The following is a 72089-nucleotide window of genomic DNA, read 5'->3' on the forward strand; positions in this document are numbered from 1 at the left end:
TCTCCTATTCTCTAGGCTGAAAAAACCAAGTGACTTTAGCCACTCCTTATACAGTTTCTCCTCTAAACCCTTCACCAGCTTCATGGCCCTCCTCTGGACACTCTCTAGTAGCTTTATATCCTTAATGTACTGCGGCACCCAAAACTGCACACAGTACTCAAGGTGAGGCCGCACCAGCACGGATGAGAGCAGGACAATCACCTCCCTCGACTGGCTGCATTGCAGTGCTCGATGCACCCCAGGGCACAGTTGGCCCTCTTGGCTGCCAGGGGACACTGTTGGCTCATGTTCAACTTGCCATTGACGAGAACTTCCAAGTCCCTCTCTGCAGAGCTGCTCTCCAGCCTCTTGTTCCCCAGTCTGTATCCAGGGGTGCCATGCCCCAGGTCTAAAATCCAGTACTTGCTCTTGTTAAACTTCATATGGTTGGTGATTGCCCAGCTCTCCATCCTGTCCAGATCTCTCTGCATTGCCTCTCTGCCTCTGCTGTTTCCCATAGCTTTTTCCAGTCAAAGGGTGTGATAACTCCACAGCAGTCCTTTCTCTTTTTTCCAAGAGCTTTTAGAAGTGGCACAGTGAAACTCCCTGATCCTTAAATTATCTTCTGAAGGGATTTTTCATTGCTCTTCCCAATATATATTACCAAATCATTGACTATTATTAGAAAATTATTCTTTTTTAGTCAAAGAGAGAATTACTTTAGTAATACCAAAACGAATTTCACATTATTTTACACTGTCTGCTGATACTTATTCACAATGAAGTTTGGATAATCCTATTAGTTTCACCTACCAAACAAAAACCTTTCCTGAAACAAAAGGATTCTTGCCCTTCATCTCAGATGCCTCTATGCAATTTCCAGAATTCAGAAACTTTTTTGATTATATATTAGTCATTTGAAATCAACAGTAGTCTTTGTCCTCAGTTAGAAAAAGTTTTTATTTTCTGCTTTGCTTTTTTAACAAAGTATAAGGAAGACCAGCATGGGTTATTATATTTGCAATTATGCCTATCAGTATCATTAAAATTCTTCCCACTTACTAACTAGTAGAATATTAATATCCTACATGTACAGAATACTTGGACAACACCTTTTGAAATTTATTCTTAAGCTGTTTGCTCAGTTTCAACTAGCCCTCATTTGATGACTTTTCTTCTTCCCATCCTCAAAACACGTATTGCAATGGTCAGAAAAATGACCATTTTGTTCTTTGGCTATGGTTCTCACTAGTGACAATGAACAAAAATATGTTTCAGGGAGCATTCAACCCTTTATGTTCTGCACAAAGAAAAAATATTACCAGAAAAACAACCTGCTATCTGTAAGCAAATCACAACTGGAAGATGAAACTCAGCGGTGGAGATCAAATTAGTACACAGACTGGATCTGGCTACTTCAATTAGGGCAGGCCAGAACTACAGTCCAGATCATCCAAGATACATTCCAAAATGGTGATCTGGGTAAAGAGTATGTTAAACCCAAAGAATGTTAAAAGAAGATTATAGGAATAACATCTTCTGAGGTCTGGTCTAAGCTGGGGAGCAAAAGTGAGTGCCTCAATACTTTTAGACCAAGTCAGGAACAAAGATTATGTGGGCCCAGGAAAAAAAAGAAAAAAAATCAGGAAAGTTATGCTGTACTGAGATCTGAAGAGGGTGTAGGGTGTACATGGGGAAAAAAAAACAGGAACTCATCCTATTAGTCCTATCAAGCCAGATAGCCAAAAACAACTGGTGAGATTCTCTTGTGTTCCTCTAGAGTGGAAAAACAAGCCAGTCCTAAATTAGCGGGGCTTATCCTACCCTTATTTCTCAGACTGGTGCTGGCCAAGCTGCAGAGACTGATTACCTCAAAAAAGTCCTGGAAGCAGGACATGAGAATGGGAGGAGATTAAGAATTTAGTTGTTAGACATTTTATTTAATCAACTGGATTAATGGTCATGATTATATATAGAAAAAGAAGAGCAGTACTAGTTTATTTCTCTCAGAGACTAATAATGATTTTGCAAGAAACTTTGTTTCAAACCTAACATTAGAAATGAGATTATCTATGTCCAAAGATATCAAACAATCTAAGAAAGAATAAAGATCATTATAAGTAACTGCATACATAAAATTATCAAAAATCTCATTGAACTCATAATAAAGGCACACTCATTCAAAATTACTTATGCTTCCCTTAATCTTTTTTAGAAATCTTTTTATCAGTGGCAGAAAAATCAGTTTTCAAATCATAAATCCTTTTTACAATTCAGAGTGAAAAAAAGACCTATTCACTTGCACATTTTCTCTCACTGAGCATAACTTACCTGGAATTATGCTGAGAGGAAAGAGATCACATCACAGCCTGTTATTCACTTTCTTGAGTTTCATCTCCTTCATTTAAAGTAGGAAGAAAATAAATCCTTTTCAAAGACATAAGTAGTTGCATGACTGCACATATTTTTAGTTTTGAGGGATTTGTAAAAAATTAAATTTACAACTCAAAAATACACCCATGCATTCATGAAAGTACAACATGTTATTCCTACTACTGCAGAGAAAGAAGAAAAGTTTAGATGTTATTTTCTAAGCAAGAAGAATATAGGAGTGCCAAACTCTTAAAATCTTTATCTGTTGTAAATCAGCATAGCTCTACTGAAGTCAAGCACAGTAGAAATCACCAGCTTATATATGTACATAATTTGGATGATGTGAGCTTTGTGAAAGAAAAAAAATCCTCAAAAGCTTCTTTTCTAAATTGCTTTCTATCTCGTAACTGAATAGGCAGTGTCAGAAGTAATCTTCAGAAAAAAACAGTGGGGGCTTTAGGTATGGAGACAGCCTGAGTTTGTATGGAAAACTTGCAGAAAATGGTTTCTCCATTACCGAGATAAATTAACTTCATACGTATGAGGACAGCATATGATAAAAGTCCACTTCCTAAATATTTTACACTGAAGTATACTTGTAAGTCTAAGTCTACCACTTAGCAATTTGGTAATATTGCTAAAGAATATTTTTCAGCTAACAGTCTTTTTCCATACTGTTTTATGTAATTTTTCTCCTCTCTTGGGAGTAAAATTTGAAATATCAGTGATGTAAAATTCATTTAGGAATTAGAAGGAAACAGAAACAAACAAGAACAAGAATATTTAAGAAATTCCAAATGAACACAAAATAGTCAGCTCACTTTTCAAGTCAAAAAGGGATTTAAGCTCCATTTCACATAGCCAGCTGGAGGTTACATTTCCTGTCAGACTATGAAACAGAAATGAAACAGGTATAGATTTGATGCTAAATAGCCTTTTTCTTGTTGATAGTTTTAGCATGCAAGTAATTAATTTAAAAGCAATGAGGACTACTTTTATGTGCAAAATTTTGCAGAACTAGATGTTCATTGACATCACAGCTGGTAGAAAATGAAACAAAACTAAAACTCACTAAAGAGTTTGCAGTAATGATGTCCTTTCCCTCCTCCTTCAACTTCCTCTAACAGAAACGAGTATTTTCTTTTCTTATTTGATGAACTGTCTTTACTCTGTTTGAAGACCATTCTGATGATTAGATGGCAGATGCAACACAGTCTGACTACAAAGTAGCATTACCAGCACTTCCTCTCAAAAATGTGTGCTTAGATATACAACATATAAAGTTGAGATAAAAGATGTAACAGCTCTGAAAACCTGCCAGATTTTTTTCACTGAATGAGGTTAGACAGCATAGCTTCTCACTGCAGCAAAGGAAAATAAATACAGACCCAGTTTCCTAAATGCTCAGTGTCTTCAACAACTTTTAAAATGCCATAAATCTTCTGGAGCCTTTATAGTATGATTCACAGCTTTGGATTATGTTTTCTACTAGTATTATTAGCAATTATTGGTTTATTTACTCACTTCTAAGCTTATGCAGGGTTAGCTTCTGATATCCATATGCAAGTCAGTCTGAATATTCTGTGATACAGGAAATATCTTTAGAATAACTATTACTAACAATAACTTTTTATATATAGATTAAACATAAGACTTCTAAAGATATATTTAAAATGCATGCTTATATAAATACACATAAGGCTCGCTAAGACAGAAAAACATAATCTTTATGCTAAGGCTTCCTTGTACTTTGGCTTGACAAATTATAAATGCCATGTGGATTTCAGTGCATTCAGTAGATTTTGCTTGCTCTTTTTACATCACTGTATTCAGTGAAAAAACAGAAAAAATATTGTTCTGTGATTACTGGCTGTGGCTTACCCACCTTGACCGCTGTTCAACAGGTCTATCTTGCTCTACCTCATCTTGTTGCCGATCTGCCTAGGCCACATTAAAGACAAGGGTTTTTTCTTTTTCTTTGGGTTTTACTCTAAAGTAGATTCTTCATAAAGAAAAGGAGTAAGCTCCTAATTTTTGTGACCATTATTGACTTCCTCAAAATCTAATAAATGAACAGTAAAACAGAAGGTATCATAAGCCATCACACTTTATCAGACTGATAGAATGCAAACCAAAGTACTATTGATATTTGCTTTGAACTCTGTTGAACTATGTTAATTTCTCTTCAAAATTGTCAATTTATTCTTTCAACCATGAGCTAGAGTAATTTAAAAATATATACAATGGATCTTCGTAATTCAATTATTTTTTGCATATATATATATATACACACACACACACGTTGGCTACCATTTTAGGCCCTGATACTAAACTTTTTGTATAGGAATGGTAGACACAAAATGTAGGAAGATGAGATACACCAGCAACTCAAGGGCAAAATGGGTTTTTATGTAAACAGGTGACTTCTGCTTCAGCTTTCACAGCGACTTTTCCATATTTAATGAGTTGCTTAATTGTGTGTGCACTGTAAACGATCATGTCCTCCAAAAATGACTCACATGACTCCAAAAAATGATGAACTTCAAAAAATTCTATCACAAGGTCCAAATGCTGCGTACCGCTTGTATGAAGCATTTCAGGTAGGAAGGTTGCATATTAATAATATGATCTAAACTCAGGTGATATTTTTGTAATAACATTTTGAGAAGAAAAACATATTAATATATTAGTAGGTGTTTAAACATTATTTGATAAATCTGTAAAAAATGTGATTTCTCCTTTTTTCTGGCAATTATTGTTAAAAAACAAACATCTATTATGTCAATATTTTATAACTTTGCATACTGTTATGACAGGTGTATATCTCTGTGAAGTTCTAGGACAAAAGTCTCAAATCATCATCTTCATAGAAAAATAAAACCAGAGACTAACTCTCTGCTTCTTTTAAATTTTATAGTATATTGGGTTTGCGTGGCAAAGTTTTGGTAATGGAGGGGGCTACAGGGGTGGCTTCTGTGAGAACCTGCTAGAAGCTTCCCCCATGTCCAATAGAGCCAGTGCCAGCCAGCTCCAAGACAGGCCTGCCACTGGCCATGGCCAAACCCATCAGCAATGGTGGTAGCACCTCTGGGATAACATACTTAAGAAGGGGGAAAAAGCTGCTATGCAACAGCAGCTGGGAGAGAAGACTGAGAACACGTGAGGGAAACAGCCTTGCAGGTACCAAGGTCAATGAATAAGGAGGGGGAGGAGGTGCCCCAGGCACCGGAGCAGATATTCACCTGCAGCCTGCGGGGGACCCACTGCTGGAGCAGGTGGAGACCCACAGGAGGTTGTGACCCTGTGGGAAGCCCATTCTGGAGCAGGCTCCTGGTAGGACCTGTGACCCTGTAGATAGGAGCCCACGCTGGAGCAGTTTTGCTGGCAGGACTTGTGACCCTGTGGGGGATCCACGCTGGAGCAGGCTGTTCCTGAAGGACTGCACCCCATGGAAAGGACCCACACTGGAACAGTTCATGAAGAACTGCAGCCTGTGGGAAGGACCCACATTGGAGAAGTTCATGGAGGACTGTTTCCCATGGGAGGGACCCTGTGCTGGAGCAGGAGAAGAGTGTGAGGAGGAAGGAGCAGCAGAGACAACATATGATGAACTGACTGCAACACCCATTGCCTGTCCTCCTGTGCCACTGGGAAGATAGGAGGTAGAGAATCAGGAGTGAAGTTGGGCCTGAGAAGAAGGGAGGGGTAGAGCAAAGGTTCTAAGGTTTGGTTTTATTTCTCATTACCCTATTCTGATTAGATTGGCAATAAATTAAGTTAATTTCCCTGATTTGAGTCTGGTTTGCCTGTGAAGGTAATTAGCGAGTGATCTCTCCCCGTCCTTATCCCTGTCCCTGAGCCTTTCATTATATTTTCTCTCCCCTGTGCAGCTGAGGAGGGGAGTGGTAGGGGGGCTTTGGTGAGCACCTAGCATCCAGCCAGGGTCAATCCACCACATATAGGCAGCCAAAGGCTATCAGAAGATTGAATTTCTTTTTTATAGTTCAGTGGTACAAAGCAAGGTTACAGCAAAAAAAGGTTAAAAAATTTAAAATACTTTACTATTTTGTTTCTTGATGTGTCATTGTATGGTGCCCACTAAGATGTTCTCTCCTTCCCTCCCTTCAGCAGGACAGGGAAAGAAAATAAGGTGCAAAGTTTGTGGGTTAGGATGAAGGCAGATTAATGAAAAAAATAATTAGAAAAAAAGCAAAGGCCACACACAGAAACAAAGCAAAAAAAACCTTAAAACCCACCAAACCAGATTAATCCTTTGCTTCCTGTCAGCCAGTCATGTTCAGCCACTTCCACTTTTCATTGGCTTCATAAAGGCAGCCCTTGCAGTAGGAGAAAATAGCTACTCAAGATTTCCATACCACTTCAAAGCACAAATAGAATAACTAACATGATGACACCTGATATATCAACAGTTAAAGGATATATCAGATAAACTGCTACAAGTTAATTAGCACAAATAAGCAAAACTACAGTTAAGTGAGAACTGATCAGCTCTGGAGACACCACAGGTGAGGCTGGGTGCTTGTGCTCTTTCTTGGTAATGTTAGGCCATAACTTTTTTTTTGCATTATTTTCCTCTTTGCTGCCCTTAACTCATTAGTCTTAATAAGCACTATGTAGAACTAATTTGTTCTATCCAAACAGGGAATTTTTTACCTCTGCCAAAGAGTCAACCTTTGCATTGTATTCCCTTTTACCTGTGACAGCAGCAATCAAGTTTATGTTATCACTAATTTAGGTTCAAGGCCAGTCACATATTCTTCATTTCAAGGCCAGCTTTCCACCAGTTCCTGGTTTGCCTGACTATTTGGCCAAGCGGCTTTTGGGAATTCAGTACTATCTGAATAGCACTACTTTCTATTGATTCTGTAAAAAAAAATTTTAACTTAAAGTAAGTTGCCAAAATTTTAATAACATCTCTATCTAGTAGTACTACTGAGTCTGTTTTCTGTCGTCTTCAGTTGGAGTAAAAGGCATCTTTTAAACCATGTAGTAAGCACCTATTGGCTTTCTTATTCAAGACAGTAGCCTAATACTTCTAGGCTCAATCAAGGAAAAATAATGTTATTTTACTCCCTACTCATGTTTCCTCTGCTTTTTTCTCTCCATTCATCTTCGTTCTCTCTCCACCTTTCTATTAATCAAACACCGTGCCTATCCTTCTGTCTCACACTTCTGTTCCTGTGTAACTTACCTATCTTAGGTTCCTCAAGTGACAGTTATTTTTTCTCAATTCAGTCCATCCTTTCACAGAATAATATTAAATACAATCAATTATTATTGTTATTATTAAATTATTATTACTATTGAAATTATTAAGAAAACGTAGCAATATCCTACTATTTTCATCTAAGTATTTTTGTGGGATTTCATCTCTGTTTGAAATTACTTTCAGGTGAAAAACCTGAGGCATGGCTTTAACCTTGTCCATAGTCATACATACTACACATGACTGTGCTAGCACAATTCATAAGCTAGTACTAGTGGCTGCTGCAAAAAGGCTGAAAAGTAGCACAATTTCTCCAGCAAGTAATCTTCAAGGACAAGAACAATTTTAGCATAAACATGAGATCTAAGCGCTCCTTATTGATGATGATATATTATGATCATTATGACAAACTTAAATACTGTATTGAGTTACAAACCTAGAGGACAGTTTGGAAAAAAAAACCCAACACACAATAAATTGGTACTCTGTTATAAAGCCAGGCTAAGTTTTATAAATATAAAACTAAATAGTGAAAATTTTAAAAAGGGAATAAAATATGTTTTCCAGTATTTAATTTTAGCAACTTGGGAAGAACACTGTATTTTGTATGAAATAATGAGTTATGCCTAAAGAAGGAAGCCCATAGATACTAAGAATTTGTTTGAGATTGGCAATTTTTAGTATATTTGTTATTTCAACATATTTATATTTTGCTTATACTCTATTTAAGATCATAAGAAGTGCCAGAAATCAGTTTCTAATAGAACAGTAACAGCTATCTTCAGAGCAAATCTCACAGCCCATAAAACTAAGGCCACTCTTAAGTCCTTAAATCTGAATTCTGTTTGAGTCATGTTTAAAACATACCCTAAAGATAAAGCATACTATATACTTTATATTGTCTGATATATACTGCAGTCACCATTCACAGTGACCATCCATAGTGTCTTATTCTCACTTCAGATAGGTCTTCAAAGAAGGAGCAGTGCTGAAATTGTATAACCAGAACATTTAATCAGTATTTTCCTGATTGTTGAGGGTTTCAATTATTATAAGTCACGAACTTAATAGTATGCTATAAATCTGTTTCAAATACTTCATACAAAGTAATCATGTTAGACTAAAAGCCCACATTTTTCTGAAGTGAAAAGATATCTAAATTTTGGCAAAAGATACGATATGATCTTGTCTACGTAGCTGCTTACTCATACTTCAAGACGGATACAAACTAGAAAATAATGATTTACATTCTGAAAGTCCATAATACTGTTCTGGGGTTGGTTGGTTTGTTTGCTTGTTTTTATAAAATCAGCATATTATTGGAATGGCATACAGCACCTGGTTTTACTATCAGTCTTCTCCTTTAAAATTTTATAGTAACTCGTCTTGGCAGTTTGAAAAATCTCATGCCCTAAACACTTCAAATTAATATAAACTCTTTATAACATTAAATAAAATGTTCCAATTGCTTTCTGCCTTCGCTATTAAAGTGAAAAACCTAAAGTCCACTTATAAAAAAATAAGGATTCGTGCCTAAATCAATGTCAGAGAACTGTTTTAATTAAGCAATAAAACTACAAAGATAAAGGGTCCAGCTTTGTCAATGAAAACTGAGTGCAGAAAAGTTCTGACAGATGTAATAGGATTAAGAGTTCCTGTTAAACATCCTGGTTTGAAACAACTCTTTGTTGCTTTCATCATCAATGGTCATTCCTGAGGCTATTTCCACAATGTTTCACTGTGCATAAGATTAGAATCAAGTCTGGCTGAAATGAAATAATTCTTAATCTAGAAATGTCATTGTAAAGTGAGGAAATGTTTGTATTGGCCAAGAATGAAGCTTGATGAGGACTTTAACTTGAGGACATCTAATTATTTTGACACATTACCAACACTTTAAAAATCCTCAACTGAAACTGAAAGTTTTGAATTGTTTCTTTCTTTCACAAAAAAGTTTTGACATTAAGGAAAATGATTTTTTTTCTTCTATTTACCAAAACCTAGGAAAAAATTATTAATACATATGACAAAAATAACCATTCAAAACAGGCCCAGCAGTGCTTGGAAAATCTGGTCAGCACCTGAGTGTAATGGCCAGGCTTGAGTCCCTTACTTGAAGAGTTTTCCTTCTCATCTGGGTGCCAGAAAACCATGCCTATGTTCTCATCTGGGTGCCTACGTAAATGACATTTGGAGAAAAAGTATTTAACAAAAAACAGGACAAAACCTATTCACTTTCATTTTCACTATGGTTTTTTTTCATGTGAAAGAATCAATAACACTGAGAGAGGATACAGCCATTGCTGGATCTTAACAATCCTCACTTTAAATCCTGGTTGGCATCTGGGGGATTTTCAGTATATTTCTGTAATGTCAGTAATTTCCTTAAAAAAAACTTTTCTAGATAGAAGAAATGTACTTTATTATATCAGCTGCTGGAGGTGAAAAAGATTTATGTTGCTGGTTTAACCACAGTAGGCAACTCAGCCCCACACAACCACTTGCTCATTCCCCCTGTGGTGGGATGGGGAAGAGAATCAGAAGAGCAAAAGTGAGAAAACTTGTAGGTTGAGATAAAGACAGTTTAATAGGTAAAGCAGAAGTTATTCACACAAGCAAAAAGCAAAATAAGGAATTCCTTCACTACTTCCTATTGGCAGGAAGATGCTCAGGCATTTCCAGGAAAGCAGGGCTCCATCATGTGTAAAAGGGGACTTCGGAAGACAAAATGCCATTGCTCCAAACTTTTCTTCCTTCTTCTTTCCCCAGCTTTTATTGCTGAACATGATGCCGTATGGTATAGAATACCCCTTTGGTCAGTTGGGGTCAGCCGTCCCAGCTGTGTCCCCTCTCAACTTCTTGTGAACCCCCAGCCCACTCGCTGGTGGGGTGGGAAAGAGAGATTAATTCAGAAAATTTATCTTTTTGTCAAAGACCTTTGGTCAAAGACTTTTCTAAAGACTGAAGAACATTTAGTAGCTTGTTTTATTAGTGCCTACCTAACCAAACTGTAATCAATGTTTTTCAAGCTGCTGCTTTCCTTCAGAGAGTTTTTCTTTCGTATCTGAAGAGGGACTTGTGAGTCTGAAAGGTTGTCTGATTTTTACATCATGACAGCTGAGTTAATAAAAGATATTATCTCAATCTACAAATCTATCATGCTTATGTTGTTAGAACATTGTGAATGCACTAACCATGCGCTTCTGTATTTTCTTTATTTTCACCTGAAACTAATGTCATTTTTTTACCTTGAAACCAAAGAGTGATTTCTAGCTTCTAAGATTTAAAGAAAGAGATATTTGTAACTAGAAAACAGAAAGCCCTATATCTTGTTTCTTTGATTAAAAAGTAGCACATCTAGCTAAAAGACTAGAGAACAGTACTTACAGAAGACAATAGTTTTTTACAGCTACAAACCAGAATCCTACCTGCAAAAATAATTTTCTCATTTTTGGTTTTTAAACAAGTAGAAATTGAGTTTGAATTTTTATAAATCACAAACAGATCACTACCGGAATCAATCTTAAATTGCGTTTACTCATACTATCATTTACCATAACTTGGAAAAAATGAAATCGCTAAGATCTTCCGAGTACCTTCTTCCTGCTGTTCAAATTATGTTAATTATGACTGCATGGAAATGAAAAGATAATTTGCCTAGTTGTTGGTGCTGCAGTTCCAGTACATAAATGTCCCAAGTGAAGATAAAAAATGCTGAAGTTGTTTGATACCTAAACATATAAAACTTTAAAAATTTTAGTTGTCTACGCCTGAGGAGATGCAAGTAGCCTGCTAACACAGGCCACGCAGGCCAATAGCCAAGAGACTTCACATCTCCTTAGTCCATCAGACTGTTTCTGACTACAGTTTACAACTCACGACTAGATGTATAGTGGAATTTTTTACTGATTTCTCACTGACTCAAGAGCAAAGCATGACTGCTGATTTTTTTCCCTCCCCTCCTCCCCCCGCTGTTTGTATTTACTATCTTTTATACTCTATTTTCTCCTTTTTTATCCCTTTGCTAAAATCTTTTAAAATCATCATATGTGTCTGGCTCAAATTCTTCTACAGTTTTTCCACAAGGTATGTCTTTAAAACACATCTTTGTTCTGGTGTTGAAGCATGTAATAACAGCACTGAAACCAATTAAGTTATTCTAAATGTAGGCTGATATAGCTGTTATCAGTCTTGTTTTCCTTAAGCCACCACCATCACAGTAAGAACCATCTTTAGCAAAATATGTAGGATGGACAAAAGAGAAATGGAGTGAACTCTTTCCCCAAAAGAGGTACCTTTGAGATCAAATACACACTAGTAAGGCAGTGTAAAGAAACCGTGCATTGCTGCTACCTCTGCCAATCTGTCATTTACATAAAAATAACTTCACTTGCTTCAGCTGACAATTCAGAACTTCTAATGAAGAGGGTTTTTTTCTTTTAGATTAAGTGTAATTTGAAAAGGAAAGACTAAAGAATCCTCTCATTTCGTAATGATTTGGCTATTTAAATGAATACAGCCAAATGTGTCAACCTAATTCTGTAATCCTTAGACTACTGTAGACAACAGATGGTAGATGGAACATGAATGGGAGAACATATTTGATTACATTATAAATCCATTCAAGTTTGTCAATTTTTAAATTTAGTCAGAAAGACAAATATTTTGGTCACAACTTCCTGTATTTATCAGCTTCAAGCCCTGGTATTATGACCCCCCCAGGTTTCAGAGAGCTACAGCATAAAACCTGGTCAGTGACCAACTCTTTTTAAACAATCAGTAAGAGACCTATTCCTGTTAAGTTCCCAGCAAAATATTTCTCATTAATATTGGGTCATTTATCTTTCTTTCTGTTTCTTCCTTTCTTTTAAGACCCGTTTTCACTCCACATCTTGCTTAAGGGCATAAGGGCACATTAATGACACTGAAAATTAGCATAACGTACTTCAGTATTCCTGAAGTCAAAAGGGAGGAGATGTTTTTCAAAACACATGGAAAAGAGAATGGAACATCTTCTGATAAGAAGGATTTTATTGCTTGATCTATTTTGTTTAATATTTTTTCTTTTTAGGTAGTATATCCCCCTGAGAAACAGGAACAAAACTACTGAAAAACAAAATATAAACCAAAAAGATAATATATTTTGATCTATTTTTAGATGGTAATGCTCAGTCATATCTAGCTTGTAATTGCAACGGAGCTCTTTTTCTAACAAGTGGGCGGAAATTATAAATTCATGTTTTTTGGAGACTACAGTTAGCATTATTTACACAGCAAACTTGTATTAAAGAAATGTCTGCATTTGCATTGTATAACTTGCATATAGTTGATGGCATAAATTTTAAAACCAGTGTATTGAACAATATAGCCTGTATGCACCGCTTACTTTTTATATCATTTTAGCTGACTTTCAGATATACATACAGCTATCTTGAACCTTTCCTTCTGTTGTTGAAAATTTATTCTAGCACTACGACTGAAAAGAACTACCACAGTTGTGTGATGTTATTTAACGTTGGCAAAGGCAAAACTGACAGCTTGGGCAAAATGCAAATCACTGAGAAGTTTGTGATAGAAATGAGTGTAAACAGATGGTTTGGAGTGAGTTGAAGTATTGTTGAATTTCTATTTTAGGATAATGGAAGAGCTCCTATTTAAGATTTTTTTTTTAAATGGAAAGAAGCAAAATACTAACTTTAAAAAGTCTTGAGTATGTTAGATCATGGGAGCTGAATGAACCTTTTCATAAGCCTTGAAATGTGTGGCTAAGATCCTGCAGCTGGCCGTGAAAGGCTGAGTGCATCTGCATGCAGCACTGCTAGGTTTTTTAGAGGCATGGAGAAAAGGTACCATGCTTCTGGAAGAGAAGAATAAAAGTCACCTCATCTTCTCTGCTGCTGCCCTCAAACATGTTATCTTTAAGTGTTGTCACTAAACACTCACCTGAACTTCCTTGGGGTTTTTTTTTTTGCATTCCTAGCAAATTCTACAAAATGTAGTTAGCATAAACAGTTGTACTGTTTCTAAAAATTCATTTCAGTAAGACTGGATTTTACAGAACATGATACATATCAAACAAGTTTCTATTTAAGGTTATAATATTTAGTTACAATTGCATACAATAGAATATTGCTATGGTGATGTTCCAATTTTGTGTAATTTTGTGGAAAATTGCTTAACATGCATGTACAGTCAATTCCACACAAATTATAATCAATTCAGCAACCCGTTTCTTTTGGGAGCTTGACTGTACAGACCAATCTGAAACATAATAGCCTTTCATTTACTATATTGTAATGTACTGATGTTACATAGAATTAGCAGAATTTCTTTGTGGTTTTCCCCTCTGAATAATAGACTTGTAAATAAAATCTAGGGAAGTAGGACACTAACTGGTGATGTGTATCTAAAGTGTAAGCAGATCAAAATAAGGCAACTGATCCTTAACTCTAAAGAAATAGAGAGGGGGAAAAAAAATCAACATGTGATTATACTTAGTCTAACAATAAGTTTAATCAAGATGTAGCTGCACAGCTGAATACAGCTAAAATTACATTAAATTACTTTTAGTTTACTTAAGGGGTTATTACAACTCTTCTGTTCTAAAGAAAATCAGTTCACAAAAATCCTAAGTTCTGTCTAGATCTATTTTAAATGTAAGAGCTTAGCATGAGAGTTAAGTTCACCTCATAGCCATTCTGATATAAAATTAATGTACGATATGAAATTACTATTATATTTTTTGCTCTTTTTAGGTGAGATATTATTTTTGAAAAATACTTTCACAGGACTTTTAAAGACTCTTTGAAAATTTTGAATAGCTATTGCTCATATCTGACCCGATTGAGTGGAGAGAACAGGAGGAGAAACCCAAGTAATTATGTCTTAGAGATTTTGGCCCTTGCACCCTACTGCTTTTTAGAAGGATTTAACCTCCTACCTCACTAATGTCACCATAGAAATTGTATTTTCATGGAGGGACACTGATATATTACATATTGTAAATATTTTTCTAAATATCCCCTGCTTATGTAAGTTAAAGCAGTACAGAAAGGAAAATAACATTTTAAAAAGGCAAACAACAGTACTGATAGAGCTCTCATAAACTATCAATTCCCTTTCAAAGCTAACACAAAAACAGGAATAGGAAAAGTAGCATATACAGCATAGGAGTCTGAGAATCTATTGGTTTCACAGATTCTTGACATCTAGAGTTTTAGTTTTGGTAACGTGATCATTCTCTTCTGTGAAATACATCAGGACCCAGTCCCGCAAACACTGAATCTAAGAAATGGGAAGTTATCTTGTTTACAATTACTGATCCATTCAGGAAAATAGCATGTTTCTAATCAACTTAACAATTATTAAGACTAATATTAAAGAACAATCCAAACACAGTCTTCATTCCCACTTGTGATATTATTGGATAAGAAATACTAAAAGCAAAGTCATTAAACAGGTGCAATTATATAAATCTGTTTTAAAAAAATAATAATTTTTTAGTCCATAAAATAGTAAGTCTGGGGAGCTCATCATATGAACGTAGCTAGTAGTGTGTAGTGGATTTTAGATTATATATTTCTAGACACACAGCTCTAAATCAAGGTAATGTAATACAATAATTTTAATGTTTTAAATAGAATTTAATGCAGAAATTAATTCATAGAATTATTTCCATGTCAAAAATATTCCTCTGAAGATTCTCGTATTTATAAATTTCAGTCCTCGGTGTATGCATTGAAATGTCATAAGGAGTCACTTACAGTATTTTCTAATCAGTCTTCTCAATGAAGAGTTGAAGTTTGAGAGATGACAATAGAAAAATAAAACTTCATGGTACCAGACATCAGCAGGTCATTATAAGAAAAGGTTATACATTTCTGCTCTTTCTAGAATCTTCAGAAAATTCTATCACATTGCCAGACTTTTATATGTTTCTCAAGTGGAGATGCCAAAGCAGCAGACTCCGTGGAATTAGCCATTTTGGTTAGAAACAAGTGTTGAAGCTTAGATTTTCCATATATAGACCATCATTCCATACTCACAACAGACAGTTACATTTTTGTAATTAAAGTTGCTCTGTAAAGGCTAAAAAGGAATTTATGAGTCAAAGAAAGCCTTGGAAAGCACAAAATTCAGAAAAACGCCCTTCATATTTTTCATATCTCATTCCTATTTATGTTGGTATACTAAGCATATTTGTGTGAAAGTATGATTTCTGTTTCTCAAGCTGATCTTCTTGCACAGCTTATTTCCCTCTTAAATTATAAACCTTATTAGTGATATCACAAATTATTACTATGGAAATGTTTTTATAGTCACAGAAGATTGAGTAAAGAATGATGAGGCAAGACCATCTCTTAGATTCTATATTACTTCATTTGCTTGATAGTTATTTATCTATTTTGCATGTATTAATGTATTCTTTCTGCTTTTCCTACTATCTTCTTGTGTGTTTTGTGGTGTTAATTACCCATTTTGATTCTACCTTAGACACTGAACTTGCAAGTTAATTTTAGACAACAGTTTAGCTAAACATTCTAAAATAAATGACCAGGATATGTACATGGTCAGAGGATAAAGGTAGTTGCCCTTCTCTTACTGTGGTAAATTAGAAATCAGTTCTAAGAAACAGTAAATCCAGAAAAGATTTATACTCAGTGATAAAAATATGCAAAAATAATGCATCTTTCTGATGAAAGTCAGTATCAGAAAATTCACCCCACTGCACAAGGCACAAAATCTACTGGCACATAAAGAGATGAAGGCTTTGGAAAGATCTGATGAAGGCAGTAAGGAGAAGGGGACGAACACTAAAAAGGACGTGATGTTTTGAGAGTTGAAAGCTATAGGTGAATGCTATAGTCTAGCATTCACAACTGTAGTTGTGAAATGTATGGCATGCTTTCCTCTTCCATTAAAACTATTATTTTGCTTGGGTGCAGAAAATCTAGGGAAGGGAATCTGAGTCTCCATTTCACTTAAACCTCCCTTTCCTGGAACTGAATCCCGAGCTGGAGGATGAAAACGACGATTCTGAGTACTTTATACTAATTAGCCATTTTGTTGTCTCATTATTTAGACATTATATATGTTAGACATTAACTCTTAAAGCTTCCTTCCATGTTTGGGATTGTGGGGTTTTTTATTATTCCAATAACAGTCATCATAGAAATCTACTTCCCGACTGATGACTGTTGTCACCTACATTTTCAGAAAGTAACAGTTTTAATTAATTAGTTGCATGTTTATCAAATTTCTATCCACATAATGAGATGAATTAATGATCACTTTTTATGTACTATTTGTTTATGAACTGAGAACTAGCTAAGCTCTGGTAGGTAATTCATCACACTGCAGTCATCTGCTCATTATGAGTTGCTACAGAAATTGACTAAGTAGTTAGTATTCTGATCAGCTATGGAAATATAATTGGTAGAAAAGGCTGACCCTACAGATTTCTTAGAGAAGAAAAAAAAAAGAAACAACCAAAAGACAGAAGAAGGAGCAGAATGTATCAGAACAAGAAATGAGAAAAAAAAAATACAAATTACAGGTCAATGTAGTTTTAAGGCTCAGAATTTGTTTTCACTTGACACACCATATTATCCCAGTGACAAACATGTCATGGATCCCATTGTTTTTAATTAGATCCTTTCTCAGTTTAGTAACAACCTAATACATTGTAAAGTAATGAGAGAAGACTCTGTATCACCCATCAAAATATTCTGTTTTACACAAAGCAATGCTGCTGAGGAAAGATCTCTCATGCCAGATAACTGACCAATTTATCCTAAACGTAAGATACAAATGCAATAGAAGATGAAAAACTGCAAAATTCACTTCTATGAATTCTGAAAGTACTGAAATACTGAATCAGGTGATACTCAGAAAAGTGCCAAGAATACAGTATTAGTACTCTAGCAATTCCAAGTGTTCCTGTGAGTTATTTTTATACTGCATCAAGATTCAGAAAAGTTCTGTATTAATATTATTCTTCATTACTTTAAACACAACAGTCTCAGAGTTAGAATGGTATTTTTATCCAGGTAACATTGGTAAAACTTTTCTTTAGTGTACATATTTATGGTAAGATAGTTCATCAAATTAGACATTGCAGATGCTTTAGACAATTCTGCCTTGATTTGCGTGCTTTAACGGAGACAAATTAACATTTTACATTCTAAAATTTGAGTTAGATTTTGCAAATATTTACTTAAATGCACTTGCTAATGCTCATCTCAGAATTATTTATAAATTAACTTACAAATGTCTTTTTTCTTTTTTTCCAGGAAGGGGTATAACATTTCATTGTAGTAGCTTCATATTTTCTGGAGAATGAGTCAAATGACATATAGTCTATACATGTTGTTAACAAAAGGTTTGGCTTTTGACATCAATCAATCCCCATATCTGTTTAACAGTAATTAATTCCTCAACTTATTATTGATAAATCTTTTTGACTACAGAAAAAATATTTTCAGCATCAGATGTTTTTTTTTTACTCTTTAGTGTTCTTGTGTTTACATTCTGTGAAGATGATAGTGAGGGTGTCTCAATGGGAAGGATGTTATCTTCTGTGAATGACATAAAATAATCATGCTGATTCAGTGCATTTTGCTCTTTAAGTATGCCAGCAGTATTATTGTAGCCTTTTTCATCCAGTTCAGTGTATAATCACAAAACTTTCACACAATATATGGCATATAAGATTTTGGACTGGAAGCTATCTACAATTTGCTATTAATTTTATTGGAAATGAAGGGAAAAGTTATCTACATTTTATTCTGGGATAGTGTTTTTTTCAACATATGTTTCTAATAAAGAGAAACATGGAAGACAGTACTCCAGAAATCAATATGCTTAAGTAGCAACACAGCAGTTTTAGTGAAAAAATAGTTTACAACAGGAAAATGGATCTCATGTTTGTGGATTAAACCCAGTTTGCAGCTCAGCCACACACAGCAGCTCACTCATTCCCCTCACAGTGGGATGGGGGAGAAAATCAGAGGAGCAAATTGAGAAAATTCATGGGCTGAGATAAAGACAGTTTAATAGATAAAGCAGAAGTTGTGCACAGAAACAAAGGAAAATATGGAATTAATTCATTGGTTCTCATTGGCAGGAAGATATTCAGCCATTTCCAGGAAAGCAGAGCTCCATCATGTGTAATGATTGCTTAGGAAGACAGACACCATATCTCTGAATATCCTCCCCTTTCTCCTTCCCTGTCATGTGGTATGGGATATCCCGTTGGTCAGTTGGGATCAGCTGTCCCAGCCGTGTCCCCTCCCAGCTTCTTGTGCACCCCCAGCCTAACTGCTGGCAGGGCAGTGTGAGAAACAGAGAAAGCATTGACGCTGTGCAAGCACCCTTCAGCAATAGCTAAACAATTGCTGTATTATCAACACTGTTTTAGTCACACATCCAAAACATAGCACAATACAAGCTTATCTGAAACAGTACCACAGTATTGCCACTTAAAATATCTAAGTAATATATTTCATACCAAGCCATATTTTCACAAATATTCACTATGATTCTGTCTGAAGTAATTCGTGTATATTTGTCCTGGTTTTGACTGGGATAGAGTTATTTTTCTTCATAGTAGCTAGTATGGTGTTATGATTTGAGCTTGTGCTAAAAACAGTGTCAATAATGTGGCGATGTTTTACTTGTTCCTAAGTAGCGCTTACACCAGTCAAGGACTTTTTCAGCTTTCCATGCTCTGCCATGGCACAAGAAGCTGGGAGGGGACACGGCTGGGACAGCTGATCCCAACTGACCAAAGGGATATTCCATACCACATGACATCATGCCCAGCATATAAAGCTGGGGGAAGAAGGACAGGGGGAGACATTCATAGTGATGGTGTTTGTCTTCCCAAGTAACTGTTACGCATGATGGAGCCCTGCTTTCCTGGCGATGGCTGAGCACCTGCCTGCCTGTGGGGAGCAGTGAGTGAATTCCTTGTTTTGCTTTGCTTGTGTCTGTGACTTTTGCTTTACCCACTGAACTGTCTTTATCTCAGCCCATGAGTTTTCTCACTTTTGCTTTTCTGATTCTCTTCCTGGTCCAACTGGGGGTGGAGTGAGCGAGCGGCTGCATGGTGCTTGCTTTCTGACTGGGGCTAAACCGTTAAAATGGTACTGATCACCTTAATTTCTAATCAAGGAAATAAATAAATAAATAAAGTCACCTATGAAAGATATTAAACACTGATTCAAAGCATTTCACACAAGAAATGCAATAAGAAATTTTCTTTTTCTCATACTTACCTGACAGGGGAGACACCATGATCAGGCAGGTGGATTTCCCAGGGCAAGGCTCATCCCCTGCACTCCGGGTGAGCTGACTCCTGAGATTTCCCCAAATGCTGGAAACTTGACTGCATGATTTGTGTTTTTTTTTTTTCTCTTCCTAGAAAGGTTGGACTAGATAATCCCTGAGGTTCCTTCCAACCTGTGATTCTGTGATTTCCTCCACAGTTTGCATTGGTATTGTTAGGATCTTAATTTCTTGAGAAGCAGTGATGGATTCTATCTTGTAGTATTGAGTATGGTATGAATCCGTGAGGATAGACATGGAGACTTTGTGCCTGTAGTGAGACATGTGTCCTTCAGCATCCTGAGTGGATGCAACTGGATTCTGAAGCATTACACAGATGACCTCAAGAAATCTCCAGAAAACAGAGATCAAAATTATCATTAAAATGTTCAAAGAATAATAATTTTATATCCTATTGCAAACATGCTTATCAGCACTTGGGTTGACACTGGGCTCTGAGTAACTGGAAATATAACTCTATAGCAATTCAATAGTGATAAGAGCTGAATATAGACAGTCACTTAGAGGAAAAAAGAGGATGTGTCAGACTGGGTTGAACAAATCTCTACTAATCTTTTTATTTTTTTTAATAATATCAGAACTTTTTTTCTAATTTATTTGAAATTTGTATGCCCTCCAAATATGTTTGTATCCAAACATATTTCAAAATTATTCTGTGTCCAGGTAAGGATGTCTGATGTTTTTAAATGATGGTTTTAACTGTTACATAACATATATTGATAAATAAGTGTATCACCTTATGTAAAACATTAGCATTGCATGATTTCATTTTATATAGAACAACATGCAAAATAGAATAAATTTCTTTCTGAAATTTTGTCAGTCCTATTAAGTAGCAAGAATTAAGCACAATATAAAAGTAATGGAAAGAAAACAGGGTTTCAAACACTAAAAAGAAAATCTTTTGATATTAATAGCTTTGTTAGCCATAGCAACTTCTAGTGAATTGAAAAGTTACCCTAAGTGGTGAAATGAGAATACAGATTGTGGACCGTTCCAAAAGATCCAGTTCTAATTCACACAGAAATTAATTCGGGTAAGCACTATCATCTGCATTATTCGGTTTATTAATAAGAATGCTTATGGTTTTATAGTCTCTGAATCTACAATAAATAAAAAGACATTTTAGAATAACTTGCAGTGGTGACTGTTATTCTGATATTAACCTTACATGACCCTAATTATAAAGGAGATCTATGTGCACACACAAACACAGATATCTATAGCCACTGTTGTCTGTTAGCTTGGGTACACAAAGCCCAAGCAATTAGGTGATTTTATATATCAAAAACACCTATTTGCTCTTATCCTACGGGGATATTAGACAACTGTCGCATTTCACACTCTGACAGAGACAACACAAAATACTGGCTCTCTCTGTCAACTATTTTTTTCAAGTGAAAAGTAGGCTAAGTGAAAATATGCAAATACCTACCAGCTCAGTGGGGAAGGGGAGGTCACTGTCAATCCATTATAGCTTACACATGTAGAGAAAATATTTACAGGAAGTAATTTTGTGTTTAGCAAGAACATCTGTGTAAATCAGTTCTCACCCTTGGAGAGCTGAAAGCAATGGGGTGTCTCTTTGCAGATGACTGAACATTATCAGCACATTGTCATAAAAGCAAACTTTTAAAGCATTGCTTCTTATGGATCACACTTGGAAGATGTCGGGGCTGAGTTTACCAATGCCTCAATGGCCATGACCAGCCTTATCCTGGGCTGCCCCTCAGCCCTGCTGAGGGATCCCAGCCCTTGCCTATGCTGTGCCCATTGCTCTGCCTGTCTCCAGCCATGTCGCAGCCTGGACATGGGCTTCCTCATCCAAGTAAGAATTTAAGCCCATGAAATGAAGAATATACAGTTATTGCAGAATCCCATTTACACGGTTATGTTGGTTTCAGTGTCAAAACAATTTTTTTAAATTTGATTTATAATTATGTCTCAACAGCCCGACCCAATACAATCTTTGCAAAAAGATGAAAACAAACTTGCCGTATCTAACCCATAGGTTTTGAGAGATAAATAGTTGTTTCCATATCATTATTTAAGTTCAATACAATTTTTTATTTTATTATATTTTTAAATTTAAATTATTTTCCACCAAGATAAAACATTTCCTGTAAAAGTGACATTTAAACTGCAAAATACATAGTAAGTTGAAAGACATTTATCGGAGGAAAGGCATTATGACTTCTGTTATTTTCTCCTCAGGTTTATAATCAAGGCAAGGAGAGGAAGAAGTGTAAAATGGGTAAGATGTGATCTTAATTTCTGTGTGGTGGCAATGAGAGGCCTATGGTCGGCCAGAATATATAACATTATGTAGAAGTAGGAAGCTTCTTACCAGCCAGAAAATGACAGAGAAAGAGGAAAAAAGAAGTTTGGGTAAAGAACAAGAAAAACAGTTGACTCGCATTTCCTGTTATCCAGTACTAAAATAAAGCAGTTTAAAAATTGAGATCAGTTTTTATTATCCCATACAATACAGTTTACATACACTAAAACCTAACCCATTATTGTACAATACTGAGTAAACTAGCTACTGTAGCTATGCTAATACAGGAAGGTCCTTCAGGCTGTTACTGAACCCTTGCTAACAAATAATGACTAACATAAATTAATGTAATGGATATATGGCAAAGGGAGAAAAAGCTAACTATACCTATAAAACAGATCAGTGTTTTGCAGTATTGTTTGCTACTAACGTTAAGTAACAATTAATAAATTCTACAGTTGCTGGACCATAGTGGTATTTACTGGATACTTTTTAGTAGGAGAGAGAATTGATTTTCCATAAGTAAGAAATTACAGTGCACTGTGGCAGCAAATATTTGAACTTGATTGAGCCCATGATAAACGCTACTTTTTTTTCCCCCACCATTTTCTGCTATTTATAAATGTAGCATAGAGCTAACGAAACATACATGGGAACTGTGGGATGTGTTCACCTACAAATGCCAAATTTGCTATTTTGGCAGGCCATATTACTATTTGCATTTCATTGTAATCTAACTATTAATTCTCTAAAGTTCTACTGTTTCAAACAGAGTTGGGGATGTTCAACACTTCATATTTTCATTAATGTCTGTAGAATGTAGAGTAACAATCACAATGATCTTCTGCAGCATCACTGTGTTCCCCTGTATTTGTATGTTAAATACTGTTACAAGTCTCATTCTTGGCTTTTCACCTCACTTGCTAGTAACAAGAGCTTCTTTAGCAGTAAGTGCTAGAAGATAATAAATATGGAAAAAGAAAGGTAATTAATTAGTTCTATGAAATCTGGCAAAATTAGTCTAAATCCATTGTCCCTCAATAAACACAAATTAGGATAATACCCAAAGTATACTCTGACAGATGTCATTAAAATAGTACTTCTTAATAAAATCCCACAAACGCAGAAAAGGTAGGCTAACTGCAGCCTACACATAATAAGTAAATGCTACTTATTTGATTTTAGAGAGCTTATGTTAGAAATATTTTTTAAAAATAATGTGTAAATATTTAAACAAATCCAAACCTCCTAGTAGTATTTCTGGGAGAAGCAAAGCATTTTTTTCATTGCAGCTCAGTAAGCTGCAACCTTAGAAAAGATTTCATCAAGGCTTATCCAGCAACAGTTTATCCAGTTTATATCTTACTACCTTTATAAAATATTCCACCTGAGGGAAAGCAGCTAGAATACAGAGAATCAATCACATTCATATTATGTAAAGCAGTATAATTGAGGTATCCTGAAAAGGAGCAGCAAAAATCCATCTTTATCCCAAAAGGTGACTTTTCTGATGCTCACAGAAACAGACCTTGTAAACACCTAATCCAAACTGAGGCAAAGTATTACCTAGTTTTCAATTATCTTTAGTCTTGACTATATCCTTTCTGAATTATGGCATTAGCAGCATTATTTTCAAATAACTGTAAAAAAACCCAGGACTAATAGATTTGTACTGCTCAAATAAAGCAGAAATCAGGATGCATAAGGATGGCAGAACCAGGCCTTTCATAACCTTCCAGAAAGACTGAAACTTTGAAAACGCTGTTTTTTATTATTATTCATCCTTCCTTCTTTTGTATTCCGAATCGTATTAATAGGAGTAGTGTTAGACCTTTATAATGCATCTCTCAACAAATATTCCATTTGCGTTGTAGCTGATTGTGCTTTTTTTATATTATGTGTTTATATAGATGTTTATTTGACACCTCCATTGCAATGGAAATTCACTTAGAGCTATGCTGAATGATTTTGCTCTCTTTGCTATTGATCTTAATGTCATCTTTTTTTCTCTTTTTTTTTTTTTTTGAGATTGTTATATACAGTATGAGTAAGAAAAATTGAGAAAAGTCTTACTATGTTCACAAAGGAGGTGAGGGTTTAATAATGTCATCAAACTATTTTGTGCAGCCAGTTTCACCCTTCTGTCTTCCCAGTCAACAAGTGTCTTAAAGACAACAGGTTATAATCTGCTCTGTCCCTGTAAAAGACAGTTCTGCATACGGTGGCAAGTTTCTATCTTGAATTTCCAAAAGTGTGATATATTACCAACTAACCTTTTCAGAAAGAATTGCCACATGATGATTTGGGAAAAGGGGTTGACCCAAATGTAAAGATTCTCTTTAACTTAGACACCATTTTTGAGGCAAAATATTCATCACTGCTTTTCACATTTTAGGTTTTTTTTATCAAGACAAAAAAACAAGAGACTGAAAAAGTATAGAACAAAAGTTTCGAATAGCATTACTTTAGCAGCTCAAAGTCCTATGGGAATACAATTGTGTGAATTTTGCCTGCCTGATCACTGGCTGTATCCACCTCTGCCACTCAATCCTTGAACCTAATCTCTCTTTTTCTGATATTTTTCCTTAGTATAACAGCATAAAACATAGCACAGCATAGCATAGCATAGCATAACAGGTTGGACTAGATGATTCCTGAGGTCCCTTCTGACCTGTGATTCTGTGATAACGTGTCCTGGTTTCAGCTGGAATAGAGTTAATTTTCTTCACCGTAGCTGGTATAGTGCTGTGTTTTGGATTTAGTATGAGAATAATGTTGAGAACACACTGATATTTTAGCTGTTGCTAAGCAGTGCTTACACTAGTCAAGGACTTTTCCAGCTTCCCATGCTCTGCCGGGTACACAACAAGCTGGGAGGGGAGGGGGCACAGCCAAGACAGCTGACCCAAACTGGCCAAAGAGATATTCCATACCATATGATGTCACACTGTATATTAAGTGGGGGCAGTTGGCTGGGGGGACAGCAATTGCGGCTCAGGGACTAGTGGGGCATTGTTTGGTGGGTGGTGTGCAGTGCAGTTGCATCACCCTTTTTTCCCCCCTGGGTTTTGCTTCTCTGTCTCTCTCTCCCCTCCTCATCTACTACTGCTATTATTATTATTATTATTATTATTATTATTATTATTAAACTGGTTTTATCTCAACCTATGAGTTTCTTTACTTTTGCTCTTCCTATTCTCTCCCCCGTTCCACTGGGGTGGGGGGAGCGAGCAAGCAGCTGTGTGGTGCCTAGTTGCTTGCTAGGGTTAAACTACAACACATGTAACATATAACATAACATAACATAACATAACATAACATAACATAACATAATCTCTTCTACAACATAATAGTTTTCATTAGAGGGCTTTGCCAGAAGGTGCTATGCCTTCATCAGAGCTATGACACTTTGATAAAGCACTAGTGCAATACATCATCAAGGAGCTGCATAGGGTGATGTATTGGTGTAATACATCAAAATGCCACTGCTCATGAGAGGTTTGATCCTGCGACTGTTGAAGTCTGTAGAATACTAGCATTGAGTAAAATGAAAAGAAGGATCAGGACCATAATGTGCCTTATACAAAATGACTTTTCTATCCTTCTTGTTTTCATCTTTTTAAACTCTTTTTAACTTTGCTATATTTAGTATCTTAATTTAGTATTTTAATGAAGGTTTGTATTAAAGGATTTAAGAAAGACATAGTAGATTATCAAATGTGTATGCATTACTTTTCCTCTCCAAAATCACTGGGGATTTACGGGATAATAAAGGGAGAGGATTTTGAGTTTGTATGGATTGCACTGTGAGAGTTGGAGTTTGTTGCAGTGGGAATAAAACCTTAAGCACTAGCAATGTAAAAAATATTTGTGTTGGAAATGCTATAAGAATCTAAGACTGTAATGGCAGCAATAATGGCCTAGGCCAAAGATCACATACATCAGCAGTATCCTGCCCCTGACAATGCCTAAATGTCACTTACTCAGACAACAGTAAAAAAATACAGAACATGCATGTTTTTCTACTCAGTGTTTGGCACATTCAATGTCTTTGCTATCCTTCTTTGCCACTTTTGTGCTCAGTCTCACAGAATGCTTTCCATCTACCTTTTTACAGCCTCATAAGACTTACCAAACCACCTGGGGCAGCTCCTAGCAGCATATGCAGAGCTTTGAGATGAGTTGCAAATGCAAATTGTGTTGTTGCTTTTATGATTGAATATCACACTCCTCTGCCTTTCTTAGGGCATCTTTTCAAAGAGATGTCATTCTAAAAATTAATTGCCTATCAGGCAATAATTGACTAGTGACTGTATATGTTTCCATTGTGATATTTTCTAATACTGAGTTCTACAACTGCCTTTTTCCTGTAAAGAAAGAGAAAAGGATTATATTTTGGGGGGCTTAATATAACAGGTTAAGAATCTTTCCAGTGGTGTAACTACACAGTCCTTAGTGTTATAAAAAAAACCATATATACACATATATCTTTTTCCTGATGTAAAAACTAATTCTGTTTTTTTATGTAATAATTATCACCAGGTTAAAATCACCCCGGTTAGTAGAATTTGAGGGCTGTCTGTTATTTAAGCCCTTCCCAAAACATTGAGTTAGATTTCTAATATGATTTTTTAAATAATATGTGTGACATAGACACATAAAAACATTTTAGCACCAGCTTTCTTCTAAGAATTAGTGTATATCCTATTCCAGGATGGACTTCACTATATTTTCTAGTTTATGTAGATGTGAAAAACTAAAAAACATACATATTGAAAAAAGTTATCCTACTGTTTCCTCCATTAGGATTTTCAAGCATGAAAGATACTATCACATTATGAAAATACTTACAGCTGAGTGCATTAACACCTAAAGTTTGTTATTCAGTATTTGTATCTGTAGTAGCAAATTTCTTTAAATAATATACTTGCTATAGAAATTTAAGGAAAAACAAGCATGGAAATAAGAAAGCTATTGAAGTGAAAGTCAGAGAATTTTTGAAGTTTTTGTCTATAATACTTAGTTGCTTTCAATCCCTGGCCTTCAAAAAAATCCTTGAAAATGTAGCCAAACATAAATGGATGGAACATTTATTGAGCAGTCTTTAAGAAACCAATGTCTTAATTTTTGATTCCTGGGCACTTTCAACTCTGTAGTTTAACTTTAGTTTTTCTAATGAGAAAGACAAACTAAAAAAATTGAATTTGCCTTTATAAGCATTAAAGCAGCATACTTTTTTTTTCTGCTGGGACTCATTGGATATTGAAACTGTAGGATTGAAAAATGTGTTTTTCCTAAGTTTGAATACTAGATACCATCAAATAAAAGATTACTTCATCATTGGAATACTTGAGTCACAGCATTCTCTAAGTACTGGGAAGACTAACCCTGGTTATCAGAAAGATCTGGTACATATGACAGTGTGTTCTTCTTTCTAAAACTAATAGCAATAACAATGACTGTAAAAGGAAATACTGCATTACTACCTACTTTCATAATAAGTCCAATGAAAGCTACTTAGTGATGGGAAACTACAGTAACAAATAAGGCATAGAGAAAGTCCACTTACTGTCAACAAGGTCTACTAACAGATTAATTTAATAGGAATTGTGCATGTTTTTAGAGAGGGAATAGGAATTAGAGGGAAAGATAGGTGACTTACGTTTCTTTCTTTCAGAACTTACATCCAATAAATTTAGTTGTTAAGAGACCAGAAGAAAAATAACCTTTTGAATATCAGTTCAAAAGAATACAGCTGTCATGGCTTACTTCTGGATTTTGAAAGGCAGGAATGGCAACTGAGTATATAACTCATAAAGACAGCTCAGAGGTGTCGAGATTGTAAAACCTGAAACGTGTTTAACAAAAAGTCAACTTCTAAATAGATGTAGTTAAATCAGAAAAACCTTACCTGAAGGTATTCTTAAATCCATCTGCAGATATCTTGTCCAAATCCATTGGTGTGGTCATCAAGGACTGGTCACTCAAGGTTCTTTATCAGTGTAATTGCATCATTAAAATCTGAATATAGGATAAAATAACAAGATTTTAGCCTTAGATATCAGTTTCATAGCCAAAATTCATGGCAAACAAACAAAATTAATAGAAACTACAAGATGCATACAAACCTGTGCACAGAGTTGGAGGAGAGAAAAAACTCTTGAAAATTAAAACAAATTAAGAGCTGCAGGAAAAATTGGCAACATGCAGCAATGACATTACTTAAGTGAAAGAGTACCACAAGCTCTTTCTCACAGTGTCCCTTGATAGGAGAATGTTAAAAGAGTAACCACGAAAAAGGAAATCTATTAAAAAAAAAAGAGATGTCTATGGAGGGGTGCATTTAATCATTGTGGAGAACAGCAGATGGTCTAGAGAAGTTTCACGATTTTTAACAACAACCTAGAGAAAAAGGCTTCTCAAAAACTTTGAATCCATGCTAATAGTTTTGATGTAAGATCTGTAGCAATTGGCTGAAATGTATACTTTAGTGAAATAAGTTTTCTTAATTAGATGTTAACATCAAGTGGGGGATTTTTAAAAGTGTAATAATAATTCATCTAGCACTGAAGTCAGTGGGAGTTTTACCATTGTTACCAGTGAAAACAGAATAAGGCCACACTAAACACCATTGAATAGCATAACCTAAAGTCTTATGACTGTCGTATTCTGAGTTTGAAAACTATCAAATAGAGCTTTAATGTGAATCAGTAAAGTCTACACCTGTCTATCATGCTGCTTGTTTGCATAGAGTTTTCAGTAACTGCACAGATATTGGAGCATATATATGTGTATTTAACTAAACATGTACAATACATATATTTTATATGCAAGTATACTTCACTTAAGGAATGAAGTAATGAATAAGTGATGGTTTCAGTAGAATCAATATTAAAGAAACTTTCTGTTGTTCAAACTTGGGAAATTTTTAAAAGTTAAGTGAGCTCAAAGAGCAACAGATGAAGTAACTTCCTCATGTAAAGGCTCCAAAACAAGAGGAATGGTCCATACATCCAGCTGTTCTGCACATTTGGGAGAGTATGCTCTATATCAAGAAGATGGAACAGCAATTCTTCCAGCACAAGGAGTCTATAAAATAGTGCTTTAAAGGAAATGGTATTTTTGCTCCATGGTTTAGATAGATAAATAGAACAAGTAGAAAAGTACAAGAGTCAAAGTTATAAATATTCTATTGTTAAGTTGCCATTTCAGCTGAACTAGAGAAGAGAAACAAAAGCTAGACAATCAAACAAGTCTTTCAGGAAGCAGGGGTAAAAAAATAAAGAAGAGATCCATATAGAAGTACTACAGTCAATTCCTAATCTAATCAGAAATTATTGACTTCCATGTGTATTGTCCTACATTGCATGGTACAAAAAAAGAAAAAAGAAGTTTTGTTGGCACCTTTCTAGCTTTGCTTTCCTGTTCTGTACCTGGCAATCGTATTAATGTAAAAGTATCTTACCAAATTTCCTAAAAGCTTGATTCATTTTACAGAATGGCCACAAAATGCCTTGATTTGCATTGTTAGCCTAGTCGTTCCTGAAAATATTGAATTCAAATTATTGGAATAAACCTTTCCTGTCAATCAAAAGCAGCAGATTCTGCTTCTTTGAGGCCAGTTCTGCACAAGTGAAGATCAATGCCTCAGAAACAGTGATAGCAGGAAGAATTTTGAACTATAGCACTGCTTAAACTGAAGAAAGGTGAGTGATTTGGAGCAAAGAATTGAGATAAGGAAACAGTGAAGTGTAATGAGCAGAAATATCAAGATATATTAGTAGAAAAGACCAGTATTATTTTAGCAACATCTGTCTAAAAGATTGGGTAGGAGCTTTAAAACTTCAGGTTTTCAGAAGCAGTATTAGTAACTTGTAATTCTATTCATATATAACCAATGGACAATGTTCTCTCCCAAAAACTTCAGATGTTAGTTAAATATTAATGTCTGCAGCATAGGGCTGAATCTGCATGTCTCATTAAATAAATATAGTTTATAATAACATTACACTTTATTATCAGAACTTAATAGTTATGTGATAGAGTAGATCCTCAACTGTAGTCTGGGCTGGAAAAAGCATAATATAGTATTAGTTTATAATTTTACATTTTGGTCCAATAAACTTCCTGTCTGATGTCAGTATCTATTCCTCACCTTAATTGAAATATAGCAATATGTAGCAACATATAATATTTCTTTATTCAGAGAGGCATGCCTAGTGACCAGATTGCAACAGTGATAAGGGTTTTCAGAAATGGTAAATTAATCTACTCTTTCAGTACTGTACTGAGGTGCACACAGAAGACATTGTATTTGAGGAGTCAGTGATCTTGATCAGGTTATGAATGCTCTATTAGGGCTGCATTGAAGGCATAAGAACTCCGTGTGTTACTAATATAAATAACTTATAATGTCTTTGGGAAAGGTAAACTGCATGTGGATCAAGGGGTGTAATGCACTGATCCTGACTGGGAGACCATTGTAAGTCAAAAAGTTCTTGATCCATATAACATTTAACCTGAGTGATTAGCCCTAGGCCTGTGCTGTGCTGCCGTATGCTGCACATCCAGTACGGCCTTTTGCTACACAAAGCCCTTGGCCACAGGATAACCTCAGCCACCTCACTGGAAGAGAGGAGCCTGTAGGCAGCTCCCACTTCATAGCAGTGATTACACCACCTGTGTGGCCTTGCCTTTACCTAAAAGTGTAGCAAGACATTCTCATGAGACCATACTTTAGGAATAGAGTTGTTTCCTTGTAAGAAAATTATATAATAGCTCGAATGACCAAAAATAAGGAACTTCTGTCCATGGACCAGATCTGCACAGAGCGTCATTGGAAAATCTATCTGGGGTGCATCCAATGCTGCATAGAAGCAGGGTTCCCATGATCTGAAGAAACATAAGATTTACCTGCTATCTATAGTCCCCTTTATATTCTATCTTATTAAAACAGCTGAAACCATTTGTTGTTGAACCTTTCTTATTGGAATCCAGGAAGAACAGGTAATTCTTTTCCCAACAAAACAAAAAAATATAATCATAAATCTCTTCCAACAATTCTTTTAACAATAAGTCACATACCACATAATAATACAGTTTGTAGACCTACTGAGACCCCTATTTTTTTTTTGCATTTTCACACTCAATGATTTTTAACCACAGAACTATTAAAATAAAGTTTATAGCTATTCATTTTAAATAGTTCTTTAACTTCTAAGGAAGTTAAATGGTTAACCAAAAGCATAGACAGCTGACATTTTTTAAGATACATGTTATTCTAACAATTTGTTTTCCTCTGTGGCATTCTGTATTGCAAAGCCCATGATACTTTCCCAGTAGAACATATACATGGTTTTTAGCTTCTGTCTCATGCGTAATCACCAGCCCCAAAATCTACCAGGACCACAACCAACAAATTTTAATATCAATGTATATCATTAAATTCACACACGCAAACACAAAAATTGACCTCAAAGTTAGGTACAATTATTTTTTTGCAAGGGTGAAATCTTGGATATATTTAGATTTCAAAGACTAAAATTTTATCAAACCAGTCATAATCATGATGATACTGCATGAAAGTGTTTTGCAAGACATCTTTATCTTTCTAGTCATAGCAGTTACAGACTAGTAACTGTTTCTTCTGTCTTAAAAAAGGTCTTTTCATGTACCTATCTTGTACCTATCTCCAGCCACATAAAATAAATTCTATCACTTTGAACACCTGGATTTTACAAACAAAAATTCTTCAAATGATGCCATATTTAACTGTCTTTTATCTGAGATTCATGTATATTCCTTTTAACAGCAGCATACATTGACTACATATGCTTAGCCCCTGTTAGCAGACATGCTCTACGGAAAAATCTATGAGAGGTTTGCATTACTGATAGCCTTATGAGGTTAATTTGAGATCTACATAATCTGAGGAGTGCATATCTGTTAACTATAAAATGTTCTACACTGCAGTTACAGAAAGCTGTATCCTGCCTGAAGCCCTGTTCTACAAGCAAAGGAACGGATGTTCAAACACATCCTCAACATATACTATTGTAACTACTGGTCATAGCTTTTCAACTGAACAGAACTTAACAAGAATGTTTCCAAAGCCATGATGGAGATTTTTTCACAAACCATTCACTATTGGAAAATGTTTTTTATGTAGCAGAGAAAATAGCAAATGGAAATGTCATATTTAAATACGTTGACAAATTGTGAACACTGTGAATGCTTTCATTTATGTACGTTCTCATGGCCAGCATGCTTTGATTAAATTGTGTACCTCAAAGAATAAAGTCAAATAACATATGCTTAGAATTTAAAATAAGAAATTCTAAATATTACAGAATAGTAATGACTACTGTTGATTATTTCTTCCAGAATCTGTTTTTCACATTGGCCACATAAAAGCCTTAAGACTTCTGAGGTTCTTTATTGGCACTTCAGTGTCACCTCCTCAACAGTCAGTCCCTCCTCAACAGACCTCCAAGAATTGAGACTCAGTCACAACATGAACAACTGTGGGAGTTGCTCTTTCTGTTCAGTGCAATGATATGCTATTCCGAAAGCTTAATGCAATGTATTAGAGGCCAAATAATATACAATGGGATTCCAGATGTTCAGTGGATGAGCTCAAAATCATGGATCTTTTTCCATTATTTTTAGGCTGTCTTTTACTTTATGAAACCCCCTTATAATTTTCTGTTGTGCATCTAAATTTAATTTTAATTCAGTAATTAACATCTTCATATGTTTAACATTTCCAAGGTCCTGTTACTATCAGTGATTTCTGTTCAATGCAATACTGAGGCATTTCCTATTTTTATGAGCTCATATGCAATATTACAGATGTTTTGTGTCAGCTTTTGTTAATCTTGGATTACTCTGTTAATTCATTACCTAGCTGTTTGAAGGGTGCACTTATTTAAGGAATGCCAGTGTAAACAGACACTTATTTTTCAGGGTCTTATGTATTATTATGGCCTACACCATGAAAAGGCAGCAATATAGTGAAAAGAGATTCTATACTATAGCAGTACTATTATTCTTCTAGCGAACAGAAGCAGTACAAACAAGTAATAAAAAGTCATGAAAAGTTATGAGACTGACCCAAAGACGAGCTTATTTTTCACACAGGTCAACTAAGTCTTTTAAAATTATCTGAATAAAGAAAGTCATCAGCAAATTTTTTAGGTTAAACTTGTTCAATATGAATTAAGTGACAGTATGATGTGATACTTTTAAGATATATGATGAGAATTTTTAAGTGATGGTGTGATTTTTAAGTGATGAATTTTTAAATAATAAAGCTGAAATCAGCAAATGTTTCATGCTCTGCAAAGTTTTGTTAGTAATTGGAAATTTTACAGTAACACATAAATAGTAAAAATCTAAGAGTGTGGTGAAGTGTCATAGTTTATGCGGATGTGCAAATCAGTTTCTATATTTATTTATTTTCTGCTTGTTCCTTCTCTAGTAATATCTTTGAACACAGTCCTATTCTCCACCTTTACAATCAACTCACTTTTTGTTTTAAATGGATCAGTAAAAAAGTTTTATGCTGTCTTTTAAGCTAGTAAACACATTATTCTCTTTGAAACTATTTGCATATATGTATATTTGATGCTGTTAAAATGAAAACAATAATGTGAGACTTACAAGATGTGCTCAGTTTGTATTACCTGAGTCTGAAGGATAGAACTTCAGCCTTTTTTTTCTGTGTGTAATACAGTCTGAAAAGATTTCCATTAAAAAGAAAATAAACAACAGCAGAAGGTCTTAAATATTATAATTCCTACATATAGAAATAATTCATGCTTCCAAAGAATTTAGCTCTACCTCAGCTGATTCAATAAGCACATCACGATTACAATCCAAGATGTCACTACAGTTCTACTGGCTTAGGGTACCTGCAGGTTATAAAACACCTCAAACACAGTTTTAAAAAATGTGATTCATAAAGCTTCCTGTAATATCAAACTCAGAACTATGTACATTTAAACAGTCTGTCTGACACCATGAATATATTTGAATTGTTCAGTAAGCATGAAATCTAGAAAACTATGCATGTAATCTCATCAGAGGTCTGTATGTGAAAAATATTGCTCTAATAAGTTCCATCTTCCTATATTTTTTTTTGTTTTGACATAAATGATCAGCCTTTTACATACAATAACTTCAATGTTTTTAGATTACAGGAGTAGCAAGAATCAAAAAGTAATATAAATATAGTTTACACCAGAACACACAGCACACATTACTAACCTAACAAACTCAGCAGAAACAAAAAAAATCAATGAAAATTTATCTTACGTTTGTAGTTGACTGGTAATGAATAATTTAGCTTAATAATTATAATTTACAAATAGTCTATTTGATTTACTATTCAATTTAAATGATGCAGCTGAGCATAAGAACTTGTTCAGAATTTTGATGTTAGAATGGATTTAGTGAAAGGTGGGGTAAAAAGACTGGCAAACTTTCCTCCCGTTTCTAAAAACATTGCTAGTCTTTGATACTGCTTTTGGATTTGCAAAACCAAATCAACCATATGCATACACATTATTCAGGCTGTATGCACATTATAATAAATTATTATGGTACACCATTGGAGATAAAAGAAAGAAAATTGCGAACTGACAAAACAGAGAATACAAGATTAGCACTATACATATAAATTCTTATTCTGGAAAGATATAATAAACCAAGAAACTTTTTTAGCCCAGTTAATACTTTTTCAATAGTTTTCACCATTAGAAAATACTAAACAATGAATCAATAACATGGAAGGAAAAAAAAAATTTAATTAAACTAAATCTAATTGATTTTGTTTTCAAGCGCTCATTTAATGAGCAAATTATGAGAAATGGAGATACTTTGAGAGACAAAAACATTCACTTTCAGGTATGTGAGCTATTGGCATTTAAGCATACTGACTTTTTAAAACGACCTAACATACATTTATACATAAGTGATGTTGCAGCTGAAATCATGAGACCACACTTCATTGATTTTAGAACAGAACCCTGAATTACAAAACCTGATGATTCTAAAAACAGAATGAGCTAATAAGCTAGTCTGTTAGATTCTGTAACAATCCCATACTTAGTAGTACTCATCCTTTGGGAAGTGTTTCCACCACAGAAGTGAATAATAGTATTTAGAAGGGCGTACAAAATGTCAGCATTTCTCCAAGAAGCAAACTCAATATAAAATTTCTTAAGCTATAAAGACATGTTTTTCCATTAGGTCTTTTTTTTGCATATGTTAATGTGTATGTGCATACATGTGCATGCCCACAGTCCTTTTGATAAGATCACTGTCACCCTAATTTGAAAAATTACAGTACTCAGAAACTCTGTAGGTATTTTAAGATTATCGCTAGAGTGGGTGGTGAGGAATCAGAAATCAGACATTCTGATTCTGAATCAGGCATTCTGTTTCCAAAATGCAGCCTTCCTGAGGATTTTTCAGGGTAAGAAGGTAAACAATATACTCTGTGCAACTAGTGCAGGCACTTTTCTTCCTTTTCGTACATGTTGAGAAACCAAATATCTGGACAAAATCAGATGTTAACCTGCACAATAAGTTCAATGCACCACGTAAAAAGACTTCTTACAGCTTTACACCTACAGTGTGTTTTGAAATGGTATCAAAATAAGCTTAATTCTAAGAGCAAATACGCACGTGATGAAAAATCTCCTCTGTAAGACGTGATCATTAGTAATAATGAGGGGACTTTGGTCTCATTTAACATTTTCCTATTCATAATTATGCCTGTGTACATTTTTTGAGCTATGCAACAGTTAGTTTCTATTGTGTCAGCTGTAATGATTCAAAGCTGTTATGTTCTTGACTCGGTCAGTGATATAACATTGCACATCCAAATTTCTGCAAATACTCTTGGGTTCAAACACCTAATATAATCCAACCCCAGGATACCTGTATCATAATGCCCAGAATTCTAAAACTATAGCTATGATATTTTTTTAAAGTAACAAAAATATACTTCTGCTACTGAAGAAAGTTCATATGTTTTTATCAGTGGAGTAACTCATAGAGGAATAATTATTAAAGAAGTGTGATCCTAAGACTATTTCTCTTATATACGTGGTATTACCCCAAGCCATCTTTCCTGTCTGAGGTGACATCTAGTAGCCTGAATAATATTCTAAGCTTTTTAAACTGAGGAAGATAAATTTCAGCCCTATTCACATCTATTGTTAAATGATTTGCACACAAAAATAAATAAAAACCAGAGTTTCAGTAATTTATCCAACTTTAGTCAGATAAATACAGTCTCCATTGTGCAGTGACATATGTTGCCTCTGAAGAGTCTCTTGACTGTAATTGTTTGAATGACACAATCTAATTGGTCTGATGAGGAAAGTAGATGCCTGGAACTGTAGTTCAAATTCAAGTGAAAAAGATCAGCTTTGCTAAACTACCAATTAAAATAATAAAAATAATTATTCTAGAGATTTAGAAACTGGTCTTGCTCATTAAATACTGCTTTCATAATTCTGGAAATCAGCACAGTCAGAATATTGAGCTTGAAAGTTCTGATTCTCTAACAGTGAAGCAGATTGATACTGGAGTGTTACTGTGTACCCCTTTCAGAATTTGTTGACTTTTTTCATGAGGTGCCATGAATCTGAAGTAAGAGTGATCCTAATAAGAAGGAACATAATAAGAAGGATCAAAGGCAGTTTTAAATATCATTGTGGGTTTCAGCACAAGACTTCTAAAAACATCTTAATAGAGGAAAACAAGATTTTGTGCATTAGGTGCATTTTTCTAGGTGCACATTAACGTTGTCCATGAACACTGACTTGCCTATTATTTTCAGTAGACTGAAATCTACATATATATTCCCCATATAAATTGAACTGAAATATAATTAAGACTTTTTCTCCTACTTTAAAGAATAGGTTTTTGTATGCACGGTGTATTTCCTTGTAATTAAGCAGACATTTTCTTACAAGCCATAGATAAATCACTTTAAAGGAATTGTTTTTTCTGTGTCTTTAACGGAAACATGTAATTCTTAAATTTAGTAATTTTTAAACACTATGGCTTTAACATTATGAGTGAATAGAGAATTGCTGCAAGCAATTTACTCATGTAGAGATTGTTTTAATAAAGATTAGTAAAAGTTTGAAGAGTAGAAGCTTACATGGTGAGAAATATTTTGGAATAAAATATAATTTTTTCCTCAACTGCAATAGCATAAATCCCAGAAGACAGCTATAAAGGTATTTTTAGATTTTTAGAATGGGAGGTACAAGGTAATTCCTCTTAAAAATTATAGTCTGGTAATACAGGGATTCCAGAAGGCCTGTAAGAAAAAAAATACACCAACAGGAAGTAATTTGTGAAACAGCTGTTGAATATTGGACAACTCTATTATTCTCTTTCTTTGTAAAATACCTATTAATACAAAAATTGCGTTAAATACTGTGCATCTGTTAAGCTACACCAGCGAGATGATTCCTCTGAGTGATATGATGTGGACTCAAACCACACATCAGGAGTCAACTGGCAGAACAGCAAGTGGGGTTTTGTGCCAAGGAGGAACAATCAAGCAGATGTTTATTCTATGACAACTAACTGAGAAATTCCTTGAGCATAAAGACAAGGGAACTACATAATGTTTTTATTGATTTTTAAAAAGCGCTTGATAGAGTGTGTCAAAAGGATTATTCTGCATCTTGGAGTACTACAGAATCCTACAAAGCTAAAAGCAACTACCCCTGACTTAAGAATATGGAAAGCACAAAGAAAGTTAACGGTTTTGCTCACTGATTTTTTTTCTCCTCAGACATTTCCTTTCACCTCTTCTAGTCAACCATATTTTATGAGTACCTCTGAGAAGATAGCTTAAACAGAATTGTCAGGGCTGATCTCTGCTTTCTAGACCATATTAACCCAATAACTTGAGCTTTTAGAGCCAGCTCATCAAATCCTTGATGACAGTTTAAGATTTAGATTTCAGATTAGGAAAAGGCAACAAAATATTGTGTGAACAAAATAAATCTGCTAGGTAGAGAGAACAGTAAATTTGAAGCAGGAACAGATGAACTGCTTCAAGTAAAATGACTACATGCAATAATGTTATAAGAAAACAAGACTCTTGACTTAATCGACCCAGCAGTCGGGAAAAAATAGGGAGCCTGTAAGATATATCAAACCTACAATCTATAATGTAATAGAGAAAAGTTAAACTTGTCATGCTTTATACCTATGTGTATCAATCTAAGAAAGAAGACATCTTAATAGACTAAAAACTAGATACAGAATGCATGTTTTGGGACATTAAACCTAGCAGGGTGATTCAAACTCACTTCTCCCTACACTTAATAGAGACTCAGAGGACACAAAAAGGTCTCCTGGGAGAAGACATGATAGGGACTCAAGGTCCTTGTTTTGCGAAATTATTATCTACCAGGAGAGAAAGTGCCACAGATTTTACTATTTTACACAGTATTTCTTCTGCAGTGGGATATTTTGGACATACTTTGGACATTGAGAGATCTTCTGCATAACAGAATCCAGTTCTGTGTTCTCCTTGGAAAACACTTTAATTATTCAGATTAGAAGTTGAGTAGGATGTACATCATCCTCATTCCTCATATTGAAATCTGCGTGTATATTACCATAGTTTAGCAAGAATAATGAATGGGAACTGAAAGATAAAAAGTAAAAGGGAGCTGAAATCTGTACACTAATGGTCTCATTGTATCTTTACTCACGGACTTTTAAATTGATTTTGTATTACATAATTATTTAACATAAAACCAGAAACATACAACAACAGAAATAACTCATGGACACAGTCATCTGTGCAGATCTGGGTCCTCTAAAACTGGTCTATGGTGTGAGGAGAAGGGGGAAATAGACTCCCATGGAATCCCTGGGCTAAGGCTCAAAAAGTCCAATAAAGCTGGTCAATATTCAAAGACCACTTCCTCTGAGCTCAAGATCGGTGCATCCCTAGGAGGAAGAAGACAGGCAGAGGAGCCAGGAGACCAGCATGGATGAGCAAAGAGCTTCTAGAGAAACTCACATGGAAGAGGGAGGTTCACAGTATGTGGAAAAAGGGACTGCTGCTTGGATGGAATATAGGAACATGGTCAGGATATGCAGAGATGCGATGAGGAAGGCCAAGGCCCACCTGGAACTAAATCTGGCGATGCATGTCAAAGATAACAAGAAGGGCTTCTTCAAATACATCAGCAGTAAATGGAAGGCTGGGGATACAGTGGGCCCACTGCTGAACAAGGAAGGGGTCCTGGTGACCAGGATGCAGAGAAGGCGGAGTTACTGAATGCACCCATGAGTGCTGAGGGAGCTGGCAGGTGTTCTTGCCAAGACACTCTCCATCATCTTTGAAAGTCTGTGGAGGATAGGAGAGGTGCCTGAGGACTGGAGGACAGCAAATGTCACTCCAGTCTTTAAAAAAGGCAAAAAGGCGGACCCAGGAAACTATAGGCCAGTCAGCCTCCCCTCCATCCCTGGAAAGGTGATAGAGCAGTTCATCCTGGAGGTCATCTCCAGGCATGTAGAGGACAAGAAGGTTATCAGAAGTAGTCAACATGGATTCACCAAGAGAAGATCGTGTTTGACCAACCAGACAGCCTTCTATGCTGGTGTGACTGGCTGGGTCGACGAAGGGAGAGCAGTGCATGTCGTTTACCTTGACTTCAGCAAGGCTTTGGACACTGTCCCCCATAACAGCCACACGGACAAGCTAAAGAAGTATGGATTAGATGAGCGCACAGTGAGATGGATAGAGAACTGGCTCAACAACAGAACTCAGAGGGTCATGATCAATGGGGCAGAGTCTGGTTGGAGGCCTGTCACTAGTGGTGTTCCCCAGGGGTTTGTGCTGGGTACAGCCCTGTTCAATACATTCATCAGTGACCTAGATGATGGGATAAGGGTGTAACATCAGCAAGTTTGCTGATGATACCAAGCTGGGAGGAGTGGCTGATACACCAGAAGGTTGTGCTGCCACCCAGCGAGACCTGGACAGGCTGGAGAGCTGGGCTGAGGGGAACCTCATGAAATTCATCAAGAGCAAGTACAAGGTCCTGCACCTGGGGACGAACAACCCCAGGCACCAGTACAGGTTGGGGGTTGACCTGCTGGAAAGTGGCTCTGCTGAGAAGGACCTGGGAATGCTGGTGGACAGCAAGCTGACTCTGAACCACCAATGTGCCCCTGTGGCCAAGAAGGTACCTTAAAAAGAGTGCGGCCAGCAGGTCGAGGGAGGTTATCCTTGGCTTCTACTCTGTCCCAGTGAGACTACATCTGGAGTATTGTGTCCAGTTTTGGGCCCTCCAGTTTAAGAAGGACAGCGAACTGCTTGAGCAGGTCCAGCGCAGAGCTACCAAGATGATCAGGGGACAGGAGCACATACCTTATGAGGAAAGGCTGAGAGACTTGGGTTTGTTCAGCCTGGAGAAGACTGAGGGGGGATCTCATCAATACCTATAAATATCTAAAGGGTGGGTGTCAGGATGATGGGACTGGACTCTTTTCAGTGGTGCCCAATGACAGGCCAAGGGGCAATAGGCACAGTTGGAACACAGGAAGTTCCACCTGTATATGAGGAAAAACTTCTTTCCTGTGAGGGTGCCAGAGCAGTGGCACAGGCTGCCCAGGGAGGCTGTGGAGTTCCTTCCCTGGAGACATTCAAATTCTGCCTGGACGTGGTCCTGTGCCCCCTGCTCTAGGTGTGCCTGCTCAAGCAGGGGGGTTGGACAAGATGATCTCCAGAGGTCCCTTCCAACCCCTGCCATTCTGTGATTTTGATTCTGTGACTAACCAGCAATGAAAGCTACACAGTATTTTTAAGTCTGAAGATGGGTGGGGGTGAGGAATGTGAGAAGAAAGGACAGGGTACAGACTAAAGATAATCAAGATGCAGATCCTAAACTAAACAAAATTACAGCTTCCATTTTTAGGAAGAAGTATCTTGTTAGCTGATTGGAATGAAGGTGCAGAAATGGTAACTAATATACTGTAGCAGGAAGCAGAGCTCAGAGTTTAACCTTTTCAGTAATAATAATCGTTTTTTCTACTCAAACACATAAGTGTATATTTAAGAGGAAAAATATATTTTTTCTTGATTCTGCATGACTAAGAATAATTCCACATGACATCAATAGTACATATGAAAGAAGAAAAACATCATCTGAAAAAGACCAGACAGACTGGATTATCTTTAACAGAACTTCTGAACAAACTTTGACACAAGGAATAGTTACAACTAGAGGTCTGATGATAAAAGGAAAGCACACATACTGTATCAAGGATGTGCTTACCATAGGATTACTTCCCCTTGAGAGGGAGAAAGGGATTTAAACTGAAGCAGAATGCTAGTAGAAAGAAAAGTGAGCATAAACTGAAAGTGAATATATTTAAGATGTAATTGGGAAAATTTCCTAGGTACGACACAACTAAAGTTTTGAAATAATCTTTACAGGTTACCTTCCTCTGAAGGCAAGTCTAGAAATGCTACTGTTTTTTAAGAAGAAGCTAGAAAGTTTTAATAAAGGGATCATGCGATAGTAGTTTGCAGCAGTAGTAAATGACCCTTTGTCACCCTTTTTCCTAATTCTATGTCCCTAAGGTGAGAAACCATTGTTAGAGAAACCATCTGATTTTTAAAACCAGAAATACTTGATTATATGCAGAAGCAGGGTTACCATGAGTATTTAGGCATTTCTATGATATTGTCTATTGCTTATATGTTAAGTATCATGCAAATTATGTCATCAATCAATATTTTCTAATAGAAAATTGTCCGAACCAGGACTCAGAATATCTTAAGTGCATTCTTGACTTGTAGCCTTTTACTGCAAATTTATTATATGTAAAGTGAACACAGTAGTTGCTCCGATGTAACATCTAAGTACTTACATTTTCCATTTGAGATTAGAATTATATTAGTAGTCTTATTTTTGCATTTGCTTAATTTTATTTTGCTTTTGCAGGACATATATAGGAAGACAATATAGGGCAATTGCACAACAGAAATGAAGAAAACTGAAGATACAGTAAGTTTCCATTAAACTCATTCATCCTGATAAATTCTGGAGAAAGAAACTTTTGGCTATGTGATTAACTGCACATTAAAACAATGCAACTTATAGTTCTAAAGTTATTGGCAACATGAATTCTTTCCTGAGGCTGAAAAGGAAAAGATATTGAGATTGTGTGAGCCAATTTGTTGCATTTATTATATACGAATTTCTTTGTTTATATCAAATGTACATCATATTAAAAGATATGAACTGATCTAGAAAGAATAGAGTATGAAAACAAATTTAACAAGGCATCTATTCAATCCCTTTTTCTACTTTAAATATCTATGCCTGTATAAAAACAGCTATGAATATTGCTGCTTTCCTTGCTGTTTATTATAAACTAATGCCAGTTACCTGTAAGTAAGAAGAAAAATTAAGGAAAATGGAAACCCTAATAGTTTTCACAATAGAAACTGGTATTATGGTGATTATGTATAAATTAAGCCGTGTTTTTGGTTTGCATGGCAAGGTTTGGTGGGGGGGGGCTACAGGGATGGCTTCTGCGAGAAGCTGCTAGAAGCTTTCCCTATGTCCAATAGAGCCAATCCCAGCTGGCTCCAAGACAGACCTGCTGCTGGCCAAGGGCAAACCCATCAGTGACGGTGGTAGCACCTCTGGGATAACATATTTAAGAACAGGGAACAAAAAACCAGAAAAAGTGCAATTGCAGCTGGAGAGAGCAGCAAGAACACATGAGAGAAACAACCCTGCAGACACCAAGGTCAGTGAAGAAGGAGGGGGAGGAGGTGCTGTAGGCGCCGGAGCAGAGATTTCCCTGCAGCCTGTGGTGAAGACCACGGTGAGGCAGGCTGTGTCCCTGCAGCCCAGGGAGGACCACAATGGAGCAGATATCCACCTACAGCCTGTGGAGGACCCCACGCCAGAGTGGGTAGATGTGCCTGAAGGAGGCTGTGACTCCATGGAGACTGTGGATTGGAACAGTGCCCTGTGGACCTGTGGAGAGAGGAGCCCGCACTGGAGCAGATTTGCTGGCAGGACTTGTGACCCCATGGGGGACCCACGCTGGAGCAGGCTGTTCCTGAAGGACCGCACGCCATGGAAAAGACCCATGCTGCAACAGTTAATGAACTGTTGCCCATGGGAAGGACCCACATCGGAGAAGTCCGTGAAGGACTGTCTCCCAAGGGAGGGACCCTATGCTGGAGCAGGGGCAAAGTGAGGGGAGTCCTCCCCCTGAGGAGAATGAACTGACTGCTACCCCCATTCCCCATCCCTCTGTGCTGCTCAGGGGGAGGAGGCAGAGAAATCAGGAGTAAAGTTAAGCCTGGGAAGAAGGGAGGGGCAGGGAGAAGGTGTTCTAAGATTTAGTTTTAGTTCTTATTACCCTACCCTGATTTCATTGGTAATAAATTAAGCTGAATACCCCAAGTCAAGTCTGTTTTGCCTGTGACAGTATCTGGTGAATGATCTCTCCCTGTCCTCATCCCAGCCCATGACACTTTTATTATATTTTTCTCCCCTGTCCAGCTGAAGAGGAGGAGTGATAGAGCTGCTTTGGTGGGCACCTGGCATCCAGCCAGGGTCAACCCATCACAAGCCCCTAGCCCCAGGAATGCCTTGCATGATGATAAATCACCAAGAAAGAAGGAGTCTGGTCCCTAGCTATTTTTATTTGCTGCTGAGCAAAAGGGAAAAAAAAACAAACCCACACACCTCCAAGAAAGAACATCTTTAGTGTAAATTGTCTCATAAGGAAGTCCTGTATCAAAGGGAACCAATGTGAAAAACTTCATGGAATATGAAGATACTTCAGCCTGTTCTTAGGCAAGGACTAAACCTACTCTTGAGACATCTGACCAAATACCACAATCCCCAGGAAAAGCAATGGTTCATACACATATCTGTCTAGAAAGACAAAGAAAGAAAGTATGCCTCTTCTAAATATCCCAGTTGGAATACTAGCCTACTATTTTTTATCTTTTTCCAGGAAAGTGGTACCTTCCCATCTATCATTACTGAGAAGTGAACAGTATAACTAAACTGATGGAGTAGAAAATAACTAAATATCAAACACAACAGATGTTATGGGCATCACTTTATGATTCTTTTCAGAACAGGAGGGCACGAAAACTGTACAATTGATGTAAGGAAAAAATTGTGTTCAGATCTTTGCCAAGAAACACTGTAAACAGAAACTACAGTGTATGTGATAAGAAATTGAAAGGATAAATGCCAGAGAATCATTAATAACTGTAAAAACGTTCAACATAGACAGCTTAGTACATGATAGGATTACATATAATGTCCTCAAAATTAACAAAAATATTCCTTTCCCTGCTGTTTTGGGTGCAAGCAAAGCAACCTGGACAATTAACATTCTGAGTAAGCAAACTCTAAAGAAGGATAAGCTTATAACACAGATTCGAATACCAACATGTCCTGGATTCAGCTGGGATAGAGTTAAATTTCTTCACAGTAGCTAGTATGGGGCTATGTTTTGGAGTTTTGCTGGAAACAGTGGTGATAATGTGGAGATATTTTAGTTGCTGCTAAGTAGCGCTTACACTGGTCAAGGACTTTTTCAGCTCCCCATGCTCTGCCGGGTGCACAAGGAGCTGGGAGGGGGCACAGCCGGGACAGCTGACCCAAACTGGCTGAAGGGATATTCCACAGCATATGGCTTCATGCTCAGTATATAAAGCTGGGGGGGGAGAAGAAGGAAGGGGGGGATGTTCGGAGTGATGGTGTTTGTCTTCCCAAGTAACAGTTACATGTGATGGAGCCCTGCTTTCCTGGCGATGGCTGAACACCTGCCTCCCATGGGAAGGAGGGAATGAATTCCTTGTTTTGCTTCACTTCCATGCGCAGCTTTTGCTTTACCTATTAAACTGTCTTTATCTCAAACTATGAGTTGCCTCACTTTTCTGATTCTCTCCCCTGTCCCACCAAGGGGGAGTGAGTGAGCGGCTGCGTGGGGCTTGGTTGCTGACTGCGGCTAAACCATGACATAACATCAAGCAACTACAAGAGAAAGTAGCTTGTTATTTAAAATTTGTAAAAAGCACCATGAATGGTGCTGTTGCAGTAGATGGAGTCTGTGTGTTCAAAACCAGCAGAATTTTGCTTTATAACAATAATGAATTTGAAGTGCTTGGTAGTAAAAATGGCTTAAAATTCATTTAATGAATGAGGAAGTTTTATTGCTAATGACAAGGGTTTGTTGGAGGCTTTATAAATTATTATAACACAGTTTCTGAGTATTGAAATAATATAAACTCTCTAGAAATAATTTGTTTTCTGTACTGTAGCTTCAAAACACAAAAACCTTAACTTTCAGATGTCAGATAAATTTCCCAAAATTCTATAGGAAATCAGAGGTCTTGCCAACAACGACAGGTGACGAAAGACAAAAAACATCTTATATGGGCAAGGAAAGAATCAGAGAAGTAACGAAATAATAGAACAGCTGTGTCAGGAAGGATAAAGAAAAAATACATTTTGCAATATGTTGAGAAATCCAAATTATATCACTGCTTTAACACTACTGAAGAGGATAGGGAATACAGGAAAAAATGTAGACGTAGTGAAGAAGCAATAAGATAAAATTAAATAGCAGGTTGCTATAGCTTTAAAAAGATTGTGATATATCTTTCAAAATTTCAGTGTACATTTCAGAAGAAAGAAAGACTCAAAAAATATAACAAAATCTAATTTTGCTTAATTTAGGTTAGTTTAAAGCTTTCATAAGACAATTAGCAAAATATCTCAAATCTCTTGTGGAGGATTTATCAAAACTTTCCTTCCTACTATATTTATATAGATTCTGACTAAGAAAAATAATATTGTTCAGCGGCAAACTTCTGCTTTCAGTATTTTGATTACAGCAATATTCTTAAATTTAATTTGGGTAACCTTATGTAAGTAAGGGCAAAAAGGAAACAGTTTCGGATATGATATCACAATGCCATGTAGCTTCACCATGCGCTTTTTATCATGTACTAACCAAGTGCCCCATTTGGACTATCTTCCATTAGCAAAGTAAAAAAATAGTAGAAATAACTCCCTGTCCTCTCCAAAGTAGATGTCAAGGTAAATAACATAGGTGAATGAATGACAAAAGAATGTGAAAAGAAACTCCAACAGCACAACAAGCCATCACCTCCAAAGCAAAATGTCAAATTTTTAGCCAAAATAACAGAATATTTAATTTCTAACAAAAATATATTGAAGTAGTGGGAAATTTTTACAGAATGGGGTGGGGGGGGGTATGGTGGAAGGGCTGGAAGGGAGAAAGATCCTAGCTATAGGATTTACGCTCCGTAAAACCTAATGTGCTGGATTAGTACCACATGATGTTTCACCTACAACCTGTAAGTTAGTATCTGTGGTTCTTACGTCAGTAAGAAATGCAAAAGGAGTTTTATCCAAACATATTTTTGACTGAATGATAAATATTATAACTTTGAATAAAATTATCTGAATAGCTAAGATATTTCACATCATTCATTTGAACTTTCTATGAATATTTTAAAATATATCAAACGTTCCCATACCTGTACACCAACAGGGCCTCACTGCCACTGTCCAGTCTGCTCCATGCTGCCCAGGGCTCAGGACCCCATGTCAGCCCCCCGCACCATCAGCCCCTGCCCCAGCGATGCTGCAGCAGGGCCAGTTTCCAGAGCCCTGCCCTGCACAGCCGTGCAGTCACAGGCCTACATCATGGCCCGGCCTTGGCCCGTTCCCGCCCCAGGGAGCTGCCTGATGCCTGGGGCTGGGGCTGGCCCTGGTGCTCCTGGGCTGCCAGGCTCTGCCCTGCTTCCCTCGGGGACCCTCACCCTCCCAGCCTTCAGAGACCTGCTGACCCATGCTTCTCCTTGGCAAATTTTCTTCATTTAAGAAAGAAAAAAACCCAAAATGCCCCTTGCTCTCCCAACGAAGCCAAACGTAACCTGATGATAACACTGATATAAGTGAGTAAAACCTACAAAATATGACCAAATATGAAAAATGATACATTTAGATGTGAACTGTAGCTCTTGCTGGCAAGTATTTACTGCATTAGTGCTTGGTAATGGGACTAACACAATAAGCACCCCATCTTTAATGTAATTCTAGAGAAACGCTGCAGTAATAGCTTGATAAGCAACTAAAAATTAAGGGAACTTTTAAACTGAAAAAAGCAATAATCTCCTCCACATGGCTCAATTGATATTAAACACTTTGGATTCTTTTTTTCAAAAGCACCGCATATATTCTTATTCATTCTACTCTACATGCAAACTTAGCATACCGAAGTCTCAAATTAATTCAGAACACATTTACCCCATGTCCCATACCCCAAACACCTGCAGCACGAAACATAGAGCAAAGACATGAGCGGCAGTCTTTTCACTCTGATATTGCCATCTGCTTCAGGGTTTGGTTTATAACAAAAAAAAAACCCTGTTTGCATTACTTCCCATATAATGCTAGGTCTCTGTAGGGTTGATAGGATACTTTCCTACACTATCTGGGTAAAGCACTTTATTGATATTAGAAAGTGATCACGGACCACATTTCAATACGTTTGTGCGTGAGTTTGTGACTCATTGCTCATGATCCCAAAGGGTCTTCATTTTAATTATAATGTGGAAATCGGCACATTACATTGGTGAGCATAATTAAATAGAATCCAACTATTCCTTTTTTCATTCCTTTTACTCCAGGAAGCTGAATATTTTATGGACTGATAAGCAGTGTTGCTGAAGAAAGGTAACAGATGTCATGGAATGTTACACCAGCAGTCAAACCCATCAATAGCAAAGACACCGCCTTCACAGAAAACAGTTTTCTCTGTCTTACACTTCATAATGAAGTTATGTCATCAGTAGAAAGACATTATTTTAATGCAAATGTACACAGAAATGTTTAAATAAAAATGGAAGGAAATTATAATAAATCTGTAATCAATTCTTGGCTATTTCTGTACAGACATTTTTTTTTTTTGATGTACCATAATGTACCATAGATGAAAGATACTTCTGCATTCTCCTCATTTGAATATAAGTCAAAACATTTTAACATTCTCATTGATAATGTCTTATTATCAGGGCATCTGTGCTTATAGGGGCTCAGCAGCTTTTATTATGCAAAATTATGTGAGAAAGTTCTAATGAAAACAGAAGTTATGATTACTGCAGTCTAAACTACAAAATCCAGTAAAATAATGTATCATAAGATTTATATAAATAATTATATGGGTTGTCTAAGAAAATACAACCTGATTCAATATGGCCTTTAGGCCAATGTGTCCCAGGAGGCAGAGTGAATAGGAATTATTTTGATACATAAGAACTTTATCAGTGTTGAAAAAAGGCAGCTTTTAATCAGTTTAAAAAATTGCATAGGTCTCCAAATAGTACAAAAGAACTTCTGAATATGACAAATTATTTGTCATTGCAACTACTAGCGTTGCATCCATTTGTAAAACAAATCTCTTCGGAGATATTTTCTAAACTTGATAAGGTGATGCAATACCTTGTTGGCACATGTCAGTTTAACTAATCTTAGTATCATAGAGTATAGTAAGATTAATTAATAATTGAGCTCTAACTAAAATTTAAAAAATATCTTTTAACTGAAACACTGGAATATGGCTAACATTTTCTCCAAAGAAATTATATGGAAGAGTTATTGAAAATGTATTCAATTAATTTTCATTATTACTATTAAGACCAGCAGTATTGTAATTATGTTGGATAACACAAAATCCCAAATACTTCAGTATTTCTACCTATATTTATATTATCTTGGGGTTCTGGATTCAAGGAGAGGTTGACATTTTAATAAATGGTTTCATCAAAACTCCCACAGTATAAAATGTTTCTTACCAAGTTGTCATACTTAAAAATTAATGTGTAAGAAATGTAATGGTCAAGAAGTTATATGGGCTTGCTAGACCCTTTTTAAATTACCGTTGTTTGATGTTAACAGTCCTTCTGATTCTTGTCTATGACTTCAATTTAAGTGCAGATTTTTATAAGGTTTATTTTTCTACACGTGCGGAAGATCTGATCTATGCATTCCTTTGGTCCCCTGGTGCTTAATTAAAAGGTGATGTTATTTCAGTCATTATTACCTACCTTGTGTTCAGGGAGTACTACCTGTAAAAAGATTTTCCCCTGCACAAAATACAGAGACTTAGGGCGTGTTGCCTTCACATGACTGTAGTTCCATCACTACACTTTTGGCGCTTGTAAAATAAACATAATCTAAAAACAATCTTCTCTGCTTCTGATGTTAATTTCTATTTTTAAACAGGCAGACATGAAAAAACACTGTGGGAAATAATTTTTTTTACAACACTTTCCTAGTTAAATCGAAATAATAAAGTATCTTTTTTTTTTCCCCTCAGTTCTTGACTTTGGCATAATTTTGTGAATAGTAACACATGGAATAATTCCAGCAACCTCATTTTTACTGAATATCATAATATCATGAATGTTTTAAAATTTCCACAATCCTAAAAACCATTAAAAAGCTTTTACATTGAAGTGCTTAAACATATGTTTAGAAGCCTAGTGCTATAGTTCTATTTATGACTTTTTTGACCTATCTTGTTTGGAAGAGTAGGTACTTTAAGAGAGTCACATCCTTGTGTACAGTCTTGCAGAAGCAGAATATGAAACTTTACACCTCTTGTCATTATCTTAAAGCTTGTTTTAAGGATGTGTTCCATGTAAATACATATGTATGCACCGAATATGCATATACGTATATAAAATGTATATTTATTAAATTAAATAGAAACATGGGGTTATTGCCATGTCTTAGCCCTTCAGTCAAGACAGTAAAAGGAAGGAAGTATATGCCTGAAGATAAGTTATGTTCAAGTGTTGTCATTGGTGGGAAACTCCTAAACTGGGACTACAGAGTACATAATAAACAAATGAAAATGTTTCAGAACAAAGCTTCCAAAAGAATTTAAGGGATATAGTAGCCTGATTTGACCTCCAAAACCAATTAATGATGTATACTTTTAATGACACTTCTAAATCTGTTTTATTTGATAAGGTTATCTACAGTCGGTTTGTATCAGTTCCAGAGTGATTAATAAAGTGGTGGAACATAATATACATCTACATTGACAGAAATATAATTCTGAACCTTGCAATAAAGCAATTAATAATTATCTTGTGAGCAAGTTAATTTTATGCTATTTCAGCCAAAAATTGAACTACATATTTAAGGATATATGATGGATGGCAAATTTAAGTTAAGAACAAATGAAAAGAAGTTATAGCAGGGACTGAACAGACTTTAAGGTAATGAAGGCAAGAGCTTGAATTTTTTAATTCCCACTTCCATGACTTACCTATCTGCAGTACATTCAACAGATGAGAACAGTTGGCTTTGTAACACATTTATCTGCATTTTAGGCATAGGAAATATCCCTAAGCATGACAAAAATGGGAAAAAAATTGTTCGCTACAGAGCTTTAAATTTGTGTTTGGCTCTGTGGAAACCCTACTAAAATTTTTGTGGATTATTATGGATACTGCAGGAATATATGGCTACCTCAAAATTATGGAAACTGTTCCATTTAAATTTACTTTGATTCTGGCATTACTACACCAGCCAGTAAGGAAAAAGAGCAGCAGAAATCAGATTACTAAACCCCTCCGCACAGTTTTTAATTGAAATCAATGACATCATATCAAATCTTGATTGAGCAATATGAGACTTTTTAACTTTTGAAGTAGTTGGAAAAAATTGTACTTGTCAGTATCTCTGGAGGAATATGTCAGTGTCATACAGCTTTTTGCAAATTTAGCAGCACAAATATGACAAGAAAGACGTGGCGCTCTATAATGGCTTGAATCCATGGTGAAAAGTAGCATGATCTGTGCCATACAACAACGTTAAAAATATTTCTCCCTTTTACAGGCTGTGAATTATATATTCAGGCAAAAAACTATCTACATGTGTGCTAAATGAATACCTATACCTTTCATTTAATAAGTACCTTGTTCACTAAATAAGAATTAATAGATTCTTGCATGACATGCATTGTTATTTGTCACCTTCAAGTGAACTGAAACCATGAGAAGCAGTATCAGGAACAGCTGAAATCCCCTTTTGAGAAGGGGGAAAACATCATAAGAGCATTAAACGTGAAGATGAAACAGAGAAGAAAGAACTCAAGCCCACTTCAGCTCCAGTCACTCTGGTCAAGGAGCTGTCAAACCTGATCACCTTGACCTCCACAATGAACATTATCAAGGACTGCAGCCATCAATACTAACTGTACATTAACCATGCTATTATATACTCATGGCTAATATAGAAATTTTGTAATTTTTTTTAAGACTGACAGCTTTGTATTTGTAGTGAGTACATAGTGATAGTGACTAATAATATGTAAAAATTAAACATTATCATAAAGTATGTTGTTATTGAATAAAATTAGTAAAGCTTTGCTTTAAAGCAGAGACTGGCCTATGTTATCAGTCTTCTAAACACTCCCATTATAATGATCTCTAAGTCCCTGACAGAGATAGAGATAGATAGGTATAAAATTAACTGTAACACATTTACTTGTGTAACTCAAGTAACTGAAATACACCATTAAAAATTTGATCCATAAACCTAAATATTGACTCATCAAGTAAAAAATACATTTTCCCCTTAAAGAGACAATATTGTTACATAGTTTTCTAACTAATGTTTAGAAGACTCTTCTGTCAAATATAAAAATATATATTCCATTTTAGAACAAAACAAAGTTTGACAATCTCAAACTTTGTAGACAGCCAGCTTTGCTGCAATATTAAAAAAAAAAGAATCAGAACAACATTCCCCAGGCTGATTAAAAATATATATTCCTTATACGCACGCACATGCAAGGCCAAAAATCCGATCTAATCTTCACTTCTCTTCTGACAAATAGTAAGCTTTTCCTCTGAATTACTATTAAATAAATAGCATAAATTGAAAAGGTAACAACATTCATTAAGTTTGCAGGTGACATCAAATTACACAAAACAGCTGATATTTTCTGTTACAGCTGCCACCCAGAGGAACTTGGGCAAGCTGGAGGAATGGGCTGCCAGGAACCTAACGAAATTCAGCAAGGACAAATGCCAGGTCTTACTACTGGGAAGAAAGACACCACCCCCCCAGGAATGACATGGCCTGGGACCTCACTGGCTGGGAAGCAGCTTTGCTGAGAAGGACCTGAAGGGGTGCTTGGAGAGATCAAGGTGGGCATGAGCCAGCAGTATGCCCTGCAGCAAAGGCGGCCAAGAGCAACCAGGGCTGTACTAGCATTGCCAGGAGGTCCTCCCCTCTCATCATCAGTCATTAGGCTGTTAGTTTTGGAATGCTCCACAGAGGAAAGATATTAACTGGAGCATGTTCAGCAGGAAGCTACCAAGTTGGTGGGGGCTTGAGCTTGTTCAGCCTGGAGAAGAGATGAATTTGAGAAAATCACCTTGCTGAAGAAAAGATGGAGTCATCTCATCACAGTCATGCATGGCAGGAGGATGAGAGACAGCAAACATAAGTTTAAACAAGGGACATTTGGTCTGTAGGTAGGGAATACATTTTTCCTCATGAAGACAGACACTAGAAAGGTTGCTTCAGAAAGGCTGTGCAGTCTCCATCCTTGGGAGTTTCTGAGACCTGATTGAACCAAACCCTGAGCAACCTGGTCTGATTTCACAGCTCACCTTGCTTTGAACAGGGGTTAGCTGGAAGGTCCTCCTGAGGTCCCTTCTAAGAGAATTATCCTGGAATCCCATATTTCTGTGAATGACATCAGATAACTACAAAAAGGCTGAAGACTGATTCCATATTTAAAAAGAAAAAAAAAGTAATCCAGAGAAACTGAAACCCAAATGACTTATGGGACTTTGATGAAATTTAGTCTAATTCCATTCTATTAGAATTGAGATTCGATCAATGCTAATTACTGTAAGAATAATGAGACCTCATATCCTCTTTCTAAAAAATGTCATTATGCATTTATAATAGGAACAGTTCTTTCTACCAAATATACAATTCTGTTTAGCAAAAAGATGTAAACAATTACTCTATTAATTTTAAGTAATTTATTTTGTAAACTTCTGGAGTGGCTCTTAGTGACTTATGACAACAGCAACTGAAAGGTTATGAGCTTTTCAACAATTGTGTTTAAAAGAACATGCTGTGAGATGTTATCTTCTTTTTTTTTCTACAGTCTTTTTGTTTGGTATAAGGAGAATTAAAAGCGAGACGTCTTATTCATTATTTTACAATTCTCACCATAAAGACTGATTAAAACTCTTGAAAGAAACTGCGGTTACAATATGTGTGTGTAGCCAAATATTTAATTATATATAATTTATATATATCTATATATAAAAATGCATACTTATTCCACCAAAAAAGTACAGCAATCAGGAGATAAGACTGGTTTTCTTAATATTTTGCACGGTCCTGTCTGTCTCAGAAGCTCTTTGCTCTCTGTACAATGTGTGTATACACACAAACACACACATGCACACATCAAGACTATCTCATATCTTCATTTATTCGATGTAATTATTGACAACAGTAGCACCACATTAATGTAAATTAATACCAGTAGCATTTCACTGTATATTCCACAGCCTGTATTTAACAGTAGCAATGTGAACAATTTTGGTTTCCCTTCACATAAAGGAAATTCTTTTCATTAATTCATGTGCCCATTATGCAATGATTATGCAAAAATTATTACTATTTTGTAAACTTCTAATAGGATTAGTCTTCATTAGTCTTCATTCATCAGTCTAATTGTTCACATGGTTATGCATTTGAATGAATTGTAGAGAACTTACAGAAGAACCTATAGCTAAATATATTAGTATCCATTTTGATAAAATTAAATCATTTTGGCATCCAGACTAAAGTTTAGTAAAAAAGCATAGTGTTTGGGTTTTTTTTTTTTAATAGATTCCCTATTCATTTTAATTATATAACATTACAATCTGTGATGCAGTTACTGATAATCATTACAGCGGGATTGCAATATCTCTTTAATTTGCTAATTAAATGCCTTTTAGGGTACTTCATCTAAAGTGTCGTAAATATTTACTAAGCCCCCTTTATCAAAATTTTATTTAAAACTCACAAGAGCAGCCTACGTGTTTTTTTCTCACAGGGAATTAGAGCTGGAATAATATTTTCTTTGTGAATGTCAAATAAGCAAGAGAAATCTAAAAGGTAGTTAAGATCTTGTATAACATACAACTTAAATGTAATTTTTAAAAATGGCTACCTATTCAATACGCTGATAAATAAATTAAGCACAAAATTAATTTAAAGGTATTCTTCTGTAAGCATGCAACAAAAACTCAAGTGAAATTGTCTTAAATGCATGCATTTTTTTGAAAACTCAGTATTCATACATTTGTTAAGTAATCACAGTTGTGCTTGATAATTTCAAACAGCAGAAATCATCACAGGTGTAACAGCAACTTTCCATCCACTGAATCCTTGCAGTACATGAACCATCCACTAGTAATTTCCTTTAATTCTGGTAACTGCTGGGTCTTTGGTTTCTCTGAGGTGTCAGTTTCAGATACTATTCATAGGAAAGGAAAAATCCCAGAGAGACACTTATAGCTACATGACTTTAAGTATATCCACATTTGTAACTGATGTGAATTAACATTAAGTCTTGCTGTGTTTCTCTGACATTCTGATGTTATTGATATTAAATAAGGATTGATAGGATAATTTATAATCTATTGTAAATAGATTATAGATAAATTATTAAATAATTTATAAACTATAATATAAATAGGATAATTGGTAGTCAATTGAACTATGGATAAAATTTCCATAATTAATTAATGCATTTAGAACTGTGTGGGTTTGTAGTGGCTGTGAATGTCATAGCAATGATGGCTGTCAATGAACTTCCAGACCATATAGGTGCGAAATAGGCCATAATCATGTTTGGAAGCCCAGTGTAAGTGTTGAGGAAGAGAATATTGCTAATGCCTGCTTTGGGATAGTTTCCTTTAAAAAGCTTGTCAGATTTGCTGTTAACTCAATTGGGCTGAAATTCAGGTCAAATCAACCAATTAAAAACTTTACTAAACCCTATTTTCAAACGTTATGAATATAAATCATTCCAACCTCTGAGGGTATTAGGAATACTTGGAAAAAATATAACTAGCCCGGCAGTTGTCACCATGGTAAGCTATTATTATTTTAGAGTTCTCGGCAAAAAAAAAAACCTTGGAATATGGCAAAGATAATTGAGCCTGCTGTCTTTCTCTCTAAAAAAAAAATATTCTTGGAGACATTTTTTGAAAGGTTAAGAGTTCTACAGATTTCATACGATCTGAAAATTTTAGGTAAAGAAGATATTTTCAGCTATAAAAAACACTGCCATAGCATTCAAAGAATTATTTTGTTGCTCATCAGAACCCAAAGATATATGTTTTTTTGGGGTAATATTCTCTAAAAGAACTCATATGATGAAGAGGTGAGCATCCTAATATCAATGCAGGAAGATACATGTGACCTTTGAAGTAAATATTATAAGCATATCCATACTATAACTATGTTGTCTTGAACATCACACAATAAAGTCTAAGAATAGCCTAGGAATTGTATCTAGCTCTGCTCATTCCCATCCCACTGTTTTAATCAGAGAATAAATCTTTCTATGGTAGTCAGATGTTACAAAAACAGTATATTGCTGAACTAAGAACATACCTACATAATCAATATTAAAAACATAAGAAAATAATAAGAAACAATGCACTGCTATTTTGTGCTCTCCTTACTTTCAGACCTTAGAATTTCTGCAAACATTGTGCTTTCTAAAACTTTTTATTGACTGTTTTCAGGCTGAATGTCATGAAATTTTTCAAAGGAGATACTGAAGGCTGGCTTCTTTAATAACGGTACAAATGCTTTTTCAAGCAAGGTATTCTAGAATTGATCAAATACACTGAATATCCCTTGACGGGCAGCCAAACCATCTTACCTTTTTGGCAATATTTGGGTTTCAAATGATGTTAAAAAAGCAGTGTTTAGATAATTATAAATGACTGTAGTTGCATCTAAGTAATGTCTCTTTTTCCTTTGCACACTAAAATGGGTTAAAAAAAGAGAAAAGGTTTATGCTGTTGCTTATTTCACTGAAAAGTAGGCAGAATAAGGTCAAAACAAATGTCATCCAGATTTAAAAGAAAAATATATTTGTTAGCTAATATTTGACTTCTGATACATTTCAGGGAGAAGGGGAGGTTTACTGCAAAATAAAATGTCTGCTGCTAAGTCTATGTACTGAAATTCAAGTTTTCAAAGTTTCTTGTTATTTTTTGTCATTTGAATGCATAGCATGCAGAGCTTGATAGGTTCAAGCATGTCATTTAATCTCCGTTAGTGAGGTACACATAGCTTTTCACAAAAAAATGCAGTTGTTTACTATGTGCTTTCAGAGAATCACCTTCCTTTTTAGAACTTCAGCAGAAATTTCACACTGTGAGAAATAATTGACAGTCTTCTGAAAACCTCAGTAGCTATACAAACTAAAATACCAGAACATCACATTAGGCCTCTCTAGAGCAAAGCAGACTGTACTACCACGTGCATTTGCATCTGCATCACGACAAATTATTTCTGTTCCTATATATCATAATTTTTCATAGCAATACAACTTGTGTAAAGGTTTTGGAAGATTGTCAATATCATGTACTACTTTTAAGAATTACAGTTAGAGCCTTTCTGTTCTTCCTCTCTTTCTTCCTCATTTCCATTCTCAACCAACACCACCACAGTTACTATATTTACTTTGGAGTTATATTCCACAGAAAATTAATTCATACTAAAGAGTATGGTGCTTTCTATCTTGATACTCTGATTTTCAAAATACCCACATATACCAAGGATCTTGGTTCAGCATGAACTGTCTTAGCACCACCAATTAATCACAGCTTTTAACATAAGAGTTACTACTGGAGTTTCTGCCTTTCATCTTCCAGCAAGAATATTTTAAAAAAATAGCCTCTTAAAAGTATTATGCTTGTGATTCAACAAATGCTACTTATGTGTTGGACCACTGACTACCAGTAATCCTCACCTCAGTCTGTCCACATAATGAGTGATTTGATCATGAATGTGGCTAATTGATCTATCCTGTGCAAGTGACAGAGGGTATAGCCTCCATCAAATTCTCATAGTTTTGCTTATCCTTCTTTATCATCCCTTCCTGGAAATTTAGCTATCTCCTCCAGTAAAAAAGCCAAAATCAAAATTGTCTTGAAAAATTTAACACCATTCGGCAAAGCTTTCAGGATCAGATGATTACATTCCTTTTCACTAAAATGAAAATGTATCTTCTTCCAATACCTATTAAAGAATTTTGGCTTAGAACAAAAAAAAAAAAAAATGAAACCCCAGAAGAGCATGTAGATCATGATTGAAGAATTTTTCTCCAAAACTAATGTTCTTCTAATTCAGAGCAGGAATCTGAATCACATCGAGGATGACTGCCATGAGCACTTGGCTTCTTAGATTTGCCCAAGATTTTATACCTCATCTGAATAACTAACTCTTAATTAAACTAGAATATCTGAGGGAACTGGGGTTGTTTAGTCTGGAGAAGAGGAAGCTGAGGGGAGACCTTATCACTCTCTACGACTACCTGAAAGGAGGCTGTAGTGAGGTGGGGGGTCAGCCTCTTCTCCCAAGTAACAAGTGATAGGACAAAAGGAAATGGCCTTAAGTTGCACCAGAGGAGATTTAGGTTGGATATTAGGAAAAATTATTTCACTGAAAGGGTTCTCAGGAATTGGAACAGGCTGCCCAGGGAAGTGGTTGAGTCACCACCCTGGAGGTATTTAAAAGACATTTGGATGTGGTGCTTAGGGACATGGTTTAGTGGTGGACTTGGCAGTTTCAGATTTATGGTTGGACTTGATGATCTTAAAGGTCCTTTCCAACCTATACAATTCTGTGCATGATTCTATGTATTCTGAGAAATAAAAGCTGAACTAAGATTAACATCAGAAAAGAATGTAATGGAATATTATACTTACAAACTGTACAGAAAACACCCTTCCACTTCACAGAGTCAGTCTTGTACTTGCTTTCTAAAAAGCTGTGATCAAAAGTTAATCAGTAAAAAATAAGGGCCAGTTCTTCTTAACCACACAAATACAAATTAACAGTAATAACTTGTTTTACGACTCTTACTTATGCTAAGCAGGTTATTCTAGCTGAAGACCAGCACAGACATCTGGTCCACCTGATTTAAAACATCTATACTAATCAGCATAAACAGAGTTTTAAAAATACATTAATGAGAGCAAAGGAGAGTGACTAAATCATTCTTATGCAGAGAAGGAGCAGAATATCAGGTCACTTGCATAGGTTTCTTTTAAGAAGTGCAATGAGGAAGCAAGGGGCCAGACCTCTCATGAGGCATGCTTTGTGTGATGTGTGAGTCCAGAAATAAGGTCATTCTACAGGTGCCTGAAAGGGAGTCTTCACATTCTCTGTTACTTCAAAACAATGTAATCACATAGAAAACACCACAAGAAACTAGAGTAGTATGTAAGATTCATGAATAGTTTCAGAGACACCCTAAGCTCTTCATGAACAAACTGTTGTACCTGAAGTTGCTTCCACTTCAAAGGGAATATCAGAAGACCTTGATTCAGCTGGGAAACTGTTTCACAAAAAAAGGCTTTAGTATGGCCCCACTATTATTAAAGAATTAATGGAAAGTGTACATTTTAATTGTTATTTTTCAAATGTAATTTCATCAGTTCTGCTTTTATGGTTGAATTCTATCCACTTTGGATAGTAAACTGTCAGAAAAAAACCCCAGTATACCTCGAAGAGGCACAAAAGACTGATGAAAATGTCATTATAATAATTCATATAAAAACGTCTCTGTTTCTATCAAGTCCTGTTTCAACACTGTACAGTGTTCCCTCTTGGCAGTTGCATTTTAGGATATCCATTTTACATTTAACATGTACAATGTTGCAAATAATGAGGGGTTTGTCTTTGCTATAGTTTGCAATTTCATTTAGAAAACACATGTTCATTCTAAAAGAGCTCAGTAGTTTAAAAACAATAAAACTTCTCTTCTTTGATTTTTTCTTTAGGTTCTTTTATGCCATATCAAATATCCACATCCCAAATCCATTTAGACTTCAACTTATTATTTGAAAAGCACTACTCCTGTGTCTGTCTCTGCCCTCATTATGACTCAAACTACTTGAAGGAAAGAAAATATTTCTCTAGGGAAATGAATCTTCTGGAATAATCACCCCCCTTTATTTTCCTCACTGGTATTAACAGTTACTGGTCACTTAGATCTACCTGTAAATATATAGAAATCTCATTCCTGACCTATCACAGAAGATTATTCATAAACTTCTGAAAAGTTTATAATCTTGTTAGTCTCCAGAAATTCATAATTCCACCAGAACATAGTTTGCCCTCGAAACCAGAAAGCTTACTTCAGTAAAGGATACATTCTTCCTCTGTCTACTTTAGTTTATATCGTGGTACTTTAGTTCACAGTACCTTGGATGATTTGTGGTCACTCATGCTATTGGGGGGAGAGTTTTGTTTTTTAATTTGCCTTTTTAGCAAACTGCCTTAGCAGTTCGGAAATCAACCCAACAGATATTTGTTTATTTATGCAAAGTGGAGCCAAAGAAGATGCTGGGAGGACTGCTCTACTACAGAGTCAGTAGCTTCCTAATGAGAGCAGAGAAGAAACTAAAACTCATGAACTCAATCAGGTATAATCAGGGCTTGAATTTCTGGATAGTGTACTAATATTACAAGGAGAAATGGTCTATCTTTTGCTTCAGCCAAGTACTCCATTTTACGACTGAGAACAGCTATTTTCTTGAGCTTGTCACAGACAGACTTGTTTTTCAGAAACTTACATTTTTCAACTACTTTTTCTAAGGACTTAAATCTTTGGCTTTAACCTGCCATATGGCATTATTTTTAGCTCAAAACTAGCACTCAAGATTTGCTGAGTGCCTAAGAAAGTCCTAAAACTCACTGCAGATGGGATAAGACTCACATTTTCCTTTAAAATGCCAGACCAATCATTCAGGCATAACAGAAGCTATTCTCACTGCTGAGCCCTTTCTCTCAGCTTTGCTTAATAGATACTGAGAAAAAGTAGGAATGTAGTTCATGGGATCATCTATCCTTAAGATTAGTTTTGCTCAATATCAACTAGGATGAGACACATGGACAGGTTCATTAATTCCTTACAGTAATTAATTAAGACTGCATAATTGTTATCACAACCCCATTTTCTCGCATTGCTTCTCTTCTATTCAATAATCTATCTAGAAATATAATGCTGCAATTCTTTGTGACAGGGTATAAAACTGTCACCTTATAAGATGCCTAGGAACCTGAGAGCAATGTGTAATTAACAAAGTGTTATATCAATGTAAGTTTCTACAATCTTTCCAGAAAAGAGTTCAAAGCAAAATAATGATTCTTAATATCCTTTGTTAATTTTAGCTAGAATTGGGCTTTGACCTTTCTCATTTTGGCACTCAGTGCTCGAGCAGTATTCATACTACATTTTCTTGTCTGTTCCTGTTTCCAGTTCTTGTAGAAGTCCTTCGTTTTTTGCATTTTAGTTCATCAAGAAGCTCCTTGCTTACACAAAATAATTGTGCTTTGCCATACTCCTTGATGTTCCTGAACAAAGAGCTGATCTGTCAATAAGTTATCCTAAAATTCCAGCCAGCTCTCCTAGGCTTCCTTCTTCTTCATGGACGCTTGTCAGGGGATTCTGCCTACCAATCCTCTGGATAAGCTAAACCTTGTTATCCACAAGTCCAGAGTCCTGACTCTCCAGTTTACCCTCCCAGCCTTCTTGTGGATCTTGAAGTCAGTCATCTTGCAATTGTTGTAGCTCAAACAGCCATTTATGGCCACATTTACAGTCAGTTCTTCTCTGTGAGTAGAGTCAAACAGAGCATTTTCCCTTTACAGGAGGTTCAGCCTCTGTAGCATTTACATTAGGAAATCATCACCAATCCTGTCCAGAGCACTATACTTTGGTTGTGGATACACTCACATGAAAACTATGTGTAGCCAAAATATCCCATGAAAATGAATTCCCATGAGTGAAGCCTTCTGCCAGTTTTTTGTAGAAAGCTTCATCCACTACCTCCTCCTACCTCCTCTTGCTCAGATGGTCTGCTACAATCTTCCTAGTGTTTCTTCCCCTTCTGATTATGACTTAAAGACATTCAAGAGACCGTATCTCTGGCGTCGTATTATAGTTGCACAGTGAAGGAGTGCCTAGATCTCCCCTCTTTTTCTTTCCTATTTAAATAGGAAAATGCTCCAATTACTTGCTCTGGCCCTCCAAGTCTCCATGACATCAGACTTAAATCATTTTATATCACAAGGGGATTGAGTGCACCCTCAGTAAGTTTGCAGAAGACACTAAATTGGTCAGGAGTGTTGATCTGCTTGAGGGAAGGAAGGATCTGCAGAGGGATCTGGACAAGGTGGATTGGCCAAGGCCAATTGTATGAGGCTCAACAAGACTAAGTGCTGGGTCCTGCACTTGGGTCACAACAACCCCATGCAATGCTACAGGCTTGGGGAAGAGTGGCTGGAGAGCTGCCCGACAGAAAAGGACCTGGGGGTGTTGGTTGACAACTGGCTGAACATGATCCGGCAGTGTGCTCAGGCGGCCAAGAAGGCCAATGGCATCCTGGCCTGTATCAGGAATAGTGTGGCCAGCAGGAGCAGGGAGGTGATGGTGGCCCTGTACTCGGCACTGGTGAGGCCGCACCTCAAATACTCTGTTCAGTTTTGGGCCCTTCAGTACAAGAAAGACATTGAGGTGCTGGAGTGTGTCAGAAGAAAAGAAATGAAGCTGGTCTAGAGCACAAGTCTTAGGAGGAGCGGCTGAGGGAACTGGGGTTGTTTAGTGTGGAGAAAAGCAGGCTCAGGGGAGACCTCATCAATCTACAACTACCTGAAAGGAGGTTGTAGTGAGGTGGGTGTTGGTCTCTTCTCCCAGGTAACAAGCAATAGGATGAGAGGAAATGGCCTCAAGTTGCGGCAGGGGAGGTTTAGATTGGATATTCGGAAAAATTTCTTCACCAAAAGGGTTGTCAAGCATTTAAAGATGCTGCCCAGGGGAGTGGTTGGGTCACCATCCCTGGAGATATTTAAAAGATATGTCAATGTGGAGCTTGAGGACATGCTTTAGTGATGGACTTGGCAGTATTAGGTTAATCGTTGGACTTCATCTTAAAGGTCTTTTCCAACCTATATTGAAATATTCTATATGCGAGGTATATATTCTATACCTTGAAATCATGCTTAGGCTTGTGATTGTTTTTGTTTGTTGTCCAGGGTCTGGGTATTGGTATACAGACAACCAATGTAAGCCTCTAAATGCCCTTTCATCTAAGCATGAATGTGAAAGTTGCCCTTACAACCTTCTCCCTCACATACCTCCTCTGCTTGCATCCTCACTCACCACTGGGTTTCAGTCCTGTCTTCCAATAAGCATAGTTAAAGACCTTCTCTCCAGGCAACTAAGCTTGGTTGCATAGCTGTTCTTTTGTAACTGAATTTCATTTCTTCCATATAGTCATCCATTTTAAAAAAGGTGCCATCATGGAAAAAAAAAATTACTTGTGACATTAGCCACACAGCCAAGTCTGTTAGACACATTTGCCTTTTGTTTTATCTTGACCAGAAGGGCTGATGAAAACACTGTTGGGGCCTCTGTACTCCTATACTCACCCACAAAGTCCCTAACACAACTGTAGTCAGCTGAGGATTATCTCTGGCCATATCATTGGTGCTATCGTGGTTGAGCAGCAAGGTGTACCAGTCAGAAAGCACATGATGCTCAGTGACCCTTATGCAATGGTACAGATCCTGGTGTAGATACATTGCTGCTTCAAGTGATGTTAGATATATCTGGCAAATTAATGCCTTTGTCCCACACAAGAGGTGTCAGCAACCACTACCACCTTTCACTTCCTCTTCTCTGGACTGATCCTTATTTGGAGTCTGGCCCCGGATCCTTCTGTGTGAATTTATTTCTTATGCCTTCTTGTCAAGACTATGGGCTTAAACACTTAAAGGGGAGATGAAGCTTCTACTGCCAGAAACTACAAGCTTCTAGCTTGCATCCTCCTAGTAGTTCATATCCTCTGCTGTCCCTGTTTAACAGTGGCCATACCAAACTGCACATGCCTGTGGTCTTAGGCTCTTGCCACTGCAGTCTTTGTGAATGTCCGTTTATTTTCTTTTTTATCATTCCTGATGCAAAGAAGCCTGTTCCCTTTCTCATGCATCTCCCTCACCTTACACTACACCATATCTACCAGATTACACCCTCCTGAGGATGAGGCAGCTTCACCATATCTGTCTTCAACAAGGAGTACCAAGCTCTCCCTGCAGCCCAAGATCTAGATGGTGGGATCTAACTTCAGGTTTTATATCTGGACAGAGAGTGCTGCAATACTAGAAGAGATGATTACAACAGCCGAGGCAAAAAAGTTCATTCTGTGGTGTGTTATTACGATTTGTGGTTAACAGTTTCTTAAAAACAGCACTTCTGGGCTTCCGATACGCTGTTTGAAAACTACCACATGCTTTTCTCCTGTTTTACAGCCTATTCAGAAAGCTTTTCACACTCCCCAGGTGCCAGATAAATTAGGAAGTCAAATACAAGTCTACTCCCCACCTTCAAATAAGCCAGGGCCCAGCAGGGAACTTCCACCACTATCTGTGAGACTCTGGTCATGGCTCCCTTAACCTGTGAATGCTGGGTCTCCTGTACACTGTTCCTGTACATTGCTTTTCATGCAATAGCATGAAAAAAGAAGCTCTTTGATTTTGGTTTCCACTCTCACAAACACACATAAACACATCCCTCCTGCTTCCTTTTGCATAGCTTCTGGAGGAAAAAAACACCACCATGTTAATATTTGATCTTTCCTTCAGCTCTGAACAAATGTAGTATTTAAAAATCTTTCTGTGTCTGTAGATACTATATACAAAATGTAAAATGACATGTATAATTATTCATATTCAAGAAATAGTACTGCATGCTTTTATTGGCTGTAGAAATAATAGGCTGCTGACATGAGCAGAGTAAAAAACTGTTGATAATGAAACAGGCAATCGCTGTTAAAAATACCAAAGAGAATATATTATGGATACAGCTGCTCAACTTCTTGGAAAACTACAAAATATTTTAAGCATATTTTGAAGATCTGAACCATGACATTAAAAGCCGAGATTCCCTGCTCCATTGCAGCTGCAAAAATGTGCTACCTCGCACCAAGGGATTAGTTTTGATCCCAGCAGATTCTATAACAAAAAACCCCAAAGAGCTATTTCCTGGAGCAGTGTCTCTATGGTACATCTAGGAACATAGCCCCATGCTTTTGTTATGAAAAGAGTATTTAAAAAAATAAAGAAATTGAGAAAAATATGAAACATTACATTTTCAACAACTAAATACAGATAACATTAAAATGCTTCATAGTTTATCCCAATATCAGCTGAGAGTCCCTCAGTAGCCTGCATTATTTTCTAGATCCAAATTAAATTCTTTAATCTTTTTTTTTTGCTTTGTGTAGTTCCTATAACAATTGATTATATTTGCTATTCATACCAAAAGCTCATTGCTGAAGAAAAATTTTTTTCAAATTTAAGAATGAAAAACTGTAAAGAAAGTATTAAGATGTTAACTCATCAATTGTCACATTTTATTTATTTGCATGCTAGCTTTACAATGTGTTAATAACATAAGTACAAGTGCCAGCAATTATAAAGTATATTAGAATACTGCTAGGAATACATACTAATCTGTAAGTTCAGTGTTACTCGTTAGACCTAGGATTGCAGACATTTTTTCTGCAAATTCTCCAGAAAAGAGAATTCTACATTAAAAATATGTTTTTTCTTGTGGAATATATGCTGTCATTTAGAGCACCTGGATGCTGTTATCTGAAAAGAATACTGACCCTACTGACTAATAGTATTGTACCTAGCAATTGATGTGCATGTGCCACCTCCTTCTGAAGCTTCTGTAACTGTGATACGGGCAGAAATATTTTCTTAATTAGAACTAAAGCTAACAGTAATAATAATAATAATAATAATAATAATAATAATAATGAAATGGCATGGCTGTATAGCTTCAGTAATTTATAAGAGTAACATTACTTCCAGATTTCCCTCCCCAGTTTTAAAATATGGTGGCAGTGAGTGCTTTATTTATGTAGCTAGTGAACCTTTTTTCCCAAATTATTTATCAGATGTGTATATATTTTTCTTTAAGTTCCTTCAGTTTTTTCTCTCTTCTGTATCTTCCTTCTCTGATCATTTTAAAATCTTTTTCCTCGTCCCTGTTTTGATGGACTGAGTGGTTTTCTGTTTTCTAATTTAGTCTCCCTTAATGACCTGGTTTTTCACTTGAGTCTTTCAAGTGACCTTTCAGCACCTCTTAGAGTGCATTTCAATCAGGTTGTTTTGAATAACCTTTCCACACATAATTTGACATTATTTTTTTTCTAATTTCAAGTGATTTTGGAGCCAAAATTGGTTGTCTTTAAGCTACAAATGCTCTCTCTTATCCTCTCAGGATCATTTTCTCTAGTTCAGTCAGTGCAGCAATAGCAATCCAAGTATTGCAGGTCATCTGTTCTTTGCCAGGAAACTCTCCTTTATGGCTTGGCCTTTTTGATTCATCTACTCTGAAGAATTGTTAGAACGATATATCAATTACCTGGAACTGAATACAACCCAGGAAAAGATTCAAACAAAAGACTGAAAAAAAATCTTTACAGTTACTAATTCTGTTACAAATTTAAATACTTTAAATGATTTCAATATTATTTCCATCTTCTGAATACATATCATATTAAAATTATAACATTATTAGGGAAATCATAATTGTGGCAGTGTATACTGAATAAATGCATATAAGGAAAAGAATTAAATGAGTGTTTGGGTATGAGTATGTCTACGTGCATGTTTTAGGATAAGGTATGTATAAGAAAGGTCATTTTCTGTTGAGGATTAGAAGTTACATTATCAGTTTCCCTGTGGCTTTTGGGCTGGGTTTTGGGTTTCAGGGCTTTTGGTTTTTCAATGCCACAAACCTTTTCTTTCTGATTAAATAATTATAATTATTTAGATTTTTACCTTATTAATTCAGGTTTTCTCTCTCCTATGTAAACCTAGTGACGACTGGGGACATTACTCATTTGAGTGTAAAAAACAAACAAACAAAACAGATGAAACATGACAGTGATCTGTCATCTAAGATTTGTAAGATCTCAAGTTTTATTTGCACCTTGTTCTTAACATTATTTTTCACTCAAAAACTAACAAACTACTTTAAGAAAATAAAAAAACGTAAGACTTGAAGTCACTAATGCCTGTTTTATTGTAAGAAAATCAGCTCTTACACTTCTCAATCTATTCAACACACCAAAAAAACAGATGCAAAAATTGAAAAATAAAATAAACAAGAGCTCTATTAGAGGTTAACTTTAAATTTCAGTTGAACTTTAAACTCAGTCAGCTTTTAGGTAAAGTTATCACACTGGCTTTTGAAAAGAATTGCTCTATTTAAATGTAAAGAGGTGCAAACTTTTTTTTTGTGTGTGCAGAACACAACAGGCTGTCACCAAGATTCTTTATAAATAATATAGATGACCACTGCCTCATCTAGTGAGAGGAAGCATTTCTTGAACATGCTCAGATGAAAGCCTTCAAGTTTTGGAATATGGATTTTGCCAAATTTTTGTATGTATATACGTTGCATTAGCACGAAATGTTAAAGCATGTCTGTGCTGGTTTTATCATTCAAGGACAATAGACAATATTTCATTGCCTAAGTAAAACAGATTTAATTGCTAAACAAAATCTCAAGGAACTGAACTTCATTTTAATCACAAACAAGCTGCAAGGCAATTTTCAATTACAGCAAGCTTTTTATTTTTATCCAGCTGTGTATCCCTGCTGATTCTTGAAATTACATGTAAATTGTCCCAGATTTTGAAGTGCTACACCTACTGAGGTTTTTCTTTTGTCAGCTGATGAAGTATCTGTGATTAGAAACTCACTAAATTGGCATTTTTAAGATTCATTACCCCACCCTATATATTTTTGGACTGGATGATTGAATATGAAGAAGGTTTTGTTGTCCCAAGGGACATTATTCTTCCTAATTAGGCTGTTGGTAATGCAAACTGCTCACCTATCCTGCAAAAACTTCAAAAGGTAATATAGAAACTAAGCTTTAGAGAAGAGTCTTTAGGGTATTGAGGAATCAGGTCAATAACTCGTCTTAAAAAAAAGTTTCAGATAAATTCACCCTGGAACAGTTTGCATAATGATACCGCCTTTAAACTTTTACCATTATTCTATTAATAGTTCATACTTTATGTTTAGGGAAACACACCTGTCTGTTTTATATTTAACTCAGTGACTCTCATTTATGAGCTACGCATTTCAGTGAGAAGAGTCTTTATTAGAGCTCACAAGGTTGCCTCTTTTCCTACTATCATTATGTGTGACATTAACAAAAAAACAGAAGGTCCATTTTTATTCACAGTTAACCAATACGCATACTCAAATGCAAATGATTCAAATCAGAGATCTACTAAATGCATAGTGATAGAATGAGAGTTATGTGTAGTAATGTATTAATGAGTGTTAAAATGGGCTTGTAGATTGTATCTGTTCAGTGGGAATTCAGCATCTGACAGATACAGCATAGCAGTTTTGGACACTGACAGTCTATCCTTGCTAACAATGAACAAAAGCATTGTTCTCTGTATTTGGTAAATTAGGTAGAGAGACTGGCAAAGTAATGACTTAGAGATAGTTGTATTTGCATTTTCAGATATAACAGTATAGGCAAATTAAATTGCTGACTTGGAAAAAATTAAACCAAAGGTTTGAAGTCCTCCTTCAGTTCCATATATAGTCTCAGTGCACTTAGGTAAAACTGAGAAAAGTATTTGTAGTTAAAAGAGATGCTCTTTCCCAGGTAGACAAACAATGAGTAACTCAAACTGTGGCCTGTCCCCAGACATCAAAGTAACTCAGCAATGTGTTTCTGCCCCTGAGTTGACTGTGAGGTCATTACAAAACACTTGTTTTGCAGTAAGATAATAGATAGATAGCAAATGGATTTATTCATTTATTGATACCTCCACATTCAGAAGCATATTTCCACAGCTGCAAGATGCTGCTAAGACTAGCTATCAGTTTAATCTTCAATTAAATTAGTAATCAAATGCATAGTATTAGGTTTTTTACTATTAATACTCAGTTATTATGAAGAAAAGATACAAATCTGACTGTTATACTTAGTAGTTGCAAGCCACATTTGTTGGCAGTAATTTGAGGATTTTAAACTTCTACAAAAGCAGTCATGTGTTTCTATTTCTAGAATATGCTATTCCTCTAAATTTTCAATAGGATGTCACAAACAATCGGTTACATCAGTTATCTTAATTTATCTATTAATTGTATTCATCTAAGGAAGGATTTTCCAGGAGTATGAGAAAAGTTTATCATTTTACTGAACTTACCGTCAGATGCTCTTTTAAAACAAGAGGAAAAAACCCTATCCTCTCAGAGGCAGTATTTACCCTTGATGATCAAACACATCATTATGACAGCGATTTGCAGGCTTCTTTTGGGATAGCTGTGCTATGGACTCATGTTCTGAATGGATGTAAATCAGCGTGCATATTTATACAGATATATATCAATATTCAAATCCATATTTTATTTGCTCACGGTGTTGTAGCAAGTCAAAGGTAGCACAACTGAATAATTCTGTTTGCTAGTCTACCAACAACAAAAAAAAACACCTTAAAAGTAAAGCTTGACTCCATTTACTGTAACATTTTCAAACCATTTTACCCTGTGATTTTTATCATTATATCTTCCCCTGTCAATAGCAATCCACTACTGCATTTGAACATGCAGGGTTGTGGGTTTTTTTAAAATCCCCTCCAACTGTAATTTAAAAAAGGTTGTGTTTTATCCCCCAGCTTATGATTCAAAACATATTTTAATACAACAAACCAGAACTCTTGACTATCTTGAAACAAGTGAACTGCATTGAAATTGTACCCTAAGGAGCAAGAACATAATGAAGATGAATTTATTCACTTTCTGCTTGCAAAATACCTTTTTCTCCCCCTCTTTTTCTTTTTCTTCTTGACTGTATCAAGGCAAGGTTGCTGCTCAAAGAACAGCAACAAATGATAGTCACAAATGCTTTTTACAGAAATGCTCTTAAATGTTATGTTTAAATAGAACATAATCATAACTGAATTCCCTTTTACTTTCTGGTTAGCTACCTACGATCTACAGATGTAGCATTCTCCGCTTGTGCATTACTTTGCCTTTTCTTTACATTTGTCAACTGTCACCTCCTTTCCAGCTAACATAAAAAGGGATTAATTTAGGCAGGCTAGCAGTCTAGTAGTTAAAATTACATTTGTTGGTAAAAGAATGCAAATTTAAACTAAACCTGGTACTTTCTTTCTAGGCATGTAATTTTAAAATATTGTCCACTAATCACTTTCAAAAAGGCAAAAATGGAGATCATATAAAATAATTTGCACTACTAATATGCATATGCAATTTAACTTTTTGTCAAAAAAACTCCCATCCTAATTCCTGGCTTCCTCTTCAGAGGAAGACTGGATGGAGGAATACAGTAAAAGAGAACACTAGCAACAAAGTATTCCCAGTTACAGAAGAAAACCTGCACTGAATAAGAGATTCCATTTGATGAGAGAATATCTAGAAGATCATTGGTGAAATTTTCTTTAGAAATTAAAAATAAATAGGAGAAGGAATATACGAAAGAGATTTTCTACTAAAATGACAACCATAACAACCCACAGGACACATCCATTTTGGAAGTTGAAAAGTGTAAGAATATAAATTCAAGAGGAAAGAAAAAAAGGCAATGAAATGCCCCAAAACCTTTAAGACAAATTTCTTTGCACAGCTAGAAAAAACCAACCAACCAAAACAATTTAAAAAAAAGGAAAAAAAACCCCAAGGGAAAAAAAAAACCCAAACTATGGAAAAAGGATATAAAAATGACATTTTCTTAAAATTTTATTTTTCCCTTGGGTCTGCTGAATGCTTTTCATAAAATGATAACAGCACTGCATTCAGGGTAAGCAGAAGAACTAAATATAATGCCAAGACTGTGAATTATTAGCTGATATTCTTCTGGTATATAAATCACAGATGAAAATTATTACGAGATTTTTCTGATTTACCAATAGTTTCAGACATAATTCTTCTTTAGTTTGTCATTGACTACATTAAACTGATATTCACAGTGTAATTATACACATCTCCCTAGGTATGTAGGAACACACTTTTTTTTCTTATCTGTAGGGAAAAACACTTCTGAAATTCTGTATTTCTGTATCCAATTTTTTCAATTAAAAAATTAACAAGCACAGTGGTAGTCAGACTTGAGATTAGAATAATAGACTTCATATATATCATCAGTGATTAGTCACATCCCACAAATACTGAATAATTAACAGAACACTTCATGAAATGCAGAGCTCTCTTGCATGTTAAAGTATGGTTATCATAGCTATTTCCACCAGAGCTGTTCCCAAAGCTCACCACAACTGCCTGAATACACCAGACACAAGCTAGCTCCTTGTGAGAGAGGTGGGGGTGTGGGCATTTGCCTGTGAGGCAAACATGAAGGAAAGAAATGTAGACATGAAGTCTGAAAAGACAACAAGTGAGTCGACAAAGACTTTAGACAGCAAGAGACAGAATGCTCAAGCGATTTTAAAAACATAAAGATTTTTTCTTAGTGTGAATGACCCTGCTGGAGAGAACACAGCTTTAAGCAAGGACTTTTTGTTGTTGCTTTTTATTTCATGGTGTAGTTAGACAAAATGTAAGACCACACAAGAGCCTGTAAGCAGTTTAGAGCTCAATCACAGCTGCCTTTCCATACCTATAAGACTGTAAGGTTATTTCCGTATCTGTAAGACTGTAAGGGTACTGGTTTAGATTTCCCATTTTATTCCGTTTGAAAATGTAAACTCTGCATTTTCCTATAGCATTGTCTATCCTGATTAAGTGTTATACAGAAGTGCAGAGACTGTAATTAATAAAGGGATCATTAAATAAATTCATGCTGATTTAGAAAAGTAAAATGTTGCTAATGCAGTGTTGAATGTGAATATAGATTAATATAGAATGTGAATATAGTGTTGAATGAAATATAGACGCGTGACTATATTAACACCTGGAGAGTGGTAACATCTCCCCTTTGCTTGCACTGAACTTTCCTTTTTGTCAGTGAGACAAAAAAAGAGCTCTTAAGAATCTAAAGGGCAAAGTTCTGAAGTGGGAAATGTTATCCTTTGCTTCTTATACTGAAATGGCAAACTTGTGTCCTGGCCTTTTGTCGCTTAAGAAGTTCTCTTCCTGCTTTGTCACAATGGATTAAATGACTTTGTGCCCCAAAGCTTGTCCCTTATGCATCTAAAAAGGGTTCACTTCTTGAAGCAAACTCTTTGCATAGTGAATCCTGTACTGATTTAGCCCTATTCCAAACTTCCCAATTTTTAGGATTACAAAATCTTTGTCTTCACAGAAATGAAGCTACATTTTCATTATAGTAATTGTAATAGGTTTTATATTATCTTTTTATTGGGTATAACTTATTCACCAGGTCAGTGCCAGAGCTGTCAGAAATACCATCATCAAACCAGTGACAATGCTAGAAGCTCTA

The 72089-nt window shown here is 35.9% G+C and overlaps 1 non-coding gene across 1 annotated transcript; it reads left to right on the forward strand.

The window, feature by feature from the left end:
• The first annotated feature begins 19849 nt into the window (after positions 1–19849).
• LOC135313312 (U1 spliceosomal RNA) lies at positions 19850–20009 on the forward strand. The gene has a single exon (XR_010372928.1). It is a non-coding gene; the product is annotated as a U1 spliceosomal RNA (small nuclear RNA).
• The last annotated feature ends 52080 nt before the right edge of the window (positions 20010–72089 follow it).

The sequence above is a fragment of the Phalacrocorax carbo genome, chromosome 4 (genome assembly GCF_963921805.1).
Source record: "Phalacrocorax carbo chromosome 4, bPhaCar2.1, whole genome shotgun sequence".
In the NCBI taxonomy this organism is placed as follows: domain Eukaryota; kingdom Metazoa; phylum Chordata; class Aves; order Suliformes; family Phalacrocoracidae; genus Phalacrocorax; species Phalacrocorax carbo.